The sequence below is a fragment of the Octodon degus genome, unplaced genomic scaffold, assembly GCF_000260255.1.
Source record: "Octodon degus isolate 3935 unplaced genomic scaffold, OctDeg1.0 scaffold00039, whole genome shotgun sequence".
NCBI lineage: Eukaryota > Metazoa > Chordata > Mammalia > Rodentia > Octodontidae > Octodon > Octodon degus.
The window spans coordinates 1466004-1537294 of NW_004524615.1; positions in this window are offsets into that span (position 1 = coordinate 1466004).

Sequence of the window (71291 nt, forward strand, 5' to 3'; positions counted from 1 at the left end):
GGAACGGCCATGTGTCCTCAGCTGCGCAGCAGACCCCCGCCTCTGCCCTCAGAGCTGCACCCAGCCAGCTGAGGGGCAGGCCGTGCACTCAGCCGGGGCTCTGCCAGCCCTGAGCCCCGGGGACCGTGGAGCTACCAAGCCAGGACGCTGCCGCCTCCCAGCGCCAGGCCTCGCGCGTTAATATTCAGGCCTGGACTGCTTAGGCTCACAGAGCACAGGCGCTCTCCCAATAGCTCAGCAGGAGGCTGAGCAGAAAGAGCTGCCAGTCACCCAGAATGGGCCTTTGTGAGCCTAGACAGCCCGAACAACGTCCTGACGGGGCCCCTTTCACCCGCCACTCCACTGGGGCCTCAGCGGGGAGGGACGAAGGACAGACCGAAGCAGGCCGAGGAGGGCCTCTGTGCAGACACGCGTCCGGCCCATCCTCCGCCAGTCCTCCCAGTGCCAGGGCTCCTGGCCTGTGGGCAGGCCTCACATGGAACCCTAATTAGAGCTCGGCAAGCCTAAAATCCACTCCTCCTCTGGACAAGCGCCACTCTAAGTGCCCAGTGGCCATGTGGGTCAGTGTGTGTGAAACTGCGCAGCGCAGAAGCCCCTGGGGGGCACAGGAAGTCCCCTGGTACTGCTCTGAGGGCATGTCCATGCATGTGTTCACGTGGACATGTGCGCGTACACAAGGGCCGCGTGCTGACAGTATTGTTGTGTGCACACAGGTCGACGTATGCTGACGCAGGTGTGTGCAGCAGTGCGGCTGTGGCCTGACGTGGGACTCCCTAGTGACGTCCCTGACACATGTGCAGCTACGTTGCTCCACTATGACATTGTGCAGGAGCTGGGGCGACTCTGGACAGAGGCCCACGTGAGGCTGGGCACGTTCCCTCAGCCTTCCAGTGACGTGGAAGGAACCCCAGTGTCCTACAGCACAGCGCGCTTCCTGTGTGCAGTGTGCTGGTACACAGTCGCGTGGTGACGCCAGCCGCACAGCCCGCCTCCACTTCCCGTGTCCATGCAGAAGGCCAGCATGCAGTTACCTTCGCCTCCTGCATCCTTCTGCTTGCTGGACACATGCGGTGGGACTGTGTGTGGCCCCAGTTCACCGTCCAGCCTGCAGGCATGTGCAGCGCTTGCCCCCACGCAAGGCCGTAGCACAGCAGTGGCTCTACCTCCTTCCCATGCGTGCGTGGGCTCCAGAGCTGCTAAGAGCAGTCACCCACCCACCCCAGCCTGAGTCGCTGGGAGGGACACTGTTCCCTGCCCGGCTGTCAACACGCACCTGGATCTGCACGTGGCATCTGTGTGTGGCTCTCAGCGTGCTTCTGGACATGTCCACACCAATGCCCACGTGTGTAAACCACAGGCAGCATTATTAACCACTTGTTGGAAATTGTGAGTTTTAGAAAAAAATCACTGGTCAGTCTACAGATCTTGAAGCACCACACGGAGCAGGCACTCCAGAAATTGTTGAAAGAGAAAATGTTTTAATTACTTCATGAAATTTGTAGTTACTTTGCCTCAAATAAATTGACAAATACAACATCTCCACGTCTTTAAACGTGCGGGGCCTGGCCAGCGTCGGCACACTCACAGCCCCGCGTGACTGCCATTAGCCCCCCACCCCCAGCTACCGTGAGGATGCGGAACATCCTGAGGTCAGAGAGCAGTCCACACGCGTCGGTTAGTGCTGTCAACCTCAATTCTGCATTTGAAAACCCCGCGTCCCAGCCCGTGCTCTACACAGTGCTCCGTCGGGCTTTCCCTGGGCAGCGCTGTGGATGAGTGCCTGGCGGGTCCCCACAAGGCCCCACGTGGGCCCACCCGTGCCCACATGTGCCCAACACAGCCCCACACGTGTCCACAGGTGCCCACACAGCCCCATATGGCCCCAAATGGCCCCACACTGCCCCAAATGGCCCCACACTGCCCCACATGTGCCCACACATCCCCACACATGCCCACATGGCCCCACATGGCCCTACACTTCCCCACACGGCCCCATACATCCCCATACATGCCCACACAACCCCACGTGCCCACACAGCCTCACGTATCCCCACATGGCCCAACACAGCCCCACACATGTCCACAGGTGTCCACAGGGCCCCACATGTGCCCATGCTGCAGGCTGAGCATGGTGTCACCCATTCGCTCTCCCACCATGAGCCGTGTATTTAGTTGACGCAGAAGTGCCAGATATTTCGTTGCTGTAGCACGGGGAAAACAGTCCTGAGACACGAGTTTTCCTTCAATTGGAAGCAGCAAGTAGCTTTTAAAAATGGAGCCATTATTGCTGGTGGAAATATAGGTTAGTGCAACCGCCACAGAGTCACCCTCAGAAACCTGCGACTAGAAACCCCGCTGCGCCCAGCCACTCTGCCGCAAGCTGTCCTCTGGGAAGAGCCAGAGACACCGCGTTTCAGTGCACAGTGTACACCATGCCTACAGCAGCTCAGCTCGCCGCGGCCGCGTCTGCCTCTCAACAGATGAATGGCTAAAGAAAGTGTGGTGTTCGTACGCGCTGGAGCACTGCTCCATCATACGGAAGGGTAAACCCAAGGCGTTTGCAGGAGAGTAGAGGCACCATGAGAGCACGGTGCTACGTGAAATAAGCGGGACACAGGAGCTCAAACATTGCATGGTTTCTCTTGTCAGGAAGCAGAGCTGGCTCTACTCACGCGCACACAGAAGTGATGCTGTGGGACCACACAGGCGGAGGCGTGGTGATGCCTCTACAGGCCAGGGCCTCTGCTAAAACCTGGAGAGGCAGGAGGAGCCTCCCCCACTCTCGGAAGGGACAGCCCTGAGGATCCTCAGCCTCGGCCAGCCGACACGCACTCCAGGCTGAGCTGCAGCCCCAGCCTATGTGTTATGTTGAGACAGGCTCTTGCTGAACTGCTGAGCTGCCCAGGCTGGGCATGAACCTGCTGTCCCGTTGCTGCAGCCACGCACAGTTCTGGGGTCACACACGGCACCACCACGCCCAGCTCTGTGGTGAGGGGAAGTGCCGGCCACAGCTCCCTGCCCGAGACCCTCTCCACACACACCTGCTGCCCCCGCCCACCCTGCAGAAAGCGCCAGTCTGTGGCCGGCTGTCCTGCCTTCGAGGCTCAGCTGCTCTTGAATCGGCAAATTTGAAAGTGGCCCGTGAGAAGCTCAGAGGAGAGCAGCACGCTCAGCAGGGGCGGCGGTGTGGGCGGCACACAGGGCGTGAGAAACCAAGGCTCAGCTGCCCAGGCCACGCTGCCTGGAGGTGGAGGAGTCCTGGCCCTGGCTGCCAGCTGAGCCCGGCACCGTCTCGCCAGGCAGCCGCAGGTGCACACAGGTTTGTCCTCAGTAGCGGGCCTCTCAGCCGCCGTGGTACTCACTGACCATCTCTGAGCAGCACAGAGTCCGCAGATGCCTCTGAGGCCCCGCACTCTTGGCAAAGCCCCTCCTGTGGCCAGTCCTGCCTGCTGTGTGCTGCACACAGCCTGCGGCTGGCTGCTGCTGCCCCTCCCTCCCTCCCTCCCTCCCTCCCTCCCTCCAGCACCCATCACTCCACCATCAGTGGCTAGCCAGCGAGGGTCTGGGCCTGGTGCTAGACATCTCGCCTGCCACACATGCACATGCACACCAGTACAGGGGCTCATGTCTGCCAAATGCACAAGCACACACGTACACACACATGCACATCCGGAGACACGAATGTTGGCGTCTACACACTCCCATTCACATGCATCTCTCCTGAAGACACACACAGCTGCCAAGCACATGCACAGCAGTGCAAATGGGTGGAGGCCTGTGCGCACACTCACACCTGATGGATGACACACGCGCAACATGCCACGCACCCACCCACCCACACCGCCATCCACACGTGGCTCTGGCTGCAGGTATGCTGGCCAGCCGTTCTGACCCGCACCCCTTTTGACAACACTTTGCAGGGCTGGTCCCTTCCAGGGAGGACAGAGCTCGTGGGAAGCACACAGAGACAGCAGAGTCCCTTTCTCTCCCTTAGGGTATTGCAGCTTACAATTAAACCACACGTCAGCTTTCTGGTCCCTTCCTACACACCAGCCACAGTACATCTGTGTGCACATGCATGCACTCCAGGAATGGCCCTGCCCTGCAGAACCGGGCCCTGTGCCTTCGAGCCTGCACCCGGTACTAACTGAATAGGCTGGAATGTGAGAACAGCAGTGACAAGCCTACAGCGCTGGAGCTGGATCCGGGGAGGAGGCAGGTCCACTGAAAGGGCCTCTGTGTGTCATTACTCACACACCCAGGCGGAGGTCAGGCCTATCGAGATCTTGCACGGAAGCTGCAGCGAGAGCCGCAAAAGAGAGCGGGCTGCTGGCTGTCCTCACCGTCTCTGCTGGGAGGAATGATTTAATCCCATCTGGAGGACCTCAAGGTCAAGACAATGAGGCTCTTCTGGGGAATCGATTAACTCTGCCAGGCACGCACAGCTTCTGTGGGCGAGTCAGTCACCAGCTACATGGACGTGTGCGTTGTGCCCTGCGATGATGGGACAACAGGAACTGCCCGACCGCCCTGGGCTCGCCCTGAGCCCAGGTTCTGCCCCTGCTCCACAGCTTCCTGGGGCGGCCACACACCTCACAGTGTCAGCACTCAAGTTGATGCCACGATGGGTGGCGTGGAGACTAAGCTCACTGCTCACATGCGGCTAGTGCAGCCTCAGTAATGGTGGCCTCAGAATCGAGCTGGACCCACAAGCTTAAATACGGCATGGCTCCCCTTAGGGGAGAAACCCAAAGTGTGAGTACAGAGCACAGCAAAAGCTAGAAGGTGAGCAATGGGGAGGAGGATCATTTGCAGAGGGGAAGGGCTGAGGCGTGGAGGGAGGAGAGAAGATGAGGAAGGAATGGAGACGCCCTACGTGTGCGCACTGCCCTGCAGCGGAACACACAGTGAGCGCAGTCACCGCACCACGCACACACACGCTGGTGAACTCTGTGCACCAGAGGCTCTTCAGAACTTGCCCTGACCGCCACTGCCGCCGCGGTTGGTGCTTCTGCGGTTTGGCCTGAGGGTTATTTGGCAACCATTTCCTAAAGCTAGAGGGCGATGGGCATCTGCAAGGTGGCCCAGCACGGTGGCCCCCCGCGTGGCTGCACACTTAGCTCCCTTTCAGGGATTCAGAAGGAAGTCAGAAGTGGGGCCGAGGTTGGGCAGGAAGAACGTGCTGCTCAGGGTGAGGCAGGCCCAAGGAGGACACGCGAGTGCTTGGATAAAGCCCCCGTCAGCACACAGAAGCTCCCGGCCGGCAGCCTGTTCTCAGCCTCTGCTTCTGACTGCAGCGTTGCTCACTTGCACTTTGGTGAGGAAAGACAGCAGACACTTGCTGGCACCTCGGTCCACTGCAGCAGCCCTGGCCACAGCCACGGAGCACCATGGCTTATTCTTCCCGTGGTCCCCGCTCGCTGCACACGATGGCCTTGTTGCTGGCCACACGTGTGCTCGGCCCATCACTGCACTGAGCACTGTGGGAGCCCCGCCCACTGGCTGATTGTTCCTGGATGCCAGCCCCACATTGATATGCAGCCTCCATTCCCATCTTCCCTGCATTAACTGTGGACGTTCCCAGTAGTGGCCCCAGCACGCAGGTTTTGGAGATCGATTTCCATCGTAATGGGGTGACACGGGAAGACGGGCTCTTCAGCCGGCACGTGGGCAGGCTTTCCTCACCCCAAGTGGGAGACCCTGCACATCCCATCAGCAGGGCGGTCAGCTGAGGCTGCTGGGGCCCAGGCCGCCTCCTGAAGCTCTGAGGCGGCATCTGGGCCTCCAGGAGCTGCGCCAGCGGTGCCCGAAAGGGCAAGACAATTAAACTCCCTAAGTTTGTGGAGCACTTTGAAGATGAAAAGCACTATATAAATGCTAAGTGTTATCATTACGTGGAAGAGGACGGGGACAGCACTGAATCCTAAGACAGACACCAAGATCCAAATCCCGGGGTGCCGTGGAGCAGGAAAATGACCTCACATTGAAATTCAAAGCTAAAAAAAAAAAACCAACAAGGTGAGAAAGCCATGCTTGGAAATGCAAGGAAGACTCCAGGAAGTGTGGGGATACATTAAGCAACCTAGAGCAACTGTCCGGAGCCAGAAGTGGGTTCTGAAATGCGGCGAGGACAACTAATTCCTGAAAACCAATCAGCATTTGCTTCAGCACCCACCACACACATGCTTCCTGCTGGACATCCCAGGCCACAGGGAGGGGACAGGAGTTGAGGCCAGCGCGTCCATCAGGTGAGGGCCGCCGGGCTGAGCGCCACCAGCTCCAGCCCTGGCGGGAGGAGAGACCCGGCGAGCTACTCACAGCTCCCGATGCAGTCAGCAGACAGGTGTCTCATAGAGGGGCCCTTGAGGCTCATTTCCGAGGGGCACAAGATGGTGGGATTTTGTCTCATGAAGATAGGAGACACAAGACTCATAACCACAAGTTGCTAGGGTCACAGATGCACACAGACACAGGTGCACACAGCACATACAAGCATACACAGGTGCACATGGTGCACACAGCACACACACACACACACACACACACACAGGTAAACACGGCACGCACAAGCACACACACAGGTGCACGTGGCACAAGCATACACAGTCACAGGTACACACAGCAAATGCAAGCACACACACAGACACAGGTGCACATGGCACACACAACACACAGAGACACAGGAACACACACACACACACCCACGCAGCACAGAGAGGCATACACCGGACACGGGCACAGTGCATAGGTGCACACGCGTGCACGCAGGCACAAGTCACCCGGCTGGCACGCACCCTTGTAGCCAGCTCTGTGAGGTACCCTAGAAAGCTAAAATCCACCCAGAGGCGCAAGGCAGCCCCAAGAGCGCTTCCTGGGCACAGAACACTTCTTAACCACTGGGTTTTTTTCTCTTTCTTTTCAAGACAAAGGGAAGGTCAGAAGGATGGTGCCTAGGGTGTGTACACAGCTCCGCAGCGCCTGGCTGGAGGGCATGGGCAGTGCAGCGGGCAGACCGACAGGCAGGCAAGCAGGCAGGCAGGCAGGGAGCAGGTGAGGACCTCACAAGGCACCAGCCCAAGGGCAAGGAGGGACCTGAGTCCTGAGAGCAGAGCGGATGTCCGGATGTCCGTGAGGAAGGCTTGTGACATTCACCAGTCGGGCCACTGACAAGAGGGGACCATGACAGAGGCAGTGGGGCTTGGCTGAGGGGGATAAGAGGAAGTAATTAAGGAGAGAATAGTGGAAGATAAGGAGATTAGAGAAGAGCGCCAAAGGGCATGTGGCCCAAGTAATGACAGGGCGCTGGTCACCTTGAAGGGGTCTGAGAGGGGGAAGCGATAAGATCTGAGCCTTATCAGTGTCACAGCAATGACACAGGAGTGACAGGAGCATTGTGGGTGGGACCTGCTGGTCCCTCTGCCAGAGCCTGGAGCCCCAGAGAATGTGAGGAGGCCAGGCAGGGAACTGGGTTCCCCAGGAGAGGAGGTGACGCCCTCTGACTCATCCCCATCAAGCCTGGTCCAGGAGGTTGACCCTGATTGTGGTAGCGAGCTCAGGTGTCCCCGGGCTGAGGCAGCCAGCTCTGCACTCTGTTTCTGGGGATATGGCTCAGGGCCTGTCTGCAGGGCCAAAGCAGGCTGCAGGCCCAAGGAGGGCCAGCGTGAGACTGGTGCCAACACACAGTGGCATGTATGCATGGAAGACAAGGTCCTAGGGAATGGGCTCTGAGACAGGTGTGGTGTTCACGCTTGCAGTCCACTGGTTTGGGAGGCTAAGGAAGGAGGCTCACAAGTTGGAGCCCAGCCCAGGTGTTATAGTTTGTGTACAGGTGTCCCCCCAAAGCCTCATGCATAATGGGGCCGCTTCTGGAGTTTGTGATCGATTACTGTGGGTGTGGATACTGCACCTGCCCCAAGCAGGTAATTTGCATTACAATGTAAGGTGGGCAGAGAAGCCAGCTGCTTGAGCTGCTGCTGCTCCTTTTTTTGTGCTCTTGCTCTTTGCTGCCAGTCACTCTCTGCCTCGTGCCGCTCTGCCTTGGAGCCAGCTGAGTATGGACTGAAACCTCCAGTAATTGTGAGCTAAATAAGCCTTTCCTTCCTTCAGTTTGGGTGTCAGATATTTGTCCCAGCAATGAGAGAAGAATAATGGAGACACCAGGCATTTTAGCAAGAGTTTCAAATGTTAAAAAGTACAAAAGGGCTGGAGATGTAGCTTAGTGAAAGGGCCCTGGGTTCAATGCCCAACACTTTAAAAAAATTAAGAGTGGGCTCTGGGGGTGGGCAGGGAATTCAGTTTCTCACCAGGTCCTACACCCAGAGCTCAGTGCAGGTGTTTCCTCCTCCCAGCCTCAGCCAGTGGTCCTGCTTTGTAGGGAAGAGTGCAAGGCTACCTGCCCCAGGCCCCTGAGAGCAGAACCCTTCCTCCTGGACATTCACAGCCCACACAGAGCCTGAGGGTGCTCTGTGGGACTCGGGCAGGCGGCAGGGTGTGAGGGCACTGCTCCTGGCTGTGCTGGCCTGCACGCACCTCACCCCCACTGCAGGCCACACCTGTGTGTGGCACTCACTGCTTGAGCTCCGTGCGCGTTACCGAAGCCAAGCTGTGGTGAGTTCCCAGCTCCGGAGGCTCCCTTCCAGCCCCCCCGCGCCCCGCACTGTTTCTGCCTTCTTTTTCAGACTGTCATGGATAGAGCCCGGCAGACACGGTCCATGCTGCCTGGAGCAGCCCGAAACCCAAGAGCGCCACACGCGTGTGTACGTGCAGGTGCATGCTTGCTTGGGCCTGTTGTGTGCCTGCACATGTATGTTGCATTGTGCACATGTACACTCAATACACACACATATGTGTGCGCCATGCGTCTGTGTGTGTGCACGAGCATGCGCGTGTACGTGCGGGTGGCTGTGTGCACTGATTGTAAGGCCATGTTGGTGGCAGACGGTGAGTGGGGTCACCAGGGATGCCCGCCGGGTTGCAGGCTCACTCCCCCCTGACTTCCTATGTGGCGTCTTCCTCTGGAGTGAGCAAGAGCACAGCGCTGCGTGTTTGCTGTCCCTCTCCTCACCTGGCTGTCTTGCCACCAAATTTTTGGTCATTTCTCTTCCAAATCACGTTGGGCAGCAGTGGCGCCACAGACGCCACACACAACACGGAGACAGAGTGGCGTTTCAAAACAATCACAGCAGCACTTGAAAAAGAACCCTTCCGGTGCAATGGCGAGCGCTCTGCAGAAGGGAGGTGGCCCCAGCTCACTGCCGCCAGTGACAGCTCGGCCCACCCCCAGGGCGCTGCAGGACAGCCGTGCGCCGCCCAGGCTGGTGCTGAGTCCAGGGGGCAGCTCCCCACATCATGCTCCCTGATGCCCCTGTGTTGGCCCTGACAGGCCCTGTCCCCACCCTCATGAGCTCTTGCCCCTGCAATGCCATCGTCAGCGATGCCAAGTGCGCCTGGCATCCTCGCAAGCCTGCACCCACCTCCTTCTCACAAAGCTTCTATCTCCTCTAAGCTTGCCAAGTAGGAGCAGTGGGCATGGCTGGGATGTCTTCCTAGTCCTGCAGTTCATCTTCCAGCCAGAAGATCTCCCCAGAGGGCCTTCGGGGACACCTGTCTCCCCAGTGGCCACAGCATGGCACCTCCCCACAGGCACGTGGCTGGTGTGGCCACTTCACCCCTGGCCATACTTTGGGCATGCGCGCTCTCCCATCCTGCATGCCACACTCAGGCCGCCATGTCCCTGTCAGGTTGCACCCACATATCAGCTGCCAACTCTTCCCCTCTGGCAGCCCCCTGAGTGCAAGGTCATGCTGAATTCCTGAACCCCGTGTACCAGTGCTGAGCCACTACGAAGGCTGCAGCCCTGCAGAGCTACGTGGGCACGGCACAGGGCACGCAGCGAGCTTACTGAGCGCTTTGCAGAACAGAGAGACAATTATTTGTCAAGTATAATAGCGAGCCTGGCCCTTTGATTCTTGAGCACGGCCCGGGTAGATCCTTCGCTCCTCCTGTTTAACCTTGCTGGATCTCAGAGCAGCATACAAGCTATTAACTACACAGCACTTTATTGTTTCTGCCAAGAGGAGAATACATTAAGTTGCCTTTGAAATCTTTATACTGCTACTACCCGCATGCATTAGCATATTTTATGATTTAAATCTAATTACCACGGTTTTCCTCGAGATGTAACTGAAAGTGATCATTGTTGAGCACTTGAACGTAGACAGAAGAAAGGCAGGAAAATAGCCAGATCTGATGGAAAATGTCACAAGGGATGGACGGAAACTGATTAAAGATCAAGAATTGGAAGAAGAACCAAAGGCCTCTGGCTTGGGTAGCCCTCACAGCAAGCCCCAGGTCTGCCCCGTGCTTCTGTGGGCAGCCCTCGGGGCTCCTCTGGGAAGCGGCCAGACAGTGCAGCCCGCTCTCCACTGCAGGGCACTTCCTCCCCAGAGCCCTCACAGGGAGTAGCGCTGGGGTCTGCTCTCAGAGCCCTGCAAATGCTCCCCCAAAGGGCCACCTGTCTGAGGCAGCAGCACAGCCTTCTGTGCTCACTGTGTGACCAGCAACTGCTCTCCCGGGGGTGCCACACAAAGCAGCACACACTGCATGCCTCGTGATGGGGAGGTCTCCTGTGCAGTTGTGGAGTCCAGGGGGGCGCTGAGTGGGCCAATCCGTCCATGCCCGTGCATCCTGGTTGCTGCAGGCCAAGGGGTCCCCGCCTGACAGGTGGCTGTCTCCTCTGAGTCTTCATGGTGTCCCTTCCTGTGCCCACATTTCTCCCTTGCAGGAGGACACTGGCCTGGTCGAAAGGGGACCTGGTGACCACATCTCAACCTGAGTGACTGCGAAGACCCTTATAATGTTGATGGCTTGTGTCAACTCGAGACAATTAGTTAACTTTAAAAAGCAATTGTAATTATTGAAACTGTCCTACCAATTTGATTTGAAACTGTCTTATTGCTATTTGTTTATCAATAAAATTATGGGAAAAAAATAAAAATAAAAATAAAAAGCAATTCTACACACTAGGGTGTGAAGCCCCCCACTCCAGGGTGGCTGACAGCCTGGATGTTATGAAGGAGAAAAGGAAAGCAGACTCGCTTCTGTTCTTCGGAGGAGCTCCAGCCTTTGCCTTCAGCTCGGACGCCATCGCCCAGCTTCCAGCATAGCCTCCGCAGCTTCCCGAGCAGGTCCCTCAGCCTCCGGACATGGACGGCACAGGCGCCGCCCTGAGCTCCAGGGCTCGCGCCAAATCATTCCAGTACACAGACGCCTTCGGCACGCTTGCTCATGCAGCAGGGCGGTGACCTTTGCAAGCTGATCTTGTCATTGTTTTGCATTTATATGCTGTGTGTTGCCTCAGCTCCTCTGCTAGGCCCTGGCTGGTGCTGTCCTGCGACAAAGCCTCGTTCCCTGGGGCTAGGGGTGGGACCTGGGCAGGGTCGCATGGAGCAGCTACAACCTGTAACTGCCTACTAACTTCACGCCCTGGGCTCAAAATGTCAAGCTGTCCCCTTGGCCTAGAAGTCTAATAAGAGTTTGCTCTCAGGACATAAAAGAACCTGTACTGTAACATCCTGTAACTCAGTTGTGTCCCAAATTTTCTGATCAAGGAGATTATGGGGCCACAGAGGAAAGTGATGGATGGTGTAGAGTGTGCCTGAAGAGAGTCACATGGAGAGAAAACATTCTCTCAGGCTTTCACAGAGAGCACGTTGGCCAAGCAATGGCCGTGACTCATCCACATGAATGACACTCATAAAGGATCTACATACTGCGGGTTTCAGGCTAAGTCCTGAGGGGATTTGACTGATCTTGACAGGTATAAAAGATAGATTTCTTGTTATATAGGTCTTGCTTTATCTTGGTCTTAACCATCCAGTAGAAAAGTATAATAACAAGGTATGAAAAGTAAAGCCATATTAATATGCTGAGCTGTAAAGGGCTCAAGCCAACAACTTCTGACATTGCCAGTCCTGCAGATAACCCACTATTATGGACTACTGGACTATTTTGCTGAATTCACACAATTACAATATTTAAATGGCAATGGAATACCCATCTCTGACAAAACTAAACAAAAAAGGAGATACAAACGAAGGACCATCTTGTATTTGTAAATACAAAACAGGATAGATACACAGCTACTTTCTCTTAATTCAATAAGAAGAAAGATTTGTACTAACTGTTGGACAGGATATCATGTCTGCATCTTGTACTATGAATAATCACTACAAAGACAACAATATGCCATGTATTAATTATTGAAACTGTCCTATTAATCGGTTTTGAAACTGTCTCATTGCTATTTGTTTCTCAATAAAATTAATAAAATAAAGACTCCACAGAATCCCTTTTTGGGGAATTTTGGCTGCAATCAAAGGTCGCACCCGGGGAGGGAGGAAAGGGCTGGGTCACCCACCCTGGAATGTGGCCAACACTCCTGCTCCAAAGCACAAAGCACACAGTGGAGACAAAGAAGTGTCGAGCCTATGACGGAGCTGTCCGGCCTACTCCCCCTGGAAGTGGCAGTGTAGACTGCGGGGCTCACAGCATAAGGCAGCCTGAATGGAGGTGAGCAGCAGAGCAGGGTGGGACTGGGCTCAGCCCTGCCAGCCTGGGCTGCTGTGAGACCCCCACGGCCCCAAGATGCGAGTTCTTAGGCCCCCACTGAGCAGGAGGCCTCGGGTAGCCAAGTGACAGCACCACCTGGGGGCACAGGGGCGCTGACCTTCACACCCCAGGAAAATGTTAGAAGGTTGAATTCCACCCCAACACACACACACACACACACACACACACACACGCAGGAGTCAGGACCTGACTTCCCTGATGGAATCTTCCTTGGCCTCTGTCACCCAGACCCAAGCCTCAGGACGTGGCTGGCACGGGTTCTTCCTGGACCCTGGCCTTGTGGGCACAGAGCCTGCTGCCCGCCCCAGATGCAGGTGGGTGGAGCAGTGGGCTCCAGCTTCCGCCATGCAGCCTGTGGCGTCCAGCCTGGGCCAAGCCCTAGCCTCCCCCTGCGCCTGGAGGGCCAGACGCCAGCACCTCCTCGAGTGCCAGGGACGCAGCGGCAGCCATCACGCTGTGCTCTGTTCCCTAGGGAACATGACTGCAGCTGATCCGAAGTCAGGAAGGGCACACTCCCCCCACCCCCGAGTTCTGTTTTTAGCCCCAAGCCTGCTGGGATCTGAGATACCATGGTGATGGGAGTCACAGAAGTGGAGATGGATGAGCCGTGCCAACGGCCCTGCGCCCTGTGCTCCGCTGCGGGGTGCACTCCTCCTGCCTGCCGGCCACATGCGTGTCTCTCAGAACGAGTGCAACCACACTACTCAGGGCCAGCACTTGGGCCACCCCAGTGGACAGAAGAAGGCCATGAGGGGATCGATGTCCCCTCAATCTCTAGAAATCTCAGGACCCTGCCCCCAGGGGAGCCATCAGGAGCCGGAGGCAGTGTGGCCCCTTGGCTTCTGGGACAGGCTCCCTAACTATTGCACTGTAGGAGGCCTTGGGCCATGGGCGACATCTCCACACAGGTTAGTGTCCTGTTCCCAAGGCCTTCAGTGATTTCTGACCTTACAGGTGCACATACAAGGGAGATACCAGCCGATCAGCATCTTCTGGGCTCTGTTCACTCCAGCAGATCCCCGTGCTGGCCCAGCAGGGTCTGTGGCAAAGACAGGGACCCAGGTCTTTGCATAGAACCTGCTAGAGCTGTGATTCTTTTTTTTTTTTTTTTTTTTTTTTTTTTTTTTTTTTGGTGGCCAGCTCAGCCACCCTGGGGCAGGACTGGTGTGGCATGTGGTCCTGGGGATCAAACCACGGTTCCTGAGCCCTTGCCTAAGCTTGCCTAAGCAGGCGCTTTTGACCACTGAGCTATCTCGCTGGCCATAGCTGAACACTTTTGCAGCACCATGCCTTGCAAATGGATTTGCAGAATCCAAAAGGTCAGGCAGAAAGTAGCCATCAAGATTTTACACAGGAATGGTTACCATGGGCGTTGGTGTGATTGTCTTGTGAGCCTGAGCTCCCTAGCAAACACATTTGTCCCTTGGTGCCTGGCAGAATGGGTTCCAGGACCCCACAGGTGCTGAAATCCGTGGCTATCCAGAGACAGGGTGCATGCACGCAATCCACACCTATCTTTGCTGTGCCGGAAGCAATCTCCGAATTGTGCACCTAACAAGACATGAACGCTGTGCAAAGCCTGCTGCACTGTGGTTAGGGACAGGGACCGCTGACAAGGAAAGAAACCCTTGCATGCTCAGCAGAGACACAGCCTCCTTCCTGATAGCTTCAGTCCAAGGCTGCTGGACTCAGGGGCACCCGCCTCAGTGCCTCAGGCCACCCACGTGGCTGAAGCGCTGCTGTCTCTGCCAAGGAAGCCATGAGGAGGGGGAGAGCCCAGGGTCATGGCATAGGGCGGCTTCAGCAGTGCAGGCAGGAGGTCTGTGTGCAGCAGGGTCCATTCTGAGCTGGGGAGGCACAGCCAGGTCCTCTGCCGGACACAGTCTGAGTCACAGTGGAAAGGCCCCAGCACGTGCGCAAAGCCAGGGTCTGGGGCGAGTGGGCAGCAGGAGGCAAGGAGGGTGGGCATTGGCGCTGCAGCCCCACAGCCTGGCCCTGGGCACCTCCTGCAGCTCAAGGGAGGTCTGTGTCCATGCCCTGTCAGGAGGCCAGGAAGGGGAGAAGGGGCAGAGTGTGCCTCCCTGCCTGCCTGCCTGCCTGCCTCCCTCTCTCTCTCTTTCTTTCCTCCTACCAGGAATTGAACCCAGGACCTTGTGCTTGCCAGGCAGGCACGGTGCGAATGTGCTTTTCTTAGTGATGTAAGGTAGAACATTCCTCCAGGACAAAGCGTTCCAGTGGGTTCAGATGAAGTAATCCTGGCTCAATAAATGCTGTGATTTAGGGACAGCGGCCCATTTCTCAGCGTTGCAGGCATCTTGGGGGGGGGGGGAAGCTGTTTGTGGGAGGCGCTGAGCTACACATCCAAACCTGCTTATTGCATTTGTTAGCGCAACCGAGTGCTGCGCTTGGACACAGTTCACTCTGCCTCCTGTATAAAAACCTATGAATAGAAACACAAACCTGGTCAATTATCACCCACGGAGCAACTCCCGCTTCCCAGGTTGGTAATGCAATTGCTTTCAATCATGGGGCAATGTGACAGATAACAGCGACAGATTAAACAGTTCAACTCTAGGCTGCACATTACAATGCATTTACTTAATCTTTACATCAATATGCCCTGCTCTTGCCTCCCTTCTGCCTCCTGGAGCGTCAGAGCAGCCAGGACGCAGAGAGGAGAGCGAAGACCCTTTCTCAGGGTTTCTGGGAGGGACACCGCCACATCCCCTCTCCCCGAGTCCAGCCTCTCTGCCCATGGGATGCCGAGTACATCCTGGCCCTCACTACAGTTGGAGACATGGGCACCAGAAGTGGACTTATTTGGGAAAACGATTCTTACATTTTGGTTTCTTTTCCCCAGAATGGTGTCTGATCTGCCCTGTGTGTGCACATGGGAGCCTGAGGCCAAGCGAGCAATAGTCTAGCAGGAACGGTCACCAGGGGAGGGGGCACAAGTCAGGCCGAGTCGCAAAGCGGTGCACCCGGGGAGCCAGTGCTGGTCCAGCTAAGCAGCCGTGGTTGGCAATTAGATAAGAAACAGCATGAAAAAGAGCTTGCGAACCCAGCCGAGCGTCCTTACACCAGAAGCACCTTGATGCCCAGCATACCCGCCCCACTGAGTGCACCTGCCCACAGCACCTCGGACGGTGAGGAGACCCTGGGAGGTGACGGCAAGAGCAGCCAATGTGACAGGTTCTAGCAGTGCCAGTGGGGGCGGGCAGAGGCCTGCACAACCACACCGCGGCACACGTGCAGCCAAAGTCTTCACACCACGGTGTGTTTCTCCTAAACCTGAGTCCTCCCCAGAATATAATGTCACTTACAGGACATTTTCTAGGACTCAGTGGAGTCCTGGGCGGCTGGACACTGTGCCTGGAAGGGACAGGGTGACAAAGTGAGAGGGCACAACGAGGCGCCCGCATGAGTCTATGTGTTGCACATGCCCTCCCCAGGAGGTGGCCATCCGGGCTTGTGTGGTCCAGCAGCCAGTGCACGGGGAGGCCGCCACTGGCCTCCTTCCCTTGCTGAGCCACAAGCACAGGGTGCAGCTTTAGTCCCTTCGGCTCCACCCCAGCAGGGTGAGGGTGCTGCCACTGAGGGAGGATGCCGGTGCTTGACACACAGTGACTGTGAGGAGCTGCAGAGTGTTCTGTGGATAAAATGCTCACATTAAAATGGGTTGAGAAGAGCTGTTTTCCTAAGAATAGCCCCTCCTTTACCTGGGGTAATTTAAAAGATATGGTATCTGCAGACAGGAAAACAATGCGAGCCCAGGTCTCCCCCTGCCCAAGATCCTACCGTGTTTTATATTTTCATACCCAAAGCAATAATCTATGTCCATGACAACTCTTAGGATATCTTAGAACAAAATCTGAGCAAAATAACCTGAGAATCTTCTTCATCCTATGTTTTTTCTCTTTTTAAATAAGAGATAAATTACAATCACCCCGTGGTGGAGAGATAGGGACATCTCATTTCAAGCCTGCACTTCCCGTAGCCTGCAGCAGCCGTTCTGAGATTTGAAAATTGTGGCGAAATGGACCTAAACTGAGCCTTGTCATCTGAACCATTTGCTGTGTCTTGGACCGCAAATGCCCCCACCCCAGCCTCCTGTGTTCAGAGACGAGACCTCCGAGAGGCGACTGGGCCAGGGGTGCCCGCGCAGCAGGACCAAGAGCAGCTCCGAGGTGCTCTCAGCTGAGTGCTGCCAGGAGGTGGCGTCTGGTCAGAAGAGGTCACGGGGCGGCCAGGAGGGTACGTCCCCTCCCTAGCTCTCCCCTGCTTCCTGGGCGGCCCTTTCCGTGCTCTGCCTATCCTGGAGCCCGCTGACCTCGAGCTGAAGCCCTGAGCCCACATGAAGCTCTCCTCCTCTTCCTCCTGGGTGTGAGATGTCTGCCCCAGCGACTGGAACGCGGCTAGGACACAGCTCTCACATGGCTCAGCCCAACTAAACATGCTGCTCACACTGCTGGGCGGGCACCACCGCTGTCCAGCCCAGAACTCCGTGCATCCTCCCAGTCTGGAGCTCCGGCCCCTGAATGCTCACTCTGTGTTTCCCCTCTCAGCCTTTCCTAACTCCCATTCTTCCCTCTGTAAATTTGGCTGGGGCCCCCACACCAGTGGGACCCTGCAGTGTTTATCCTTGTGTGAGCAGCCTATCCCATGGAGCGAGAGGTGCTTGACCTTCTGGGCCACAAGTCTTTCTTCTTAGGGCTGAGCAGTATTTTCTTGCATGGAAATTCAACCCTGGCTTCATCTATCCATCTGCAGGTGGCCACCAGGTTGTGTCTATCCTTTGGCTACCATGAATAACATTTCTAAAAACTCTGCTTGAATCCCATTTTCGGTTCCTTTGGGTTTGCCCCTAGCAGCACTTCCTGGATCCTATGGGAATTCTGTGGGATTGCTGGAGGGGCTGCATCACAACTGCTCCCAGTTAGAGCCCCTCCAGCAGCGCACAGGGCCCTGCTTCTCCGCAGATGCCTTTTGCTGGTTTGATTTGAGGGTAGGGCTGGCATGGCCTATGCTGCCAGGGCTCGAACCGTGGTCCCCTGCACCTACCTAAGCTTGTGTAAGCAGGCACTTTAGACTGCTGAGCTATCTTGCCAGCCCCTGCCATTTCAGATTCTTTATTGCAATGTAATGCAAACCAGTCAGGGAAGGCCTCCTTCCTTGGTTGTGTGTGCTAACAGGCAGTGGTACAAACGATGGTGCAAAAACAGTGGGTTTCCTGTTGCTGCCACAACCCTCCCAGAGCCAAGAGAGCCCACAAGGGACACAGATGGGACCAAGCTAAAGGCACAAGGAATAAGCAACATATGTGCCCTGCAACCGCAGGGGGTGGGGTAAAGGAGCTGTGCATTTGGTGGTGACAAAGAGGACTTCTGGGTCCCGAGTTTGTACACTTCCAGCAAGCTGTCCAACGACACCAGTGATGGGGCTCAGAGAGTACACACTTAGCATCTCTTGGGAAGACCTGGGGCCCACTGTGAGCTTGCACCCCTAGAAGATGCACTAAACTGTATTTTGCCATTTTCTAGAATTTTTCTCCTTTTTTCCAAAAAATGGAGTTCCAGCCAGACTATGTCCTGCATGGGCTTGCAACCCAGCGGCCTCTTTGTGCCTCAGCCCCAGCTCCTCTGTCCTGGGGAACCCACCCCGAGGGGGGCTGCTGGCTTCATGGGGTGCTGCCCTTGCAAGTGCATCGCAATAGAAGTCACAGAATTCCTGGGAGGACCTCCTTCCCGCAGCTGTGAAATCCAGGGAAAGCTCCCTGAAAAATACTTTAAGAAGCTTTGAGGGCCAGTGAGTGGAGGCCACTCCTGTCTGGACGAGTCCTTCCGTATGGACTCCTCGGGACCCCGTGCTCTGTCCAGCGGCTGCGACCTCTGGAGTCTCCAGTCTGGCATTTTCCTGTACACACAAGGCCCGGAGATGCCGCACAAGCGCACACCCGGTTCAGGAAGAGGTGGGCATCAACCTGAGGAAAATAACAGTTACAATGACGTCCTGTCACAGGGATTATTTAAAACTCAGGAACAGTTCATTTGTGGGTTTCCCATGTAATATTTTCGTCTGCAAGTTGCTGAAACTTCAGATAGGGGGATCTACTGCAATCTGTTTATTTTCTCATTTTAGAGAATATCCAAAAATATTGCAGTAGGAGGGAGAACAGGCCAAAAAGAGTACAACATGTGACTTTCTGATTGCTGAGAACCGTGTTCTGTGGGTGTCTCTGTTAGCTGTACACGGTCACCAAACTTGGCTCCCATCCAAAAGGTCAGGGGCCAGGAACAGGTCCATCCCAGCTTCTCAAAACCATGAGGCATGAGGGACCCAGGGCTCGGCCTGGCGTAGGAGCTGGAGCAGGGACATCCGAGGCAGGGAGACCCAGCAGGATGGCGCAGAGCCCACAGCATTGCTGACGGCCTCTAACAGCTGGCCAGCCTCCGAGTGCGGGTCCGGAGGCCCGCCTGGCTCTGGGGTGAAGCTCCATATTGCAGTTTGTGGGGGAAAAGCTGGCGGGCTCCTGGCACTGCGCAGCCGCAGAGACCCCAGCCACGTCCCTGCTCGCCCGAGGGGGACTCCTCCACCTCCCCGCTCAGTCTCTCCCTCCTGGCCCAGCCCTTCACTGCTCTAAAGCCTGCCAGGGCCTTGTGGGCCTGGGCCTGACCCTGGCCTCCTGGCACTGCTGAGAACCTGCAAGATGGGGAACACAATGTTGTCGCACTGCCTGTGCCACTTGGAACCCCATAATCCAGCTGGGGCTTTTTTTTTTTTTTTAATTAAAAAAAAACAAAAAAAAACAGGAATAAAATTCTAGAAAATGGCAAAATAGAGTTTAGGGCTTCCCCTGGTGCCTTGATCTCCTCTGGGCCTCCCCAAGGGGCAGTGAGAACGCAGGGTCAGGATCTCCCAAGGCCATCGGCAGCTTCGAACCCCAGGGGACCTGGCCTCACGTGGAGTGCTGCGAGGCGCTGGCCCCCCGCGCGTGTGGGGCTCCGCGTGTCCTCCGCGTGTCACAGCAGCCGAGACCACGGAGACCGTGGGTGGGCAGAGGGACACGGGAGAGCAAAAACAGAACGCTTCAGCCAACTCCTCGCAGCCTCCGCGGCCTCCAACACCGGAATGGAGAGCAGAAAAGGAAGCCTTGGAGGGGCCCTGCCGGGGCGCCGCGGCAAATGGACGCGGTTCTCTCGCGGTGAGAGCCGACTCAAACACCTCGCCGCACCTATTTCAGGCAATAATGACATTAAAGCGGCTGGCTCTTCAGCGGGAGATGAGCCGCAGCACAATGGCCTTCGAGGGCGTGAGTTCAATGCCAGCGAGGCAGTGGGTGGAGAGAGGAGCTGCCTGCGGAGGCTGGGAGAGGCGGCGCGGGCTCCGCCCCACACCAAGGCCTTGCAGGCAGGCGGCACGTTTGTTCCCAGACTCGCAGCGACACCTGCCCAGCCCCATGGCGAGGGCGAATAGGAGTCACAAGCCAGAGGGACCGACAAGGCCTCGTCGCCTCCCCGGGGGAGGCAGCAGGAGACCTCTGCTGCTGCGGCTTTTGTGGGTACACAGAAAGGCGATTCCGGCGGCAGCAGCCGGGAGAGACGCTTGGAGGGAGGCTGCTGGGCTGCAGGGCACAAGCTTGCAGGCTCCCAGCGCAGTGCACACGGCCCCCTGAGCTCTGCACCCCGAGTCCGCGGTGCCTCCTCCACATGCCAGCCAAGCCGAGCTAGGTAGTCTCACCAGAGATGGGCACTGTGACCAAGGATCTGTAGGTGGGGCCTCTGCTGCCACACCCTGGACTCAGCAGACTTCTGGCCAGTTCAAGGTCACAGTGCTGGTAGCCAGAGGCCCGCATGCTCAGCCCACCTCAGGTAGCACAGACAGTCACGGGGTGAGTTCCAGGGCACTGCGGCTCTGCAGAAGCCCCAGGGCCTGCAAGGAGCCAGCGACTCTGTCTCCAGGCCCATCTCTGCTGACCCCAGAACCCTAGCAGACATGCATGGAAAGGAGGGAGAAGGCCGGATGGCCTTTGTGGTGATGACCCAGGAGGAAAGCACCAGCGATGGGCAGCTGCGCGAGGCGCCCTCTGGTCCCCACCATGTCCACTATGGGACGGAGCCAGGGAGGGTGAGGCGGTCTGAACGTGTACTGCCCACGTGGAGAGGACACTTGAGAACAAGGCGAGAAGTCTCACGCCTCAGTACAATGGTCTGCACCCTGCCCACCGTGGAAACAGAGCTTTCAGCTGATAAGTGAGAACGAATCCCTGACTGGGCAGAAAAGCGCCAGGACAGGCAGAGCACTCTTGGGGGCTGAGCCACACTGCGCACAGCCCTCTCCCTGTTGCTTCAACCTTGGGGTGCTCTTGGGGCCCCACAGTAGTCAACCTCAGACCCACTCAACTTTGCACTGGGGCCATGCATCCACCGGCCCCCAGCCCACTGTGCCTTATGCTGGAGCGGGTCATGGAGCAAGCAACCCAGGCCCACCTGTGTAGTTAAGCTTAACTGTGTTGACCTGACTGGCCTAGCAGCCATCTAGGAAAACAGTAAAGCACATTGCAGGGTGCCTGGGTGGCTGGTCATGGAGGAATGATCTTTGGTGTTATCTACAGTGCCTGGCCCCTTCCTCTCTCTCTCTCTGGTATTACCCACCTGTTCTGCTTCCCAACTGCTATGATTAAGCGGCTTTCTTCCCCCATGCCATTCTGCCACAATGTCCTGCCAGCCAAACACAGACTGAGCCTCCTTAGATTAGTCCAAATCAAAGCTCTCTCTTCTTTTAAATTGTGAGTGTCAGGCATTGTGTCCCAGTGATAAGATGGACTAATACAGAAAATCGGTACCAGAGGCGGGGTTGTTGCCTTGACTGTACCTGACCATGTGGTTCAAACATCTTTGGAACTGGTTTGGATGAGAGGTTTGAAAAGATGTGGAGATGCCAGCTACAGCAGCTCTACAGTGGAATAAACAGAGCTCGGTGGGAGATTCTGGCCGGAGCCCAGAAGATGAGAGCTTAATAAGCACATAGACAGTAAAGGATGGGTGGGGTTTCAGCCGAGAATGAGGACTCTTTGGGGGATTGGCTAGAGACCAGCATGTTCTAGTCTAGCAAAATATTCATTTGGCTATGTACTGAACCTCTGGGAGGCTGGGTTCAAGGGCTGTGGACTTAATGATCTGCAGAGGAGTTTTCAAGGTGACCACTATGACTTGCGGCTCAGCGTCCCCCCAGAAGCCTCATGTGGTCATAAGTGGAGCTTTTTGAGAGATGGTTGAATATACAGGGTGTGATGCTGGGATGGAGAGTGTGTGATTCAGGCAGTGCACTGGTTCATTTGGCATTGACCAATCGCAGCTGCCTGGGTACAGCATAAGAGGCAGAAAGAGGCTGGCCTCGTTTCTTGCTCGCCTCACATCCTTCTGCCTGCTGTGAGCTCTTTCTCCTCCACACCTGTCTGCCATGCCACCTTGCCTTCTAGCCAACCAATTATGAACTGAAATGTGAATTGTGAGCTAAATGAACCTTTCTCCCTTTAACTTTGGTGCCATAATATTTTGTCTCAGCAATAAGACAAAAGTAATTAAGGCAGAACTTGGTACAAGAAGTGGGGTGGTTGCTTATGTACCAAGTGGCTCAGGAAGCTTTGGAACTGGCTTGTGGGAAGGGAAGAGTTAGTAGAGGTTTGCTGATGCCAGCTGAAAAAGTAGAGCTGAGCCACCCTCTGCCGGCCTTGGTGGGAAATTCTGGTCAGAGCTCAGAAGACCCAAAGGCTAATGGAAATGTGGCCGGTATAGTAATTCGTTATTTTTATTTTTTAATTTTGATACCGGTAATTGAACTCATAACCTTGTGCTTACCAGGCAGGCCCTGTGCCACTGAGCTGTATCCTTGGTGTAAAGCTGCCGGTGAAGAGGTTTTGGGCTAGGGAGGTTTCTGTTGGGAAGGAGGGCTGCACTGGCTGTTGGACCGCAGACATTGTATGAATGTGTGTTGTACCTTGAGAGAAAGTTTGTCTGCATTTTGCTCATGTCCAGAGACTTTTCCTGACACTAAGATTAAGGGTGACAAACAAATCAATCTTACAGAGGAAATTTCAAAACAGTCTAATGTTGAGATGGTGGTATGGATACTGTTGGGGGCCTTTATACAAATTTCTGTTGAGAATCAAGAACAAAGAGCTCAGTAGAATGACTTAAAATACTGTGAGTTTGGCCAGAAAAGAAGTTCCAATAAAGCTGTTGAAGGCAAAGATAGAGCAGAACAGATGTTGTCACTTGAGAAGGAGAATTGAAAAGATGGCCTGAGGGCATCACAAGAACCAGCAGGACCTCTTTGCAGCCTCAGAATTGCAAACGTGCAGGGCTCTGGGAAGAAGGCCCCAGAGCACTAGCGTCCAGAGTGGTGGAGGCCTAGAGAAGCTCTTCCTCAGAATGGGGTTCAGTGTGTCCAGCGATCCAGGCATTCCACCCCTACAGCCGAGAGAGAGGGAAGCCTGGCCACTGCTCCGGCTGGCAGCAGACCCTGGCATCCTCCACATGGCCGTAGGTGCGTGAAGAGTTCAAGAGTTGTGGCATCGGGGAGGCTTCTGCCCAGACTTCAGAAGAGGGTCTTGGGTGCCAGGCAGTATGCCTCTTGAGAGCGTAGAGTATGAAGCTGGGGGTGGAAAGCTGAGGCAGAGGAGATCCCAGAAACTCGGAGAAGCCAGGAGTATGTGCCACCCGAGGAGAACCACAAGTGGGCAGCAGAGCCAGCCCAAGAGAGAAGCCACCACTGGCGACCACTGGCAGTGCCACGGGGCAGAGGCACCCACACCCTCTGCAGCACATCCTGCCACAGAGCGCCTCAGCTGCCCTGTACTGTAGGTCTTTATGTTTTCCCTGCTGGATTTTGGACTTGTTTTAGTTCCTGTAATGGCTGATACATTGTGTCAACTTGAGAAATTTAGAAGTTTGACTAAGTGACTCAGCAGGGGGACAAGGGTCCTCACCTTAGAGCAGGGCAGCAGATCTCATTAGTGCGACACACACCCTAGAAGGTGGTAGCCTGCTTACAACGTGCTGTAGTCAGGGCTCGCAAGGGGAACGATCCAGTAGGGGACACGTGATTTGTAGGGTGATTTTGTAATTGTACCCTAACAGTCACATACAAAGAGAGTGCAGGGACCTGTCCACACACTAAAGACCGAGAGAATCCAGCTGAGGCTCTGAAGGGGTCCAGCTGGAGGCCTAGAGCCCTCCACGATGCCCCCCACAGGTCCAGCTGGAGACCAGGAGCCCACGACAATGTCTCATGCAGGCCTGTTTCACGGAGCTGTGCTGGGAAGGCCCAAAGGTCAGGGGAGGAAGCCAGGAAGTCTGTGCCAGAGGGATGAAGGATCCGTGCAGCAGGCCGAGGGATCTGCGCAGGAGCCAGGAAGCGATACTCGAGGTTAGGGCCAGAGCTCCTCCAGAGGGGACAGCAGCCATTCTCAGCGACAATAAGGTCCTGAGCCAAGCCACCCTGCCTTGGAGCCAGCTAAGTTTTAGACTGAAACCTCCACAAACCATGAGCTGCATATACCGTTCTTTCTTTAATTTTAGGTGTTGGGTATTTTGTCTCAGCCACAAGAGAAAAGTAACTGACAGTCCCATTCCTTTGTGTCACCCCACTTCCACGTTTTGAAAGGTAATCTCTATCTTATGCCATTGAATTTTGGAATTATTTCACTGTGTTTTATTTGTACAGGGGATGACAGCTAAGAGTTTGCCTTAGATCTCAGACACTTTGAATGTGGACTGAAGTGCTGAGACCGTTAGGACTTTGGCAACTCTTCAAGATGGACTAAATGTTGTTTGTATAGAGAGATGCACACAAGCCTTTGGGGGCCTGGGGTGGGATGTTATGGCTTGTGCCTTGGTGGTTGTCAGGTATTTGGTCTCAGTGATGAGGGAAAAGTAACCAGGACAGCAGCCCAATGTTCAGGCTGTGGCATGGGTACCACTGGCTGCTTTCAGCCAGATTTATAGAGAATCAGGAATAAGGGCAGAACAGAAAAAATGATAAGCATAAATTTCAGCCTAGAAAGAACTACACGTGAAGCTGGGGACAAGGGAAGTGTGGCTGCTAAAGAAATTAAATCCATTAAAAAGAAACCAAGTGCTTTCTACAGAGAGAAGGAGGAGGCTTGGGGGACCAGGGGCCTACCTACCATGGCTCAGAAGTATGAAAGTACAAACACTTCACTTGAAAAGGGACTTTCTGAGAGCCCTGCCAGAGAAGGGCCAGCTGGGGAGCGACACCCAGGACCCTCCCTGTGCTTAGCCATCTGGGTACTCTGCTGCTGCTGCCAGCATGGCCACGGGACGCACAGACAGGCAGGGACGTGGACACCACCCCGAGACAGAGCCATTGCCAGGACTTGGCTCAGATGAGAAGCAATGGCTTGAACTGCCAGGGAGTTTTTAAATACTGTAGTTAGCATCTGAGAGGCTTTAGCTGGGAAAGTGGGTCTTGTGCGATACTGAATGGGAAGTTCAGCAGAGAGCTGGGGCTCTAGGAAAAAACCAAGAGCAATGCGGGAGGCAAACTGGGCAAGCAAGCCAGCCCAGAGCTGACCAGCGCCCTCCTCTCCTCAGGTCAGCCCAGGCCAGGGAACAAACAATCCCAGGACAGAGTGGTAGCAGAGGCCTGACCAGAAATGCAGCTTCACCCTCATTCACGTCTGCAACCGACTATGGCAGCCTGCAGCCACAGCAGCCACGCAGCCAGCGCGCAGCCTGGGAGGCCTGAGATGCTGACACCTGGGCCGCCGCGGAGGTCCCCGGGGACCTCTGGCCTAACAGCAGTGCTGTGTTCACAGATGCAGAATCGGAGCAAGGGGCAGGGGGAGTACAGAGGCATGTCCACGGCAGTGTGACGGAGGCCTCAGCCTGGGCAACAGTGCAAGGAAGGAGTCTTTACAGGTGTAAGTAGTCAGCCAGTGGAGGAGGTCTGGGGACTTGCTGAAACGCGGGCGAGAACACGGAGGGGAGGACGTGAACGCAGAAGGCCTGGAGCCGCGTCCAGCGAGCTATGAGGTGACACAGCGCTGCTAGGGCGATTGAGGGACTTGCAGCCAGCCCGGCATCTGAAAAGCAGCCAGTGTCGCATACCATATCACAAAGCTAAAGATGTAAGGTGACGTGACTGACTCCACGGAGGCGGAGAAGCAACCGCCAAGACGCAGAGCTATTCAGGCTTGAGACTCTCCGGGTTGGAAGGAAGAAGGGGGTTTCCTTGCCTGGGACCACCCACAGGGCAAGGCTGGGGGTGGGTCAAGCTGGTGCTCCTACCACCCCACTCTACATTCTGCTGCTGAGGCTGCCACTGCAGTGTGGCAAGAAAAGGAAAGGGCTGCGGAGGAGATGGGAAGAAATGTGTCTAGGAGACAGACAGCTTAAGAGTCGGCAGAAACTCCTCGCATGAAGAGGCTCTCCAAGCAAGCTCATGCGAAACAACACAGCGGCACAAGTCAGCCGTGTCCTGAACACCGCGGAGGAGGCTCTGGCCCAGGTCCTGCCTGTGACCTCCAGGCCCAACCAGAAGGCACAAAAGTGTCCCACAGCACCCGGGCCACTGTTTCCCAGGCTGGATGCAAGCAGTGCAAGAGCCTGGCCAGCCAAGCCTGCGCATTTCCCAGCCCGACCCAGGCAGCTCTGCTGGGGAAGGTGTGGCCACAGAGCGTAGCCCTGGATGCCCAGACGCCCCTTTCTCACTGTGGCAGGGGCCGAGACCTTTGCACTGCAGCTCACCTCCAGGGCTGCCAAGGACGGCAATCTTCTGCTCCGGCTCCCTTGCTAGCCGGGTGACTGCCATATATCAGTGGTCCCTTGGCCCTCACTTGGTCCTTCTATGGGGAAAGTAGACACGGCGAGCCTGAGATCGCATTCAGCCTCCTGCTCTGGGGCAGCCACATGAGGTCCTGGAGGTGTCCCCCCCTCCCAGGTCTGAGCCTCTGGGCTCAGGTGCTCCTAGCAGCTGTGCTCCCCACACCAGCAGTGAGCGGTTAGAGCCTGAAGTGCAAAACGCAGTGTTGAACATAACACCCAGCAGCGAGCAGCTGAGCAGGACTTGGAGCGTGTGCTCACCAGAAGTAGACAGCACCACTGCGTCTGCAGAGTGGGCACCTCACTGGGACATGGTTCTCTCCAGTGTGGTCTAGAAGTTTTGCACAACTTCAGTCAAAGTCCTGGTGAAATTTATTTATTTGGTCCTGGGAATCAAGCTCAGGACCTTGTGTTTGCCAGGCAGGTGCTATGCCGCTGAGCTATATCCCTGGCCCTGAAATTTATTTTTGTAGATGACAAGCTGGTTCTAAAGTTTATATTGAAAGGTAAAGAAACTAGAAAAGCAGAGACAGTGTTCACCAAGAACCCCACCCCAAAGCTTTTCACCGTAACATGTGACCAGGACAGCACAGAGCTGATCCCAGGACCAGGCGAGACTCCAGGTAGACTGCAGGGACAGTCGGCTGCTTCAGTGCAAAGTGACAACATCAATGGAAACAAGATTTTTTTTTTTTAGCAGTTGCCTTAAGCATTAGATATTCTTATACAAGATAAAGACTGACATTCATCCAAACTTGAACTCAAAACCAATTGCATGCCTACAGACATACAACATACATCATGCTATCAGATTTCTAGGTGAAAACCTGTAGGGCTGACGGGTTGGAGTTGTGTTTCAGGGTTTCACCGAGAGTACAACCCATTAAAGGAAGTTGATAAGCTACGCTTCAAGGAAATGCTGAACTTCCCTAGTACAAAAAGCACTGCTACCAGAATGCAAAAACAGGCCTGGCAGAAAGTCTGAGGCCTACCTACCTGAGACGCGGGAAGGCAAGAAAATGGTACATGGAGAACAGCCCAGATTTCTGAGCCCGCCAAGTGGCCGATGGCAGATGAGCCTCAGCAAGAGACCTGAGGTCACCAGGCCCTAAGGAAGCATCCAAGCCTGGCTCGCGGCTCAGGGGCAAAGCATAGAGCGCATGAATCTCACCCCAGCTGCCAGCAGGGGTGCAGGGAAGTGGGAATTCCCAGTCGCTGCCGAAGGGCTCAGTGAAGGAAATACCAGAGCCAACCTGATTCATGCTCAATGTCTGAATCTCACCTTGGTTTGCTGAGTGGAAGAAGCTGGTCTCAGAAGGTGCCATGCGCCAGATTTCGTTCGTGCAGCGTTCTGCAAAGGCAGGACCGCAGGCAGCGACACAGGGCCTGCGCCAGCTGCTGTCACATGGGTGACAGCAAGGGAAGGCCTCTTCATACGTCATGCCATCTTGCTGGGGGAGCAGTGGGGTGGCCCACGCCTGTGATTACAGCAGTCTTAGAGGCCAAGCAACTTACACTCTGAGTACAACCTGGTCTCAAAATTAAAATAAAACCTTAACGGGTGAGGACGTAGCTCCACATGCTGTGAGGCCATCTCTGGTCCCGTCCACAGGATAGTGTGGTGCCCCTGACATAGAGCAAGAAGTGCAGGGCTCTCCGTCTCTTCCCCAGCCCACTCAGAGTCCCAAGCAGGGTGAGGGGCCACAGGCAGGCCCTGGGCACACGGGCTGCTCAGGAGTGTGGGCAGTGTCCTCCACAGAAGTGGCAGGGGTCACTGGTCTGACTGAGTCCGAGAGGGGTGGCAGGTGGCCCAGGGAGGGAGGAAGCAGCACGAGGGCTGGGCGTGGGCTCAGGGCCCTCCTGGAGGGCCAGCTGCCCTGGAATTGCTCCCGGGGAGAGGAGGTCAGGCGCGAATGGAGCAAAGGAATTCTGTGGCCACACAAACGGGACACCATCGTCACCGTCACGTAACAAGGGGTTTGGGAAGGACCTACTGTGGTTATCCATCACACTCACAGTGTCATCTCTGTTCTCGCCGTTCTCCTGGCCATGTGGCCCTTCTACCATCGTGAGGTTCTGGACCACGAGCCGGCTGGGGTCCTCCTTCAGAGAAATGCTCAGGGCTGCTTTTCTGGGACCACGCAGCTGGGACAGGGCTGCTATCTCCTGGCCCAGTCCAAGGTGGCACCAGCTTCTTCGCATTTCTCCCCCTCCGTCGGAGACTCCTGACCCAAAAGAACTGTATCTGCACACGTGCAGGAGCTGGCAGCAGCAGGAGGGACCATCCTGCACCCCACCACCACCTGCACTCTCTGGCTTGGCCTGGGCCGGCCTTCTGCCCTTGGCCACCTTTGTCCTGTTGACAGTGGCTGTCACCAGTTTCTGTCCCCATGCCTCACCTTGCTTCCCTGTGCACTGCACAGGCAGATGCACAGCCCAGCTCAGGCTGGGGTACGGAAGCCAGGGTGAGGCGCGTGGGGTTCTCCCTCCTGACTCTGCAGCTGGGCAGATGTGTGCATGGTGAGCTCCTCCTAGCTCCTGCAGAGCTAGTGCTCAGTCCACACCATGCACAGAGCCAGTGAGACCCACACCATCTATGCCTCATTTCTCCTTGAATATCTCAGTCTGTGTCCCATTCAGGAGAGGATTCCAAGGTTTCCTTCCTCAGCCCCCTGGGTTTCTCCAGCTGGTGTTCTCTGGGCTTGAGCCCTGCTCCTCTTCTCCCTTGTGCTTAGGGCTTCCTCTTGCCTCAGATTCCCGAGTCTGCCCGGGTCCCCACAGCATGCATGCCTGGGTTTCACTCTGCTGCTCCTGTTCCTGAGAGTGTCTGCCTGCCACTTCTCACACAGAACTCACCATGTTCCAACCCAGGCTCTCCTTGCGCCACAGCACACTCCCCCGGCTAAGACACCAAAGCCAGCGCCTCCTCCCCTGGGCCTCTGCACACTCCCTGGTTCCATCTGTATAGCCAGCCCTGGCTCGTCTACTGCAGGGACCTTGGTGAAAAATGTGCCCGTGACTCCACCTCAGTGGGAGGAAAGCCGCAGATCCGGGGGCCTCGGTGCCTGCCCCCTTCCTCGGCCTCACCAAATTCCTAGTGCCAAAGGCGATGCCCACATGTTCCCTGGACATGCAGGTGGCCCAGCTTATGCTGTCTTGATGTTGCTGTCTCTGTCCAGGCTCCAGGGACCATTTTCTGTCCAGACAGCAAGACCCTGTGCAGAGGTCTCTCCCGCGAAGGCTTCCGTGGCCCTGACCAGTTCCAGTGGCTCAGCGCTCTTCCGGGAGTGATGGATGCGCCACCTTCCTTCTCAGGCTTCTCACAGGGCAGATGGACGTCTTGTTCCTGTGACTGCCCATGGGATGCAGAAGAGTGTCTGCTCCCTGCAGGGTTGGCCTACAGCCTCTGCCCAGAGCCCCCACCAGCCCTCTCCAGGGCTCCTTGCCCAGCTAGGGCAGCCAGGTAACCCTGTGGTTGTTATCCTGCCCTGCAGGATGCACTGCCCAGCCCTCTGCATTAGTGACCAGCAGAGCCATTTCACTGGTCATGGCTGAAGCATCCGGTGGGTGATGGAAGGGAATAATTAATCCCTAGCCCCACCCTAACCTGGAACAGGACATCCACACCTCTGGTTCTACGAGATGTAGCCAGGCCGGAAGACAGCAGAGCTCTTTCAACAACATACTCCTCAAACATTTTTTACACAGAACAGAGAGGAGAGGGCATGCTGGGTCCCACTGTCACACCTGTACTGCTTTCTCTGATCTCTGGCCTGGTGAGCCACTGTCCTCATGGGGCGCTGAGACCTCTGCCCAGGCTCTAAGGGTGGGACCAGAACAGCCTTTCAGATTGTGGTCTGATATCTGTGTGATCTTCAACAAGTCATCAACAAACTCAACACATCCCACCACATTTGGTGACTGTGTCCCCTGTGTGGGGTTCACAGGAACCCGGCTTTGTTAGAACCGTACCGTGGTGCTGGTGCCAGAAGGCCCGGAAGCCCATTGCCATGAGCTTTCCTGCAAAAGCACCAGCAGGCAACTGTGATCAAAGATGACACACAGCCCAGTGCGGGGTGAAGGCCATGGATGTTGAGTTATTGTTGCCCTTCCGGAAATCTTCTGTGGCTCCATTCAAGAGGGAAAAGCCCAGGAGAAGCTCGACATCGGCAGATGTGAGGCTGGGGCTGTCAGTCTTGTCTAAGCAGGTGCTAATGTGTTATAATTATCCCTTCTGGCAGCTGATGTTTAGGATTCCGGTTCCCACCTAGTCAATCATGGCTGTAATTGTTAAGCTACTTACATGGCTCAGATGCTGGGTAACAACCAGATAGGATCTAATATTTGACATTTACCGTCAATTACCTTTCCCCTGACATGCTTCCCCCACGCCAGCATCTGTAGATTGGGTGATCTCCCACTTCTGGATAAAACAGAGCTGCGTGGGCCGAGGGCTGGGGAGTGAAGGCGAGGGCAGCTCCAAGGGTCCCCTCTCGTGCCACTCCACCGGTGAGGAGCGAGCACCGCAGGGCACCAGACCCATGCTCTGGGTGCCAAGTTTCCATGTCCTGGAGGAATCATTGTCAAAGATTTTGCTCTTATCTACCTTTTATTTTCCTCATGAGAGTGCTGGGGAGCAGAAGGCTCCAACACACACCCTGGACTGGGCGGATGGCCGGTGGCATCATGCACACACCTGCCAGGGGCAGTGGCGGCATCCCCGGATGGATGGTTTAGCGCTCCCAAGGGCCTGCATTTTCCATGTCTGCTGTCACTTCCAACCACACAGAGAGGAGGGAGGAAGTGGCAGCAGGGAGGGCAGGGGCATCCATCGCATGCCAGAGCTGGTTCTTGCCCATTTCTAGCAAAACTCGAGCTTTGCTTCCTCTTGTGTGAAACTGGGTTCTGGGGGGTGTAATGGGACCCATGCCCATGCTGGCCCTTGCCTGGTGCCAAGGAAGGGCACAGCGGATGGCAGCCGTCGCTAGGTGCACTGACTCACCTGGCTGGGTGCCATCTCTGCCCGGAACTCCCATAGCCCAGTGACAGCCCTGGCCCCATTCCTGGCAGGGCCACCCCATGTTGTACCCTACTGGTCAATACACAAGGCAAGCAACACCTGCTGGGCGAGTGAGCAGATCCTGGGGGCTGGAGTCCCATGCAGCCTGGGGACAGAATGTGGAGACCCCAAGGACGTCGAGGCTGCAGAGAGGGCCCAGGCTCTGTGAAATGCCAGACCCCAGAGAAGAGTCCTCAGCACTGAGACGGGAGTTCACTTCCTGTCCTTGGGGTGTTCCTGACGGGGCCACCAAGTGCCTGGCTCCAAGTGGGAGGCTCGGGTAGGAGTTTAGCAAGGGTCTAGTTGAGGACATCAGGGATACCTGTCTCCAAGGGACTGTGAACATGAATTTAACCCTGAGGGTAAGCACATAGGCCCACATACACATACATGCTAAGGCATGGATATGCACACACACAGAAATGCATGCACACATGATACATATGCACATACATGTATCCACACGACACACACATGCATATATGTATACATATAGACACACATTCACAAACATACAAGGCCACAGATGCATAGATGCACACACACAAGCACACTTTTCTCAGCTTTTTGGATTCTGTATCCAGTTAGAGCCGGTTTCTCCAGGTCCCAGCCCCGGTGGGCCCTGTTCACCAACCTCACAGGGCAGTGACCTCACACCCCACAGCTAGACCCCCTGAGGCTGACCATGGTGTGGACTGAGGCAGGGCCGCCCCTGGGGGAGGGATGTCCCCCCACCCCCTTGCATACTCTCCTGGGGCTCTGCCTGGGGCTGTATCCACACCTGTGTGTTTCCTCTTTAAGAATAATTTATTGGTGATTCCAGGATTTGGACTTCCCGACATTTCCAGCAGGGGTTTGTGTGTCCTCGTAAGGAGGGGTCGGTCAAGGCAACCGCTTTCCTTTGGAGTCATGTGGCAGAAATACCCGCACGCATCCAGCCAGGCACACGCCGTCACGGGAACCACGAAACCCGCCCATTCTCTTCCCACTCTCCTTGGTGGTGGAGCTCCGGGAGGCGCGGCCTTGGAGGGAGCCCGGCAGGCTCGCTCGCACTCCGCCTGCAGCTCCAAACCCCGCAGAAGACACCTTGTGTCAAGGGGCTCCTGCTTCAGGCCAAAGTAGGAGGAGAGGCAGCCCTGACAGCCCTGCAGCATTCAGACTTCAAAGCCGGGGCATGGATCGGGACCTAGTCATTTTGCAATAAAATACGAAGCCATGTAATGGTGCCCTTTGAAGCCACTTTGGACTTTTAAGACTTCAAGTAAAACGCTATTAGCACAGACAGATAAACCATCTAAACCAGCGTGTGTGCCTGCGCGGCGGACAGCCTTGTGCCTGACAGGGAGCAAAGCGCCGCGCAGCAGCCCGTGCCTGAGGGCACCCGAAGCCCCGCCAGCCTCGCTGCCCCTTGCATGCAGGGACCCTGCCTGCTTGGGGGTGGGGCTTCCCCGTGACAACATGGTGGCATAAGCGGACTTAGGGAGGAAGCCCTGCCTATAACAGCGCAGTGTTTCCAGGCCGACATGAGGAGGGCGCTATGTGATCCGGGTTCTGCGGTAGTTTGTAAGCATCTTACCAAGGGCAGCAGAGCCGGCTTCAGCCAGAGAAATTCTGCACCGTGAAAGGCACCCACCACCCCATCCGACCCAGAGAGCCTCCTGTCCTGAGGGGTGCCCTGCTCCATGGCACTTGGCTGAACGTGCTGGAGCAGGCCAGAGCCACCGAAGCGGACGCTGGTTTCCCCGGGGGCAGCTGCCTGTCTGCTCAGAGGAGTCCTGCTTCCCGGGTGCCGTAGTGGCTGCGGCGGGGGTGGAGGCTCCCAGGCCTTGGCCTTGCCTCAGCCCCTGCCCCTGGCCTGCGGCCCTACAGAGGAAACACCAGCCCATGCTAACCTCAGGCCCGCAGTGGCCAGGGTGCTGTCTAAACAAAACCCTGGCTGGCGGCTCCACCTCAGCAAGAGCCCAGGCTCTGGGGACAACGGACGCAGCGTGCTCCTTCCAGCTGGCACCGGCTCTGCACTCACACACCGGCACGCTTTTCTGAGCACGTTGCTCATCTGTCTCCTGTTTCTCCCTCAGCCACCATTGTGCTCCGGCAGCCAGAATAAAACATGCCAAGTGCTCCTGGCAGCAGGGCTGACGGCTGATGAATGTAGCTTCCCGCACATAATGCCCGGGGCAGCACGGGGAGGCCTATTTAGAACGGCAGGTAGTGCCAGCCAGCAGATTCCTCCTCGCCTTAGCTGAGAGATAGCGGGCACCGACCGCACAGGCGAACCAAGCCAGCGCCGGTGGGCACGGGACTTCCTGCTCCCTGTCGTCCGCTGCCCGCTTCTCTTGGGGGAAGGAGCAGAAGCTCGGTCTGGTGTTGCCGTCTCCGTGTGCAGCAGTCAGGAGCGCGCAGAGCCCGAGCCACAGCTTAGGGTCCAGCCCCCGAGGCTGTTGCCCCTTTAAATTGGAAGGGGAGGATTCTGAAAATTCTACAGGAAGAAAATGTCACATTTGTATAGACCCCAAGTCCCCTCTGTTTAAACAGGGTGATTAATATCAGTTCCTGTAGGAAATTAAATTCGGAGAAGAGCAGTAATATGCAGATATGCAGATTTCTGGGCAGCATGGCCATCTCCGGGCGAGGGAGCGGCTGATTAATCTGTGTCCTCAGCATACAAAATGAAACCCTGGGCTCTCCCGGGCGAGCACAAGAAATGACTTTCCCTGATGCCGAGGGAGGAGAAAGGGCCCAGCAGAGCGAGGAGGGGAGGGGGAGGGGGAGGAGGACGAGGAAGGGGAGGAGGGGGAGGGAGGGGGAAAGGGAGGAGGGAGAAGAGGGGGAGAAAGGAGGAAGGAAGAGGAGGAGGGGGAGGAGGGGGAGGAGAGGGAGGAGGGAGAGGAGGGGGGAGGAAGGGGTGGAGGGAGTTGGGACACGGTTTCCCAGTCTTGAGCTGTGGCTGGCTCGGAAATTCAGAATATGGAGTCACCTCCTCAGGACGCCTCCGCTGCACTTTAGGCCTCACTTGGCGAATGCGGTAAGTCCTAACTGCCTCCTCAAAATCAGCCCAGCTCCCTGCCAGGCAGCCCTCAGCTCAGACTCACCCACAGCCTGCACACCTCGGAGTGCAAAGCCGCCTCCCTGCCCCTGGCCAGACGGCCCCAGTGCTCCTGGAGCTCCAATACCCTCGCTTCAGTTTCTTTTTGGTTTTAAGGGCTTTTCTCCCCCAGAAAGACTAAATAGAGTAGACCATTTGTTTCAGGGTGATGCCAACAACTTGATTTGCAGATGTGCAATGACCCCCTCCTGACCCGGTCATCATGCCAGTGTCGGCGTGGTCATGCGGGTGGGCTGCAAGGAGTGTGAGATGTTTTGCCATTGGCTAATCATGTTATTTATTTTTTTCAAAAAAATATTTACAGCGAGACAGGAAAAGTCATTTCCAGTGGGCTTTTCTTTCTGCCGTTCGTAGAAACCTAAGCCTGTTATTCTAAACCATTCAGGGTCTCCCCAATAATTGTATAGAAGTAGGCATTATGCTATATTATTAAGGCTGTAATTTCCTGCTGAATCTGTCTGGATGTTTCTTTTTATCACTTGGCAATTTCTATCTAGTTATAGCATAATTAAGTTTCCTGACCCTTGCTCACTCCTTCAGCAGGACGCTTAGAAATCTACCAGGCCTGCAGATCTTCAGGCTGATGTGCCCTCTCCCCACACAGTAATGGAATAAAATTATTAATCCAGTAATTGTACAGCACACATCACTCTGCGGTGAATGTCCCTCGCTCACACTTTCCGTTAGTGATCGTCAGTCAGAGGAGCAGATCGTTTCTGTGGGGAGCAGACCCGCCCCCTGCACCCTCAGAGGCCACCTGGGTGGCGCGGGTCACTCCGGGGCGACGTGGAGCTGAGGTCCGACAAACAAAACAAGGTAATACAGTGGACCGAGGTGGACCAAGGAGCAAGATCTCTCCCTGCCTGGTGTGTGTGTGCTGAGTGAGACCTGCCCAAGAGAGCCACACAGCCATGTGCAGAGTCAGAGCGGGTGAGGAGGGCGTGCCAGCCTCGAGGGCCTGAGGCAGCAGCCTCCAGCATGGCCTCTCTGAGCACGGAAGAGGGCTGCTTCCAGCAAGCACCTCCACCCCAGGATTCTACTTTCTGCAAGTGCAGGTCAGCAACAAGGGGCTTGTAGTGTTATGGGGCAGGCTGCTCCCCAGGCTGAGGACCAGGAACCACAGCCACCAAAATGCCCACAGAGGAGAGCAGTTCACGTTCCACATTCTCTCTCCCCTGCACCCCAGCTATACCCCACGTCCTCAGAATAGTTCAGGCCATAGGCAGAGGCCAATGCTCCAGGGAGGTTGCTGGTGGGAAAGCCCTGCTGGGCTAGGTTCACAAAACCCCCAAGGCCCACTGGCTGGGATTCCCAAGACCGACCTTCCAGAGCCGGCCCAGGCCCTCCAGGCCCACGGCCTCTGTCCTGAAAACCATGAGGCTGTAGGAGGAAGTGTGAGGCACGCCCACGCATAGGTGTGTCCCGAATCTCTACGCTGCCCTCGGCCTCCAGGCGGGAGTGCGGGCTTGGTCCCCCTCTGGTCCTGTCCAAGGTTAAACCTCAGCACCAGAGTGTGGCGTGCACCTAGGCGCCGCCAATGGACCAGCACAGGCTGTGACCTCAGACACGTCCAGAAGAGCACACCCCATCCCTTTCATCTAGCCACTGACAGATGTGCAGCTTTAAAGTGCCGTGGCCCCAGGTCAGCTCACAGCGTAGCTGACACAGCTGTTCCCACACAGACCAGCCTGCCAAGCGTCACTTTTCCCTGGACCCGGCACTCTAGCGACCACTTCAGGCGGCACCGGGGCAGGCTTTCTGGGGGACAAATGGTAATGTCCACTTCGCTATGTGCTGACTGCATCCATTTAAGTCAATGGCTCTCAGCTAGAGGCAATTTTGCTCCTCAGAAGACAGGCAGCAATGTTTGGGGGCCTCTGGGCTGCCACATGGCCAGGGTGAAGGCCGTAGGCAGTACCAGCGGTGTCCCGAGCACAGCCCAGAGACTGAGCAAGGCTGGTCAGTGCCGCCTGGCTGGGGAACCGAGGCTTAGACGGACAAAGTGAGGTGGAAGGAGGAACGTGCGTCTTCAGAGCCTGCGCAGTAGGCAGTCAGATGCACCCACACACTCAGCTCCGGCTCTCCTGGCTCTCACCTCTGAGAGGCAAACATTTTCAGCTGCAGTGGAGTTTCATTTCCTAGCTAAAAGATAACCTGTCAAAGGAGGTGCATAAGAGCTAAGCAGGTTCTTTCTTTTTCACCTCTGATATTATGAGGATACTGAGAACAAAATGCAAAGCCCCAGCTGGGCCTCCTGTGGGTGTAGACCTGGCCCCGGGTTTATCCAAGTGGCCCACCTGCTCAGACGGTGAGGGTCCCCGTGCGTGAGTGCACGGACTGTGCTGCCAGGCCTGGCCAAGCACGTGTGGGGAAAGTTTACGGGCTGCAGACTGAGGTTCACCTTGGGAGGGACGTGGACTCCATGTGCCATCTTCTCCGTGGAGCTGTCAAGCTCCCTTCTGGATTTCAGCAGCTGCCGCCTCTGTCTGTAAGGAGGCGGATCTGCGAAGGCGGTTGGTGCCCGGGCCAGCTCTGTGTGTCCTTTCACTGTTTAGCTCTGGGGAGACAAGGGAACTGGGGAGACTCGCTTCTGTTCCAAGGTGGGCTTGGGCAGAATCCCGTGAGAAGTGGCACGGCAGGGCCGGTTTCAGCTACCTCTCCTTCCACGCCCGCGCCCGCGGAGCAGGAACTGCTCAGGGCTTCCTTCCGGGCCGCAGTCACCGCTAATAAACATGCGCTCTCGGGCAAAGCACGATGGGAAGGATGATCACTTAACTTCCTATTGTTTCATTGATAAAAATGATCTTGGAAGCAGAAGAATACATTAACTGTTTCCTCTGGCTTTCCATCTAGAAGGCTGAAAGACATTTCTAAAATAGATCTATTTTCTTTTCATTCTACAGAATAATGCATGAATGATTATAACATATGCTCTATCTCCCGTTTTTTCTCCACCCGTGGAAAAGTGCCTGACATTGTAATCACAACTTGTTGGGTTCTCATCTGATGCTGTCCCATCTTATCACGGTCGTTAAACGTCCATTCTTGTTCAGTGTGATAAATGTTATGGCCGTTTCGCAGTCGCAAAAAAGAGAGACATGTTAAACCAAATATTGCTTCAGATTGTGTCTTTTATTCTCCTTTATCATCATATCTTAATTTATAGTATAATCATCATTATCACGACTGTCAGCCTCATTTAACCTCCCCTGATCTGCCGTGATTCTCTGCCGGCAGGTCTGATTGCTCGCCTTCTGCCGACTGGCTGATAATGCCTGACTGATTAGCCCTCCCCGCGAGGAAGACAATGATATAGAGAGCGACGCCGCTCTCTCTATATATTAATGAGGAGCTGGCAAAGCTTTGATAAGGCTGCGGAATAATCCATCAGTGCGGGAAGGAGCCTGTAAAACCCGGGACATTGCTTGGGAAAAACACCTGGGAAGGAGGTAATGACCCGGCGGCTAAATGCCTGTCAGCTGTCTTCCCTCTGTTGTAATTAACATCAGATAGCGGCTCTGGATAACCTAAGAAGTTTATCAAGCCCCAAATCCGCCCCATTCTCTCCGTGCATGCCCACCGCTCAGCGGCTTTTACAACATATTTAGCAAGCCGGCAATTAATAGCTCATTTCTGGGGCATGAGGAACTGTTTATCTTTGAAACTAGCTCTTATCGGGAGCGGTTACCTCTAAAAGCAAAAGGCCCGGCGCTTTGTGTCCCGGTTGGTACACTTGCTCAGCGGAGGCCGCTTCGCCATTAGATACAGCGCTTCGGAGGGCTACTTGAGTTTGAATGCACCGTCATTACAGGTATTATACGAAATTGCTTGTGTTATGTGAAGGGGATTATAGAGGTTCTGGATCAATAACTTCGGTGGGTGTTGGGAGTGATTGCAGTGCTCTGTCAATTTCCCCATTTGGCTGTCAGGGCTGATTTACAACACACCGCCTCTTCATTCACATCGAGTCACTCATTTCGTGGGTAAATTCCATATATCTCAATTTACTTTAAGGAGCTGATTTGTGTAAAATAAAATGACTTCCTCCTCTGTGTGTGCAACAGACCTAATCCTATAGAGTCATAAAAAGTGTAAACACGGAGGAAACGCTTTGTCCTTTTCAAAGCATTGCGTGCGGCGCCGCGGCTGCCAGCTAAATAAAATAGCTATAATAGAAATAGCTCCACTACCTAGGCTTTGTTTACAGTACACCACCTCTTCGTCCGCCTTTATTCTTTAATTGTAGGCAGGGACCCGGCCCCGCTGAGCCTCTCCAAGCGCGCGGGCTCGGGAGCGGGTGGTCCCGCCCTGCAGCCGCCGTTCATCACTGGGTGCCGGCAAGCCGGGCCCCTTGGACACCGCCTGCCTTGGACTCGCAGACTGGGCGGCAGGCAGGGAGCTCACCTAGAGGGACTGCGGGCTTCTGCTCCCTGTGGGTCACCTGAACAGCCCCGGCCCCTCTCGTGTCTCGTGTGTCAGTGCACACACACGTGTCATGATAAATGCGGCAGTGCTGGGACCCAGAGCCCGAAAGTACACGGGGAGTGAAAAGCCAGACAAAAAAGGACAGGTCGGCCAGGAGATCTAGACCGTCCGTGCGGATGGCAAGTTCTTGCAAGTAGATGGGTAGGCCCGCTGGGGCCACGCCCAAGGCGGGCGGGCCTGCAATAAGCCTGCCTTCGCGAACTGACTTCTGAAGCTTAGCTGATCTTCTCTTCTAGTGACTCTGACCTCAAAGAGCCTCTTGGAAGCTGTGAACTTTTCTACAAATACATAAAACTCAATAAACAAAGTATTTACAAAATCAGCAGCAGCAGCCCCCCAAGGCCTCCCCCAACAACTGTCTATGGCTCAAGCAGACAAATAAACACACCACTGGCTTCACCAACCTATTACTGCACACAATTCCTGCGTGCTGAAGCTTTTCAAATAATAGACCGGCGAGGAGGGAAAGGATGTGCTTATTGTCTGCCCTGGCATAAAATGTCCTTTGCATAAAAATATACAGATTAATCTGGCACATCTGTGGCTTTCACGGCTGTTCATTCACTTCTGTATATTTTTGCTATATTTTGCCCAAGTTATAAAGGCAGGAAAAAAATACAGGATTCTATTAAAAATATAATGAAAAAAGTCTCCATAAACTGTGTGTCTATTTTCTGAAAGGCCCCCATTGTCCCAGTGAGCATAATATTACTTAATATGCAACTGAAATAAAAGATCTTCCCAATCTGCCGTTTTTCCACCCACTGCAAATCAAGGCCTCCCAAGCAAGGTTTTAGTTTCCATGTTTCGGGTCCACACGGCAGAGATGCAGGTAGACAGGTGCCGGGAGCCGCTCTGGCCCACACCAGTGTCACCACAGCAGGGGCGTGGAAGCGGTACAGAGGGGGATGCCCATCCTGGACTCCACTCTCGGAGCAGACACTGGGCAGCCCTTGCCCCACCCCTACGGCCCTGCAGGGCCATTTCGGGTCTCTTTCTGGCCACGCCCCACCCCAAGCCTGCTGCCAGTTGGCCACTCATCAAGCTCAGACGAGATGGACCAGGGTCCATTTCTGTTGCATGGATTACAAAATCCAAGGCATGTGATTTGTGTCAAAGTGTCTGCAGGGAGAGGTTGGACTCAAATTTCAACCTGCCGTCCTCTAAAACAGCACACAGTCTCACTCTGGGCATGCAGCGCACAGCCAGCTGTGGTGGCTCAGGCTACACAGGCGGATGTCCACGGCAGGGCGGCAGACACACACCGGAGGGGCAGCCAGGGACAGCCGGGAGGGTGCAGGAACAGGTCGGGTCGGGGCCACTCGGGAGGACAGTGCGCAGCCCAGTGAGGAGAGAAGCGATACAAATTACAGCATGTCCTAGGACATTGAAGGTATCAACAATTCCTAACTGTCAAATTAGCCTTTCAAGAAACTGCTGTCCCCCTCCACTAGAAAAAGCCCGCTTCTAGCCGGGGTAGCCAAGACAGCACCCCAGAGAGAGCAGGACCTAAGCACAGGGTCCCCAGGACAGCGGCCTGGCTTCGACCTCCTGGGTGCCTGGGGCCCGAGGCCCCCGCAGGAAAGTTGCCTTTGATGAACTCGAGAGTGTGCTTCTGGTGTCAGGCTGACACACGACAAGCTACTGTTTAGAAAACTCCGATTTCAGTGGAGCAGTAATTCACTTTTAAATAGCAATTTATAAAAGATGGCAGCTTCTAATATATAAACCCCTGGAGTTATGTCTGACATTACACAAAGGACATCCACACTGCAGAACCATTTTCAAACAATAATAAAAAATTCAAATTAAGAATTTATATGCATCTTAGAAGCAGCTACCAGATTCGCTTAGGGAAACAATGTACTTTGACAAAGTTACAGAAAATACTAATTTACTCATAGTCGACCAAAATTCAATTACAACTTTAATAACAAGACTGAAACAAAGGGGCTATCCAGAAGGCTACCGCTCGATAAAACACCAAGGTGAAAACATGTAGAAGGAGCCACGGGCCCAAAGCCACGGCTCGCTGGCGGTCCACGCTGAACCCTGCACGGACAGCATGGGGGAGAGACAGCCACACAGCGCAGACCCTCAGTGCAGGGCTGGAGGAAGGCAGCGGTGGCCACTGCCTGGGGGTGCCCTATGCTCACGACTGGGGATGCGGAGCTGGGGGAGCCCTAATGCAGAGGCTGCCTGGGCCCCCTTCGCTTCAGGGCGTCTGCATGAGTGGTTGTGACCCAGGAGGGGCCGTGCACCTGCCTCCTCTCCTACGGGGCCCGAGAGGCTGCTCAGCCACCAGTCTGCTCCTCGGCTCGTGTGTTAGCATGGGGACCCTTGCAGTGGCAGACAGGCTGGCAGACAGCAGGCGCTCCCCAGCGTCATGGAGCAACCCTGTGCACAGAGGCTGGTGGGGGGCCAGGCGCCACCGCCTGGGCGGCAGCAGGGGGCTGTATCAGTTTCCCTGGACTTGTGCTTCTCCACCACCAAAGCTAATCTCAGGGTTGCTGGAGAATCGGCGATGACATCTCTGCCATCAGGACGCTCTAACGAGGACTTCTTGGAGGGCCAGCAGGCTTCCACGCCGGGCGTATTTCCATTCAGAGAGCAGCCAAAGTGATTTAGATTGAAAATGTGGCAGGACAGCCCGGGGTGCCTGGGCTGCCTGCGCAGTGTTGTGCCACCTGAACTGCTGTTTCCAACCCTTGGGTCTCACGGACCAGGCGACGGTCGCTCACAGGCCGTGGAGCTGGCGGCTCTGCTCAGCAAGCACAGCTGGCTGCTGAAGCAGTGAGACAGGCTCCTGGGCCGGAGCAGGGGCAGAGCGGGTGGGAGGGAGGGCAGGCAGGACTGAGCGACCCCTTGCCATTTCTATCTGCATTTCAATGGGAAATGAGCAAGCCACGGAAGAGCACTGAGCTGATTAAAAAATCCCCTGCAAGTGGCTTCTCACTAATAAATACCAGCTAGTGACTCGGTTGCTACTTTTAAAACCAAGTGTGTGGCTTTGAACTGTGTGGCCAGAGCTGTTCATTCCTAGTGGGCAGACGGGTCGGAAAGGGGACTGGCACCATGTGGAAAAGCTCAGGTGAGAGCGGCTGAGTGCCCGCGGCTGGCGGCGGTCAGTGTGACCCGTCACGGGCCGCGGACCGAGCAGGCTGCCCCTGGGGAGGCGCGCTTCCTCCCAGCGGCTTAGGAAAGGAGGCTTAGGGCAGGGAGCGCCGCGGAAACGCGAAGGAACGCCAAGGCTGTGCGTGCTGGCTGCCAGGGGACTCGGCCCCTCCGAAGAAGCGTTCCTGCGCGCCGCCCGCCGCCCCGGGGAGCAGGGCCCGGCGGAAGGGAGCCGCCCCCGCAGCGGCTCCAGGCGCGCGCGACTTCCCCTCGCTCTTTGACGCGTTTGGCCAAAGTTCTTCATCTCTTAGGTTCTTTGTTCTGTTCCTAGGAAGGATATGCATGATCTGGGGCCTCGATTTCTTAAAAAATCCACGCCGCACTCAGCCCCTCTCAGAGCAAATTTGCATCATAAACAGCCACATTATTTTCACAGAAGCCGAGCTGACCGCCGCACCGCAGCCGCGCCAGCCGGCCCACGGTGATCGCGGCTGCGGTGCCCGGCGGTGCGGGCGGCTCGGCCTCCGTGCGTGGTCCGCGGGCTGCGCTGCACCGCGGCTTGCTCCCCCGGCCGGCCGGCCGGCCGCGAGGTGCCTCTCCGCGGAAGCGCCTGCATCCCTCCTCCTTTTGTTTCAACCCGAGGGCTTAATAGCTAAAGTAACTGAAAAGGACTAGCGACAGAAAGGCTGCGGTTTCCAGAGTAACCGTAAAAACAGACCCCAGTCTCCATGGCAAAGGGAGAAGCTATTTGCCGGAGCCTTTCAGAGCGTGAGCAGCGCTGACAGCTTTCCTATAATCACCCCGACGATTTGTAGCGACTAACTATATTATAATGTTAACTATAGGAGGTCTTTGAAAATACGCGGGTGAAAAAGGAGGCGCAGAGATGCAGCGGGCTTTCCTCCGCTCTGCTGTGAATGCATTATCAATTTAAGATTCATAAAATAGTCTCTTCTAATAATTCCCCCCGGAGGGCGGGTAGTGCCCATCTCCCGGTTTCTTTCTTTAATTCTCGCAGGATGCCTGCATCTGTTTAGGAGTCTGCGTGCAGCATGCGCTTCCTGGAGGCCCGGGAGAGCGAGAGCGGCGGCTAGCGGGACCCAGGGCGCTGTTCCCTGCCGTCCCGGATCCGCCCAGCCTGCACCAGATGGGCACGCGGCTGCCAAGCGCGCCCCCCTCACCCGGACGCCGGCCAGGGCGCCCCCGACCTCCGGGAGGCCCCGGCCCGGGGTGCTCTTGCTGCTCACGGAGCAGAGGCCCCGGCGCGCGCAGGCTTCTCCCCGCGCTTCCCTGGAGCGCCGAGCGAGTGTGAATCTCAGTCTGCCTTTGGTTTAAAATCTGACCTCTGTTCCTAAGGCAAAGCTAGGGCTTAGGTCTGTAACTGCTCAACCAGAAGCCCCACGGCATGAGTGTAATTCCACTATGAAGTCTGCAGGAGTTAACTTCCAGAACTAGGTACAACGTGGCTTCTTTTCTATGGACATGTGCACACGCACGCGCACACACACACACACAGAAATACACAGCTGTAGGGTTTATATGACCTGACATATTTTAATTTCTTATGTATCCTAAAAAGATTATCATCAAAATGTGAAGTAACACATTAATAGAGAAATGACAGCTATTCTGTTCTCGACTTCTGGAGGAATGTAAACATCTCAGTGAGGGGTACTGAGCACAAAAGGGGGAACTGGGGAAAAAAACCTAGATGAAATGCAAATAAAAATAACTGAATTTCTACATCCCACGTGTCAGTGCTTTCAAGAGAATGTGAAGTTTTCAGCTTCTCTTTGTTAGCTCAAAGTTTAGAGCAAAATTTGAGAAATAAATATCCTGTGTGTCATGCAGAAATTGCCTCATTTTAAGACAGCACACCAAATATGTATTATCTAAAGTGACATCAGCCTGTCCCAGTCACGTAGGGGTATTTATAGACCTGGCCCCAGGCCAGGCCGGATGTCACCTTTCCCTATCATTTTTGAGACTGAACATTCCTACATGTGCTTCCAGGCCTGGGCCCAGGCCACACAAAGCGCCACCCGCCTGCTGTTGTCCTGGGTCCCGGGCACCCTGGGCAACCACAGCAGCACAGGTCCTTCCAAACACGCCTGTGTCAGGCTCCTAAGCACAGCCTCTCAGCCAAACAAGAAAGCCACTTGTGGAGGAAGACGCTTTCTCTCCCTTTCCCATCTTGTTCTTACTCTCAAATGTATTTGGGAAAAGTGCCGGGCTTAAAGGAAAAGGCCACTGGCAGCTGGCTGGTTCTGCAGGACCAGGGAGAGGTCTGCGGGGGTCCCCTGCTCACTTCTGGGGAAGCCCAGGCCTGGGCAGCATCCGAGGCGGTGCCCAGGGGGTGGGACAAACCTCTCTCTGGGACTTGGGGAGATCAGTAACTATCCTGTGACCTCCTCCAGGGTCACAAGGGAAAGGCCCTGTGGTGAGAAGTGATTACCTTCCATCCCAAGGATATCGCGTAGCCCCTGGGGCCACAAAGTGCCTGTTTATCTATCAGCCTGATCCACCTCAGCCTCCTCACTCCTGTCACATGCTGGGTTTTATAAATCGCTTAAAGATAAAAGGCTTACCCTGCTGCAAAAAGAAGTAAGACATAATATTGGATTTGCACGAAAATGAAAATTTTCCCAGTGCCCCTTATATACTTAAAATTGCTGTTTTCTTGCAATGAATATAATTCACTGTCTTTTCTGTCGCATAATCCCGCAAGGGTTTGACCAAACAGAAATGCTCTAATGATTGCAAATGGCTCAAGTATTCTGTCCAGTGAGTTAAGTGATAAAAGTTTCTATGTTAAAAGAAATAATAAGTGGAATTTCACACATATTATAGTAATTGTGAGGCATCCAATTTACATAGAAATCACAGGAAGGAATTCTGGCCACGGTGTTTAAGTGAATCATTACATGCGTGGCTGGCACATTGAGGAGCTGCCGTGTGCCAGGTGTGTTTCTCTTAGCATAATAAGTCCTGTAATGGAGCCTTTAAAAGCTTAAAATGTATACTTAGATTAACCTTTCTGCTTTAGGGTTTTTTCCCTCAGGAAAAAAGGGGGCCAGAAGAGAGAGAGATGGGAACTCTTAAAAGGCTAACGGAGGGACAGCCCTGCTTTCACCCAGGCGAGGCTCCTTCCCAACTCTGCATCACTTGAGAGTTTTGGGTAAAAAGGAGTCCTTTTCCCTCCCTGTTTGCGATCCAAGAATTCTCCGGGCAGGACGGAGCTCGCCGCAGCCCTAAGGCTGTCACTCAGCAGTCACGGCAGAGTGCTGCTGGCAAGCCAGGTGGAAGCAGCCTTTACTTCCAGGCGCAGCCCTGTGCGAGATCACTTCCGCCGCCCCACGAGCCCTAGGACTCGACGGTGGACGGGCTTCGGGAGCAAGCAGGGGTGGCTCAGCAGGCGCGCCTCTTCGGCTCCTGCTGGTGAGGGCAGTCTGTGCCAGGCCTCGCCGCTCCCAGACCTGGCACCCACTGCCCCTGCCCACCCGCCGCGTTCCCCCTCAGGGCCTCCCTCCCCTTGGGAGTCTCGGGGGCTGTCTTCGCTCCCGCCCCAGGGCCAGGTGGAGATGATCCAAGGTGATGCTCCAAGTTCACTGTCCTCAGACCTGTCCAGAGCCACTGGTCGTGTTAAGGCTAGAACACCAGCGGACCTCTTCCCCCCACCTCTCCCCTTACTGTGGCTCACTCAAGCCTCTAGTTTAAACATCTTAAATTTCTGAGGGTTCCTTGCTTTCTTTCTTTCTTTCTTTCTTTCTTTCTTTCTTTCTCTCTGTTTTCTTTCTTCCTGGTAATGCAGATTGAATCCAGGGCCTTCACACTAAGCAACAACTCCAGCCTTTTGTCTTTTCTTTCTTCCTTTTTATTTCTTTTTAATATAAGATCCTTCCAAGTTGCCCAAAGTTGGCTGGATCTTGCGATCCTCTGCCTCAGCCTCCCAGACTGCTGGATTACAAGCATGTATCACCACACTAGGGTCATGATTTCCTTTCTTTTCTTTTTCCTTCCTTCTTTCTTTCTTTTTTTGTTTTGTTTTGTTTAACAAAAAAGAAGAATTTTAAAGCTAAACTAAACTGAAATGCCAGTCAAAATAAAGGATAGAATAGAAATGGTCAACAAATAAAATTCTGATTTTTTCTGAAGTCCTCGCTTCCTAATAGCACTTTAGGAGGAAGAGGAACCTGCTGTGTTGGCCAGTTTTTCCGCCCTGTGGTGCCTACTGAGGAAAGCAGCAGACAGCTGTGGCTCATGGGCCAGCTTGTGGTTATGCCAAGTCAACATCCTTGTGCACAACAACGCTGCAGAAATGTCACGGTGCTTCTGAGGGGTGTGGCGCAAGGCGCGCAAGTCCCGCGATAACCCTGGATTTGCACACCAGTTAGGGGTTCCCAAGAGTTTCCTAACATGTCCTATCCCACAGTTTTCACAAAGCTGCTCATCTCCAGAGCGCGGTAGCCACTCGGGGCCCATCTGCCTCCTCACCCCACTCACCTCTCATCCACCCAGCACCCACCTCTCTCCTGTCTCCCATGTGCCCACCTCCCCAGCCCTGTGCGGGCTTGTTCTGTAGTGTGTGTTACACATGGTGCCATGCTGTGGGGAGCGGGAGCCACAGACCCCTGCTATGTGTTGCACACAGCTTGAAGAAGAGGGGTCCCTTCCCCCAGCTGCCCACAAGCTTTAGCCAGGACACGGAGGAGAAACACTCAGAGCGCACGCAAGATGCTGCAGGGACTCAGAAGCTCCCTTCAGGTGAACAGGATGGTGACTATGACACGGAGAGAAGGCTGCATGGCTTGGCTTTTAGAAATGGGGCCAGTATTTTGGAAGGAATGCCTCACTACCACAGTTCACTGAGTGCCACACACGTGAAAGGTGCATACAGATGCACATGCGTGCCCACGTACGTAAGAGGCGGAGGCATGCGTCTCAGCACCATGAGCCCCAGCTCACGTACTTATGCCTGAATTCTCAGTGTTCACAGCAGGCATGCGCATTACACAGGTGTTCAATACATGAGCAAGCAGCCGACAGCGAGGCACTGGAGAGGCTCAGAGCGAGTACACAGAGACTCGTCCCCGCCTCGCAGGGCATGGCGAGGAGCACGAGCAGTGCCAGCGAGGACCTGGCGCGGAGCAGCCTGGAGGCCAGACAGTGGATGGGCAGCAGGCGTGGAAGGGCTGGCCTGGAGGACCTGGGCCGGAGCACGGCCCAGGAGAGCCAGCACCACTGGACAGAGACTGCACGCAGCACAGCGCTGGGCACATGGGTCTGCATGACTGGCAGCCAAATGGGAGTAAGCCCAGGCGAGCAAAGCAAGAGGCTCTCTTGGGCCAAAACTCAGGCCCTGTCCCAGCATGATCAGAGGCAGAAGCTCCTCTCTGGGCCCAGCGGAAGGGTGGCCCCTGAGCCACGGGGGGCAGTGCAGGTGGTTGCAGCCTACGCAGTGGACAGTAAGTAGCATGCACGCTTCTAGCCGCCCACCTTGCTCACCCGAGGGCTGCAGCTATGAGGGTATAGTCTGCTTGGCCCATTGGACCAGACAAAGGCAAAGGACCTGCAGATGTTGCCACAGCATTTCCGCAGCATGCAGGAGCAGTCCGCCCGCTGCAGAAGTCCCACAGTCGCCAAAGCGCACGCGCCAGGTTTCCCACGGCTGAGCACAGCACCCAACAGCCACAGCGCGCAAGGCAGAGCAACTTACCTCAGCTCAGGCACACAGTGTGCTCAGTCCATACTCATCTGCTTCAGGGAGAGAGCGTCACAGCCCAAGGGGGTAGTAGAGCAAAACCGCTTCCGCCAGGGGCTGGCAGGCAGAGTGAGGGAACAGTGCCAGAGCGGAAGGGGTCAGCGACCCAGTGTAGGTGCCAAGGTCCCTTCTCCAGGACCACCCAGATGCCCAGCGCCGTGCTGTGCCAAGGTGCTGGGCATTTCTCAATCTAGCCAAGTTAAAGAAGCATGATGAAGAGTCACATCCACCCACGCCTGGCACGTCCAAGTAGCTCCTGGCGCTGCCCTCTTACACATGAGGGAAGGCCCAGGTAACGGCAGACTCAGGAGCAGGTTCAGTATGATTTGCATAGAGAAAATACAAGGAGAATACTGAGATAAGCCAGTGACCACACAAAAAAGAAACTTTATGCAAACTATCTAATACTTTAAAGAGACAAGAGATGATTTTGCATCAAAAAAACAAGAACAGAAAACCACGAGAAGAGATCCTTCAGTGAGCAAACACATTAAATCTAGGACAGTAGACAAAACTCAGTGGTAAAACTGGAAAATAAAGTGGGACAAAGGTTTTAGAAAATAGAACAAGGGCTGGGAAGACAGCCAGGTAGTCTAAGCACCTGCTTGGCAAGCGCAAGGACCCGGGTTCAATTCCCGGTTCTGCATGCCGTGCTGGCCCCAGAACCTTGGGTATTGTCTTAGTTACTCTTCTCTCGTTGCTCGGACAAATACACGACACCCAAAATGAAGGAAGGAAAGGTTTATGTAGCTCACAGGTACTGGAGGTTTCAGTCCATACTCAGCTGGCTCCGAGGCAGAGCGGCAGAGAGCAGAGGGCAGCACTTCATGGTGGCCGAACAGCAGCAACAACAAGGAGCAATGGCCACAGGAAGTCTGTCTCTCTGTCTCTTATATTACATTCAGGCTTTCTGCCCCAGGCTAGGGGCAGTACTCACGCCCATAATCACAGCAGTACTAAAACCCATAATCCCAGCCTTGGATCCCACATAATCCCGGTGGATCATGTGTTATCACAAACTCTAGAAGTCCCCACCCATGGACTACATGAGTCTTTGCGGGGACAACTAGACACAAACCATAACAGGTATGGCGGCGGCATGCCTGTAATCCCAGCGCTGAGGAGGCTGAAGCAGGAGGACCACTGCAAGTCTGAACTTCCTAGTGAGACCCTATGTAGAGACATAGTTTTAAGACAAAAGCCTGATGTCCCAAGAGAGTAGGGAACACTGGACTGAGTCCGAGGAGGGTTGCTGTCTGTTTGCAAATTCCCAGAAAGCTGGGACCTAAAGCAGCAGATAACAGCTTCTCCTGCAGGCGCTCTGTCCTTTGATCCCTTGCTTGGGATGTTATCGGCTAGCATTTGTGTGAACCTAGTGTTAGGCAAAGGGTGGAAGTTAATAGATATAGTAGTTTGTATTCACTTAGGTAATTATGCACATTTCTTAGTTGCCTTTACCCCTCAATAAAAGTGAGATGCTTCTGAGGCTCTGGGCTCACTTGGAGAGAGACTAATCTCAGTGAGACCTCTAAAGCTACATTCATCAGGTCTTCTCGTTGTTTCTTTTGGCACCGACCCGTAACATACAAAAACCCTATACCAAATAAATAAATAAATGATTAAAACATAAAGCAAAACCACAGATAAAAAGTTTAAGCAGGAATTTAGGTCTATGAAAAGGAAGGAAAGAAAACACTCTCACAGCAGTAGTCCAGGAGGTCCAAGATCGATACATATTAGCAGCTCTACAACGGGCAACAGAGAAAATACACAGGGCAGTCATCAATAATTACCGAAAAGTCCCAGCACAAGAGTTTCCAAACCGAAGACCACAGAGGCCCAACCAGAGACACCAATGGACCGCGTCCTAGCCATGTGCTGCAGGCCTTCAGAAGACCAGCAAACCAGCAGCATCTCACGGAGCATGCAGCGCTCTGACCACACAACAGCACCGCGGCGCCCGAGGGCAGGAAGCCGATGTCTTCACTTTCGAGGCGGGGCTGTGTTCTCCTGGGGGGCTGGTACCACCATAGTTTGGATCTAGGCTGCCCCACAAAGGTCCCCAGCAAGTGGCACTATTGAAGAATAGTGGAACTATTAGGAGGTAGGGCCTGTTGGAGCTTGTGTCTAGGTGTCCCCCAAAGCCTCATGCAGTCATGGGGTGGACTTCTAGACTTTGTGTTTAGTTCATGATCCAGGGCTGGGATTATGGGTGTGAATGCTCCACCAGGCCTGGGGCAGACAGCCTGAACGCAACACGAGACAGACTTGCTCTCTGAAGCCACTGTTGCGGCTCCTCCTCGCATTTGCTCTTGCTGTTTTCCACCGCCGTGAACTGCTGCCCTCTGTTCTGTGCTGCTCTGCCTGGGAGCCAGCCGAATATGGACTGAAACCTCCACAAACTGTGAGCTGAGCAAACCTTTCCTTCCTTCATTTTGGGTGTTGGGTATTTGTCCCAGCGATGGGACAAGAGTAACTGAGACAGGCCTGGTGGAAGGAGTACCTTGTGCTGTGCCTCTGAGGGCATAGTTTGTCCCAGATTCTTCCTTCTCTTTCTTTCTCTGCTTCCAGCCACACCCCAGAAGTCCTGGGGCCGATTCACAGTGCACCAAACCTCTGGAGCCACCAGCTGAGAATCTCTTTCCTTCTTCACGCTCAGTTTCTCAACTATTTATCAGGGTTGCAAAGGCAGCTAACACAGAGAGTTGGCACCAGGAGCTGAGGCCAGGTCCATGATTGCGCCTGATGTCGCAGCTCAGAAGTCTTTGGAAATGATTTGAGGAAGGAATTTGGAAAGATGCAGAAGCAGATTAGGATGCTGTGAGCAGAGTTTAGCAGGCGATCCTGATGTGTGCTGTTGGGCAGCTGGCCAGTGAGGGCCGGGCTCGGGGCTTCGGACGAGAACAGGGGCTTCGCTGGGGATCACGTCAGAGCCTGTACGCATTCTGTGCTGATAAAGAACTCGCCGGAGCTCAGTGTGTGCGCTGAGACTGGGGGTTTAGGGCGATGAGCTGATTTACCTGGCAGAGGAAACTTCAAGGCAGCGCAACATTCAGCCTGCGGCACGAGTTTTACCTGCTGCTTTCAGCCAAATTTAAAGAGAGAAATAGGAGCAAAATGCAAAGCATAAAAATTTGAAAACTTGTAATTTGATGAAAAAAAAAAAAAAACTAAATCTGGGGCCAAAAGGCTGTGGCTAGCCAGAAAGACCACAAGTTTGAATCCTTTCTGACAACCTAACTAGACCTTGCCTCAAAATAAAAAATGAAAAGGGGCTGGAGACTGGAGATGCAGCTCTACGGCAGAGCACACTTGAGTTCAATCCCTAGTACTAAAGAAAATGTAAAAAGGACAAGGAGGAAAAAAGGAAGAGGAGGAGCCAGTGCTGAGCACTTGGCAGTAGGACATGGGAAGATGCCCTGGGCCTCTCAGGAATGGCCGGAGCCCACCCTGCAGGCTCGAGCATGGGAAAGCACAGACTCCTGAGAGTTCTGGGACATCCTGCTCTCAAGGTCCCCTGGGAAGCTGCTTCCCAGAAGTCATTTCTCCATGCCCTGCTTCCCAGGAACTCTGGGGTCACTGCAGCCATGCTCCAAGGGGGAGGCCCATCCACTTGGTGGTAGCCGTTGGTGTGATCGTTTAAGTTAGTTCTGTAGGCACGCAGAATGCTAGAGCTGTGGGGTTGCCGAGACTCTGTCTAGAGAGAGGAAGGCCAGGCAATGTACGGCAGGGCCCAAGTCTCTGTGGGAAGCCCCTCAGAGGGTGTGTGAAGCTGTGAGCAAGGCCCCAAGCTGCATTTCCAGGAAACTAGAGCTACCAGGAATGTGGACCATATGCTGAGGAAAGCTGCAGGCAGTGAGCAGAGGGAGGCCACGTGGCTGCAGCCAGCAAGGCTGTACTGCGGGATACCACCCGACGGCACATGCCCAGGACGCTAGACGCAGAGCCACAGGGTTAATGCTCCTTAATGCTGACTCACACTTCTTTGTCCCTCTTTCCTCTTTCCCTAGTCTTCATTTGCAGGAAGAAAACATTTGCACTGTGCCATTGAACTCTGGGATCATGTAACCTGCTTTTGACCTTTACAGAGGCTCCTAGCAAGGAGTGTGGTTGAGGCTCAGAGGAGACTTTGGACTTGGACTTTGAGCAGCACCGGAACTGTTCAGACTGCAGGGACTCTTGAGGTGGGCCAAATGCATTTTGCATTGTGGGATACACGTGAGCTTTTGAGGGCCAAGTGTGGAATGCTACAGCTTAGATCTGCAATGACGTTTTTAACTGTGTCTGCTCCATATTTGGTTAAGAACTGATATTAAGTTTAGAATGAATTGGAACCAAGAGGGTCAGAGGGAGAGACCAGTCTCAAGACGCAGAGATAAGAAGCAATGTGGTGTGTTCAGGAGGCTTTCTTTCTGTGGAAATGGGTGGCAAAGTATGGGTTAGGAGAGGCAGCAACACAGGACAAGGATGTAGAAACAGACAGTGGCCCTCTGAAGGACCTTGTATTCCCTTCTCGAGAATCAACTTTATCTAGTGTGACAGTTTACCTTGACTGTCAACCTGACTGTATTAAGAAGTGACTACAGATTTGGGAATGGGAAATTGTCATGGTGCCCTTGGGAACAACCTACCAAGGATGAGATGGGAAGACTGGAACCCAGCACCCCACCAGAGCAGAGCCCCCCCAACCAGAACCTCCACATCAGCCTGCTGCATGGGTACAAATAAGCTGCTCTATGTTCAGCCACTAGTATCTGGAGTTTACTTGCTTTAGGAGTAAATTGCCTGGGGGACTTCCAAAGCCTACATCCTACTGAAGTGACGGCTGCCCCAATCTTACTGGGATACTTTGCAGTTATTTCACTCCAGCTCTGTACTCCCTGTCCTAGCTGTTGACTAACTCATCTCAGCGAAAGACACTGGCCAGCCAGAAAATGCCACTTCCACCCCGTCCCTGCCTTGAAATGGCCAATATAGTAGGGTGGCAGCAACTACAGCAGACCAAGCCCAGGGGCTGGAGGCTGTAGAACAGCAAAGCCAAGCAGCGCCAGGGCCCTGGGAAGCCACAGGCCGCACAGGGAGGCCAGGGGCACACACTGAGCCCTCGGCTCCACATCCATCCCCAGCCAGCCCAGTCTGCATCAAGCTGGTGGCCAGCCCACTCGTGGGGCGGAGGCCAAAGGTACAGCTGACTGAGGCCACAGCCTTGAAAGGCCCTTGAGCACCTGTGCTGGGCAGAAGAGCAGCCCAAATTCATACCTGGCCTGGAGCCCGGGAAGGTGACGGCTATAACCGCATCTTCTCCACCACCTGGGCACTGCTGATGGCATGCTGTGAGGACATAAAGCTCTCAAGAGGGGACTGAGCCAGGAGCCCACCCTCCTGAAGGGACTGGGAGACAGCACTTCACAGGCATTCATCTCGCTTGTCCTTCTGCACTGTGAGGATGCACCATGGGGCCCTCCCAGGTAGAACAACTGCTGAGGAAACACAGAAGCTGCGCATGTCCCAAGGACAGTGAGAGACTGAGAGGTGCCTCGAGGGCGGCTGACCTCGGGGCTCCTGCTAAGAGCACTTCTGTCTCTCCATTACTACAGTGATGTGGTGGTCCCCAAGCTTCAGGGAGACAAAGAAGACCTAAAACTTTGTAGATTTTCCAGAAGCCCGAGCAACCTCCTTGGCTATCGAGAAGCCAGGCTGTTGCCCTCCCTGCCATCGTGACAGAAGGGAGCTGAGGTTTGCAGCCAACTCTGGGCCTCTTCCCAGCTTCTGCACCACAGTAAATGGACCAGACATGAGGTGACAGCAGGGAAAGGGGACACGAAGGCCCCGTGCCCTGGTAAAGAGTCTCCCACGCACAGCCAGGAGGGAAGCAGGATGGGCAGTGTTCAAAGGCATCTGGCAGTGCTCCTGTCTTTGCAAAGGGATGGGTCCCCTCTTCTGGTCCCACAGAGCCACACGCAGAGGTATCAGCCAGAAGGCAGGGTCTCCACGCCCCACACACGTGGCAGAGGGACTGAGGACCTGCCCTGTGCTCCCTGTCTGACCAGCGCGAGGGGTGGGCGGCGTGGGCCCCACACCGTGGACACACTGCCCGAGGCATGTGCTTTGTGTCCTCAGCAGCAGTCCAGGCTGCTGCATGAATGCAGGAGGTGTGGGGGGCTGGGTGTGGGGGCTCCACGCAGCCCAAGGCCCTGGCAAGGCACCTAGATGGGGCTGAGCAGGAATGTACAGCTGGCGCCAAAAGAAGGGAAGGAAGGGTGAGAGTAAAAGCTAGCCATGAAATTGCAGCCTCAAGGAGACCGTGCGGAAACTCGCCTCTAACTGGACACCCTTCCCCAGGGTCAGTCAGCAGCAGGCGGAAGGGAGGGAAAGGGCAGTGTCTTCCGCGTGAGGACACAAGGTGGGGTACCAGGCGCCCCTGCTGAGCCTGTGCGAGGCACCCATTCCAGCACAGACGGTCACGCCAGAACCGTTCAGTCACTGAGGGTGGATCCCACGGAAATCAACCTGGGGCAGCAGTTACCCGCAGGGCCCCTGTGCCCGGGGCCAGAGAACACGGGGACGACCTCCCCGTCCTGGCCACACTAAACTCGCGCGGCAAAGCCATCCCGAATCCACCAGAGACACAAACCAGAGCACAGCCGGGCTGCCGGGGCGAGCACCAGACCGCACAGCAGCTCTCCACACTTAGGCATAAAGTACTCCAAGAAACCAAAGTACGTAACTGAACGACCTTCGCGTTGCTATCATCTGGCTCTAAGATCTCAGATTATCATTAACAATTTTTGGAGAGCACTTCAGGGACAGAAGGGCAGCTCAGCTACTTGTGCCCAGTGAGAGTGAGTCCCCGCGTCGGCAGGCTCTGCACTGAGCCGGACCTGGAGGTAGAAACTGGTCAGGAAGACAGCTTGGGGTGCTCGGTGCTCTGCACCAGGACGTCCCGTGTATGCCGGCACTGACCTGGGGCTTGGCAGCGCAGGGGACACCGCCGAGCTCCACAGAAGGCGCAGAGCCGCACAGAAGCGCCCTGCTCTTCACTGCGGAGTAAGGGCGCAAGAGCAGGCCAGTTCACGGCTTCTGCTGGGCCCACTGTCAGAGCGCCTGGTCCTCACGCCACACGTCTACATCGACGCCCGGTGACCTACCGCACCAGCAAAGTCACAAAGCAGTGGGGGCGAAGGAATTTTATGTACACAGAACTCTGGTGTGAAAGCAGATCTTGTAAGCATAGCATCAAAGGAGAAGCCCTGAGGACACTTCCCGCGGGCCTGGCAAGCTAGAACTTCAAACCTCTTGATGTTAAACAGTTAGGCGGGGGGAGTGACCAACGGGGAGGCGTTTCAAGCCACACAGCATCTAGAGGCTGTAATGGGAGCCAAGGGTCTCCGTGGAGGACAGGACCACGGGGGCCAAGGACACTGCCGGAGCCTGGCCACGCGGGCCAGGCAACTGACCTGTGGCAACCAGCAGCCTCACAGGAAACCAGAGCAGAACAGCTTTAGAGCTAGATGCCATTTTTTAAATAGTCAAAATGACAAACTTAAAAAATATTCATGCTAAAGCTGCTCGCTGCAGGCAGGAATTAGGACACGTCCTCCTACCTTGTGGGGTGAGTGCTGTATGAAATGCCTGCGAACACACTTGCCTGTGTCCCAGCTACCTATCAAAGTTTACACCTTCGGAGTAGCAATTGCCATTCAGGACTTCTCTCCTGAAGGAAATAATCAGCTACACACGCTGCGATTTGAGCCCAGATGGACGCTGTAACTTTTATACCAAACCTGGGGTTGGTGCGAGGCTCAATGTTAGTTGGGGGAACAACTTAAAATGGGCCCCTTAAAGTGAAGAGCTGTGCATTTCTATAAAGGGCCACTGGGCAGTGCTTAGGGTCATCTTAGAGCAGGGCTTGGTGGTGTGGGAAACCTTCTGGTGCAACTCCCAGTGACAGCCTACGTGGCAACTGCCATCCCATTCTGTGCAAAGAACTTCGTTTATAACTGGCACTGCTTGCTTTTCTGTAGGCAGCCAAGCCTGCTAGGAATGCCCACAAATGTATCCCCAATCAGGGGGCGAAGAAGGATAAAAGGTGGGACACAGAATTACCTAGAATGTGGGGCCAAGGGGTCTTGCCTCTAGGGGACAGGGAGACCTGAGCACCTGGCTCACCTTGTCTTGTTTCCATAGCCAGGGGAGCAAGTTGGGGTGCAGAAGAGCTCTGCCTCCGGTCTTCTGTGGCGCATGTCCAGGTGGGACCTCAGCAGTGCGGACTTTCCACTTGCAGCGCGCTAGCGCCTGTCACCTTGCCCCTCTGTGCTCACAGAGGCCTCGCACCTCATTGTCTGGTCTCACAAGACCATCATATGCCATATATTCATATATTGAGCTCCTAGGGCCTCGCGCCGCCTGTACACATGGGCCCTGCACCAGCACGCAGAGGGTCAGATGGAAGCCTGTGTCCTTCAGAGCTTGGAGAGGGGCTTCAGAGGGCTCTGGGCTTCTCTGGGCTATGAAACACCCATGGAGACCCACAAGGGGCTTCCCTGGGGTCTGTAGTCAGTGTTGATTTGAGTTTTGTGTCATCCAATGCCAGGGAGGCCCCACATTAGCATTGCGCCGTACAGGTCACACTGCCCCGCAGTAGCTCCGGGAGGCTGGTTTCTCCTACCAGTAAGGCTGCGTCTCCAATACCTACATCCACGTTTGCTAGTTTGGCAATCTGAAAACAGCTCCTTGTTCCTGCTTCCATCCCCTCTCCCATGTCCTGTGCCCGTGCAATCCTGCGGGAGCAGGACCCGGCTCTCCTCCATCTGCCCGAGGACCTGGGTCCAAGATCACCCCTTCTCAGCCATGGAGATGTTTCTAATACTACTGTTTTTGTTTCTCTATAACAGATTGGAGATATTTCTATAATTCCACATGATTATTTCACAATATAACTTCTCCTCCTGCTCTAAGCACTGCATCTTTTAAAACATCAATTCGCATCACAGTGGAAGGAGCTTCAGCAGCGGTGGAGGTCCTACCCCCGGCAGCTGACCCAGGACTGTTGTCCACGTGGTCATGGCCTACCTGCTTCCGGCCCTGCATTTCCTTCCCAACTTTTTGAAAGATAGCTCAGTGTACTCTCCAGGGCAGGGAGGACCTCCTACTCTGTCCTGCTCTGCCTTGGGGCTCCACCACTCTACAGGTCTGTCACTCACATACATAGTGTTGGAGTACAACAGAGAGCAGGGCAGCCCGTGGGCAGCCTGGGCTTTCCAAGGCATGCTAGGTTCAGTACCCGTGCGTGAGCCTAGGTAGCTCCAGCCCCTTCCCCATGCCAGCCTGCAGGCACCAGACTCAGCACGGGCCCTCGGCTGCCCCTGCGTGCTAGGGGGCTCCTCCAGTGGGTTTCACCTCCACAGCCAGGCCCTCTGCTCCCACATCCATCAGGAGCATGAGGCCACGAGGACACACATCTTGTTTTCATGGTTGATAGACAGATCTTTCCTTGTTGTCCTTTCCAAAAACAGTCTGTGTTGAGCTGGTACACTCACGCCTGTGTACATGTGTGTCCATCCTGTGACCTAACACCCACCGACCAGGCGGCACCTGTTGTCCTGTTCTTTTTTACTTTAAAAATATACATAGCAACAAATGGACACTCAGGAAAGAGGACTCCCCGAGCTGCTTCTGAGAGTGGCAAGAAGGGTGGAATAAGTATGGTCCCAAGGAGGTGGGAAGGGCTGGGAGGGAGATCTGTGACAATTTGTCTCTTACTAGTCAATTTGTTTTTAAAGTTGCTCCCTCCCTTTACGATCACATAACACATCTCATAGCTGATCCTAAGTCAGCGAAGTGTAAGGCCCCGCGGAAGCTCGGAGACGCCTAGAGCTACTCTGTCATCCCGTCACCAAAGCCCTGGGGAGGGCAGACGAGGGAAACGTCGTGGGCTGCTGGTCATCGAGGGCCCGACCGGGCCATGTAGTGTGCTCAGAGCTGCACTTTACCTCACAGCAGCATGAGTGTGACAGCGCAGTCCCCTCTGAACTCGCCAGGAAGGGTTGCTTTTCTTTTCTTTTTTTCTTTCTTTTTGGCAGAACCGGGCATTGAACTCAGGCCCTTGTGCTTGCCAGAGAAGTGATTATTCCACCGAGCCAGCTCCCCGGCCCCTAAGGGTTGTTTTTCAGAGTCCACAATATCCAGGCCTCAGGAAGGTGATGCCACCAAATGCCACGCCTACTCGTCCTTTCTGCGGGCACCAGGGGAGAGTGGACCGGAGGAGAAAGAGCCTGGGGGTCCGTGCACCTTGGTGAGGCCAGCCCCACACAGCTCCTGCCCCAGGCCAGGACCCAGCAGGGCGAGGGACGTAGGAACAGCACCCCGAGTCTCAGCAGCTGCGTCCGCAGGTGAGCACAGCCCAACCCGCGCAGCTGCCGACTAGCTCAGAACTTCCTTGGCCAAATGTCAGACGGGTATAAACGCAGACAGTGCTGCTGAAGGAACTGAGAGACACCTTAGAAGAGTGAAAGCAGAAACTTCGCTGGAAGGCAGGGTGGCCCAGTGGACACTGAGGAGAGACTTTCGCGGCTGGAGGACTGAGGGCTGGTGGCCTCACTGACTCTCACAGCCCGAGGGGCAGAGCTCAGAGCGAAGGGGACAGAGCTTCGGTGCTTACGAGATGCGAAGTGGTGGGGAGAGAGCAGAGGCCAGGGTGCAGAAAGCATGGAGCTGTGCTGGTTGATACACTGTAGCACCTTAAGCCCGGAGGTTCACTTGAGTGGCTCAGCGGAGGGCCAGGGTTCTTCGCTTGGACACATCCTCATCCTGGGCAGGAGGAGGCGCGACACTGTGAGCTCTACACCCGCACCCAGGGTAGGCTGTTTATAAGGAGGGAGAGGGGCTGGCTGGAAGCCGCAGCTGCTGCCCCTCCTGTGGCTCTTTGCTGTTTGCCGCCGCGTGGCTGCTGCCCTCTGCCGTGGGCCGCTCTGCCCGGGAGCCAGCGAGCATGGAGTGAAACCTCCACACACTGTGAGCTCAGTAAACCTTTCCTTCCTTCATTTTGAGTGTCAGGTATTTGTCCCAACAACAAGTAAAAAGTATCAGAGACAAGATCAAATCTATAATTTAATATAATCACAGATGCAATGGATTTCTGAGTAGAAATCCAGGAGGAAAGCAGAGGCAGTGTTTAGGGAGATAATGGCCGAGCGCTTTCTACCACTCCTCAAGCCTAGGTGTCTTCAGCTGGAGAGCCCTGTACATCCAGACAGACAACTCAGCAACTCCCTGCTTCAGCCGTCCCCTGGGGGCAGACTGGGGGAGCCTGTTCCCTGGCTGAGCAGAGGGACAGACCGTAGCCAGCGGGGTTGCAGAGGAGCAAGTCTGAGCCTCGCTGAGCTGAGACTAAACGGAGATGCGCACGTTCGCGAAAGGACAGCAAAATAAAAACCTTTCAAAAAGCCAGGCTGACCATTATTAAAGGCATGCTTGTGAGGTGAACACTGGGGAGAAGGGAAAGCCCCAAGAAGAGCCGTGTGAGATTCAAGAAGGGATGTTTATCACACGAAGCTGTAAATGTGCAGATCAGCTTAAACAAACATTAGCTATGGAAAGCCAACATGTAATTTGTGTGGTTAAAAATAACAACATAGAACTAAAAAACAGAATAACGGCAAACATGTAATTTATAATAAAAGCACGCTACGTGTCTTGTATTATGTGTAGAGAGGGTCAATATTAGCTGTAGACTTCATTAAATGGTTGCAGCTTATTACTATCTTTAGGGCAACAATGATGTTACAGAACAGGGAAGTGTCGCTCCCAGACTGAGCAAGGGAGGAGCCGGGAGGGAGGGAGGGAGGGAGGGAGGCAGGAGGAGGAGGGAGGAAGAGGAGGGAGGGAGGGAGGGAGGGAGGGAGGCAGGAGGAGGAGGCGACAGCAGCGCCTGGAAAGTTAAGAAGGGAATGGAAGGGGGCCTGGAAGGACAGGACTGGCTGACTCCCGGCATAACATAGCGGACAGGAACCTGAATGTATCCGAACACACACTAAATACGAATGAATAAAATTCTGGGCGAAAACATTAAGATTATTGGGCTGGATTTTTAAAATTCCAGCCATCTGCTGTTTATAAAGATACAACTAGAGCACATTACTGACACAGGTAGGAAAAAGCAAAAAGGGTGGAAAATATATTTGAAATAATCGAAGAAAGCTGATGTGGCCACTATATTGGAAGAGGGCTGTGAACAAAGAGCACCCACAGAGATTTTGTGAAGGTTAGGACACATTGGTGAACGGCTCTGCTGGCCAGAAATTATAAAAATTCAGAACATTTTCATACTAATGTAGCATCAAAATATTTATAAATATTTAAAAATTTAAAATATTTTAGCACTAAAAGTTTTAAACTGATGAAATGATAAGGAAAAATTGGTAGGTCTTGCCTCAGAGCAATAAATTTAAAAGTGTCTCCGTGGACCCAGGATATAGCTCAGCATCATAACCGCCTACCTGGCAAGTGCAAGGTCCCAAGTTCGATTCCTGGTACAAACAAAAGAAAGAAAGAAAAGAAAAGAAAAACTGAAGTAAAGTGTCCCTGAAATAAAGCTTGACACGAGGCCTCTTTCTATGGTTCCAACTAGCAGGAGGCTGAGGAAGGAGGGTCCCGGCACCCAAAGGACGGGAGCAGTCTGGGCAACCTCGCTAGAACCACTCTCTTCAAAGCACAGAACAACTACCACCAGTTCTGTAACTAATTGGGAGGCTAAGTGGGCAAAAACTAGTACATATATTAAATATTTTACTAACATTTTTTAAAGTTTGATGTAATAGAAATATGGAGAATTTTTCAACATTCAAGGAAACTTAAAACAATGACCGTATATTAGACAACAGAGTAAACAGTAACACAGCTGAATAAGTTAGTATAATACAGACAGTTCTGACAGAAAAAAGATTGGATTTTAAGTCACAATTTTCTTTTTCTGCCTTTTATTTCTCTCACATGGTCTACCTCTCAAAATTGTGACATTTTGCAGTTGCTGTAACAAATACTCTTACGGCCTCATAAATCAAAATAGCATGCAAGATGGAGACTTAACAATACTTAGGACTGAGCAATGAAAGCACAAGGTATCAGTAATGGCAGGATACAGGCAAAGTCATCATAAAGGCAACTCATAGTTCAGCATTATTATATTAGGAAAGAAAAAACAAAATTAACAAGCTATAAGAGTAACAGAATAAAACTAACATAATAAAATAAAGAAAATGCTAAGAATAAGATATAAGTTGAAAATAAAGGTATGAAAGAAAGGCTCAAAAAAGCCAAAGCTGAGCTGGAGAGATAGCTTGGCGGTCTAAGCACCTGCCTGGCAAGCGTAGGGACCAGGGCTTGATCCCTGGTACCACCTGCAGTGCTGAGCCCACACTGAGCTAGCCGCCACGTTCAGGCATAGTGGCGCAGGCCTGTAATCCCAGCGCTGGGGAGGCTGAGACAGGAGGACCACTGTGAGTCCGAGCTGCATAGCGAGACCCTGTACCAAATAAATAAATAAAAGATTTTTTTTAACATTTAACAACTTTATTGAGAAACAAATAGTAATGAGACAGTTTCAAGACCGATCAGTAGGATACTTTCAATAATAAATACATTGCACATTGTTTTCTCAGTGGTTATTCATTGTACAAGATGCAGACATGACATCCCATCCACAAACACTATGAGAACAAATCTTATTCACTGAATTAAGAGAATGCAGCTGTATATCTATCCTATTTTGAATATACAGATACAAAATGGTCATTCATTTGTATCCCCTTTCTTGTTTAGTTTTGTCAGAGAAGGGTATCCCATTTCCATTGTCATTTAAATATTGTAAGTGCATGAATTCAACAAAACACTCCAACACAGTCCAGCAGTCTATAATAGTAGTGGGTCATCCACAGGACTGACAATGTCAGAAGTTGTTGACCTGAGCCCTTTACAGCCAACATACCAACATGGCTTCACCTCTATAAAAGATTTTTTAAATTAAAAATAAATACAATAAAATAAAGCCAAAATTTAGTTCTTTGAAAAACACTAATAGAATTCACTATTCTTTGATCAAAGTACAAATCAGACAGAAACTGCATAAATGAAAGAGCAGACGATTTGTGTGCACAAGACCCTGCCTGGTGCCCTGACTCTTGTTCCTGCCCCAACAGCGGCCTGCACGGGCTGTGCCTACCAGAATCCGCCTGCCACAGGCACCGCACCAGGGCGTCCCTAACTGCTGAGACTGAAAGCTCTACAGGTGAAAGAGTGGGAGGTCAGGATAAGACTCCCAAACCCAGGAGATGAAGAGGGGAAAAATACATGGACAGCGGACAACATTACTATTTAGGAATGATCAATTCAAAACTGCCAAGCAGTTATAGAGATAGGTAAGGCTGAGGAACTGTTTTTAAAGAAATGGGTGAGTTAGAGCAGGGTGTGATGACTCTGGTACTCCCAGCATGCTCGGAGGTGGAGGCTGAGTCAGGAGGATCGCAAGCTAAGTGCAGCCTGGGCAACTCAGTGACTTAGACAAATCTTGTCTCAAAATTAAAAATAAAAAAGGGCTGTGGACGTAGGCTGGTGGGACAGCCCTGGGTTCAATTCCCAGTACTGCAGGAAGCAGGAGGAAGAGACGGAGAAGAGAGTAGGAAGAGGGGGGTGGTGAGAGCAGGGCCCTCCTCTACACTGCCCACCCGGCTCAGAGTTCTCTCCGAGGCCACAGTCCTCCACAATGCCAGTAACGAACAGATCCTCTCAGTCTGCGGGAGTTCAGAAGGGAGCAAGACAGTTGGGCAAACAAACTCCGGTCCTCAGAGGCTTCTCCAGGTGCAAAGTTGCTGCTGTTCAGGATGTTCCTGTCTTAAAATATTCTTGCAGTCGGTACTAATTCCTTTGATTTACAAGTCTCTTGTGGATGTCTCCACTTCTACCCCTGGAAACTTGCTCTTCCTAAGGAAAATGTGTGTGTGTGTGTGTGTGTGTGTGTGTGTGTGTGTACACATGCAGTTTGTTTTAAATGAAGGCCAGAAAAAAGAAGGAAAAAGCTCCTTGTGTTTTTCAGAAGACCCAGTTCCTGGCCCCCTGGTCCTCTCCTGTCCCCGTGACGTTCATCCGCTGTCTTTTCTTTTTTTCTTTTCGGTACTGGGATGCACACCGACCCTTGGCTTGCCAGGCAGGTGCTTATGCCACTGAACTACCTCTGCACCCCCATCCTGCTGTCTTGAACACACACCAAGTGGGGCAGTTGGGAGAAGGGGAGCAACACTTGGTCTCGGGTCCTCTCCCCGGGAGGCTCACTGAAGACAGCGCCTTCCGGCCACAGCCAGGCAGCTGTCCCTCGGCCTTCAGGCCCAGCAGGGACACGAGCTGCTGAGGGCCACCCGAGATTCCTGAGCGCCAAGGCAAACCAGACACCGGCAGGTCAAGAACGCAGCCAGGGGCCAGGCGACTAGCGCCAACGCAGCGCCCCCTGCAGCCGCACCTCGTGGGCAGCTCTCGGCCGGCCGTGTCTCAGCGCCCACGTCGCAGCCCAGGGGTGAGCATCGCACGGGTCTGCACGCAGGCGGGCGTGCGCGTGCGTGATTGTGCCCGAGCGCTGCCCCACGCCACCGGCCGTGCCCGCGGCGGTACTCGCTGCCGCCTCCACCTGCTGCCGGCTTTGTTCGCGGTTCCTTCCCTAGACGCCAATCCCGGCGGGGTAATTACGCGCGCCACCTCCCACGCGCACAGCCCGAACAGCAGGGCAGCGGCAAGGCAGCCAGACGCTGCGGGGCCCGCCCGCCCGCACGCACGCACGCACGCACGCACGCCCTCGCGGCGGGAGAGCCGTCCGGAAGGGAAGGGGCGGCCTGTCCGAGCGCCAAGTCCTCCGCGCTGCGCCCGGCAGCCTGCGGGCCGGTCCGCCTCCCACGCGGAACGCGTACGGGCCGCGAAGCCGGGACTCGGGCGGCGCCAGCAGGACGAGCCTAGTGTGCTCGCCCTGGTCCGACGCCCCACGGACTCAGGTCCGCAGTTGGGTCGTGAACTTGCAGCCCAAGGCTCTCACAGGGGCGCTGCCCAGGACTCTTGGTTGCTTACCAACAACTCGCCTGCAATGGAACGAACTCGTTAAGTCAGGGACTTGCTGTACTGCAAACATGTACTAATTTTTTAAAATAAAGAAACTCGGAACAGATTTGACTGGCCTAATACCTTTGCAGAGAAGCTCGCTCACTGCGATCAGATCACCCTTAACACAAAACTGCTGGCATTTACTCCTCTCGGTACCTTGACACAGTTTAATTGCAGCTTGGAATGGAAACCGTGGCCCCAGTTTTCTTATTTCCCAGGCTCCCAGCCTTCCGTGGGGAAATTGCCCAAGGAGATTTGCAGGTTTAAAAGAGGACAGTTATAGAAAGTCAGGATGCTTTCAGATGCCAGGATTAAAGCAGGGCAAACCCTGGCAGGCGGTCACAGGTGCTGGGACAGTGAGATGGTGGGGGAGCCAGGCTGCGACCCCAGGCTTGGCGAGCTCCACGGGTCACAGACCAGGGCGTGCGCTTGTTCTGTGGTGGGAAGGTTTGAGCAGGAGGCCACTTCATTCCCCACCACATCCTCTGTGCCCCGACCTGTATGGCGCGCTGTGGCCTCCTGAGGCTCAGCCATGATGCCTTCTGCCCAGGCAAAGAGGGACAGAGGCACAGATCCCTCCCCAGAGCCATCCGGTGCACCCAGCTCCAGGACAGTTGGCACCAGATTGGGCAATGTTAGCTTGAAGCACTGCACCTGACAAGGAGGTACACCTCGCCAGCCCCACAGCCCACCTGGCCCTGTAGCTCTCGTCCACAGGAGAGCTCCAGTCCTGTGTGTGCTGTGCCTGTCCAACACCCCTCACCCCAGAGCAGCCAATGGTGGCATGTGGGGAGAACTCAGTCCAGCACTTAGAGTGGGCTTCTAGGTTAACATGGACACCCGGACTCCGCACCCTCAGGCCCTCCTCAAAGCAGGCCAACTGAGAGCTGTTCTTCTGCAGAGAACAGAACCCTCTGTTCTCAGAGAGGGCAAAAATCCAGAGCCAAACAGCTGGCCAGATGGTGTGACCTTGGGCCCTGTGGCTGGAGGTCCACTGTGGCACAGCCACCCCAGGCAAGCCCAGATGATTTACAGACCAGCAATGGGATACTCATACAGGCCACAAGGACCCGGGATGAGACCCCTCGGCTTCCTGTGAGGGGCTACAAGGGGAAACTTGATCGGCCTCTGGTGTTTAGGGGGACCTCTGGGGTGATCAGATGGTGGTTAGATGGGGTCATGGCGAGCCCAGTCATCGAGCCTGGAGCTTCACAAGAAAAGAGCAGAGGGCATGCAGGCACACACACACACACACACACACACGCACGCATGCACGTGTGCATTCCCCAGCTTTCCACACATGCTCTGTCGCACATCAGGACCTTCCCCGCCAGGCTGTAGTGGGATGTGGCCATAGCCTTGGAACTTGGGACCGGAAGCCACAATGCCCCTTTCTTATAGCTCACGCGCCCTTCATTTCCATCTACTTAGACAGGCGCCATGGGCAGAAAGGGACAGGGTGCTGCAGCCAGCCCCGCCCTGCCCCCTGCAGAGCCCCCGGGCGTGGCGTCCACCACCGCAGAGGGCCATAGAGCACCCTGTGAACAGGCCTGGGACAGAGGGACTGGAAAGGTGTGGGGAGCCGGGCCAGGGCTGCCCCGCCATGCCTTCAGGAGCAGCCTGCCCCCAAGTGGGCCAGGTGCCAGAGGACGATGAATATTTGAAGGATTTCCGTGGCACATAGCTGCGAGCACCAGCTGGGGGACATCTAAGCCAGCTTAGTCTTAATTTTATTAGTATTTAGCCACCAAAAGGGATCACAGTCGGTAGCAGAGCGCTTCCGTGCGCTATCTCCAAAGCCCCTACTCGCTCTGGAACATGAGACGCCTGGCTCTTCAGCGACTGCCTTCAAACAGGGCATTTCCCAGAGAGAGTCTGCGGAAGGGGAGGGTTTAGGATGCTTCCCACTGACCCCACGCCGTGGCCCTGGCTGCCAGGCCCCCGCAGAGCTCCAGCCTGCAGCGGAGGTCGCCTCCTGCTGAACAGGGTGGAGGACAGAAGACTCCCGCCTGTTTTCCTTCCACCGCAGCCCCTGACAGTCTCCAGCAGCCAGCAACGGGAGCAATTTCAGGGCCTGTGAATGGCTTAGAATCAATTATGCCGTCATCTCCGATCAGGGAGCAGATACAAAGAACCAGGAGAGCAGAAGACAGAGACAGCCCTCACCCGCGCAGGGAAAGTTAAATGGAATTAGATTTCAGTCAACAGCTAGATTATAGTATCATGTTTCTGACAAGATTACAAAAAGCAGATTAATCCTCTCAGCGCACCTTAATTGTGGGAACAGCTTCCATACCCGAAATCCACCACAGGAGATGACGGAGCTGTCACAGGAAGATGGCTGGGACCCACGACCAGCGGGAAACAGCTGCCTCGGGGTGCTGCACCCCTGAAATAACTCTCAGGAGAAGCCCTGTAGCTCTCCAGTGATCAGGTGCTGCATGCGAAAATATTCACTCATTTTAGCTTCCTCCACAATTTTCAACATAAGGCCTGGCAACCTTAGGAGGGCAAAGAATGAAAAACACTTTGTATAAGAAATACACAGAAAATTTAAAAAGAAGACAGTCACATGGAAGCTACTCTTAGGCCCCAGGAGACACATGTGGGGCTCTGGAGACTCTTGGGGAGCAGGCCAGGAGGACAAGCTCAAGCATCCATAGCAAGGGACCATGGGTGGGACCCCTCCCCATGTCACATGTGTGCCTAGCACAAGGTGGTTGCTATTGGGGCCAAAACAGTGACCCTAGTACTGGGGTCCTGCTCCTCAGTACCTGAGTGTGTGACTGTAAGGTGGTCTTCAGAGAGGCAACCCCAGAACAAGTGCCATGAGTGGGGTCCCACCTATCTGGCAGGGGTCCCCACAGGAAAAGGAGGTCAGGACACGTACTCCAAAAAGACAGTGCGAGGAACCTGGAGGAAGAGGCACCCGCAGGCCAGGAACTGCAGCCCTGGAGGAGCTGGTCTGCTCCTAAACCTCAGTCTAGGCTCCGGCCTCCAGAACGGGGGCAGTGAGCTCTGCTGCTCTGGGGCTGGGCGGTGGGGGCAGGGCAGACCTGTAAGCCAGCCACAGGGGCAGAAGGCGCACCAGATCCACAAGCTAGTACTGCCGTTAAGGTGCTCCAGCAGGTGACCTGTGTGATTAACAACAAAACCCCATCTTGATGTCACTGGAGGGAAACAGAGGCCCAGCACCATCATGGGCATGAGAAGACCCAAGACAGGAGCCAGACGTGGACTTAGAGCCCCACACCTGCAGCCAGAAGAGGAGGTGGGATGACTGGGGACGTGAGGGCCCCGACCATCCCCAGACAGCAGATGTTTCCACAGCTGTATCCAGGAAGGTAATATAGCAGGAATGTGGTGGGGACTGCAGACTTCAGAAGGACACACAGGAAACACACCAAGCTGCCTGAGAGTCAGGACAGAGGACAACTGTGCCCAGCAGGCTCTATGCCATAGCAGTGTGGCCATGGCATGGACAAGGCCCTGTGCACAAGTGCCAGGCCACGGATCTCTTCTGGGTTCTGAGCCCCTGCTCCTCAGGTGTGGGGCTGCAGAGCCTGTGCTTCCCATGTCCCTGGCACAGCCAAGCAGTTCCTAGCGACCTGTGGAGGCTGTGGCCAGAGTGGGGCTGGTGGTGGACTCTTGGCCCTCTTGAGGTCCAACTGCCACAGTCCCTGCAGGCTTGCATGAGTTGCTTGGGGCTTTCATCCAAACCAAAGGTCCAGGTGTGCAGCCCGAGCCCCTTGGACCTGGCAGGTGACCGGCGGTTGGCACGGAGCTCCTGACCTTAGGGGGTGCTTCCTGCACCCACGCCTGCCATCTTATCTGCGGCAGGTGGCAGACAAGCCTGCTCTCCTACACAAATTCAATCCGTAACATAATGTGACTCTGTCTCCTACTACTGAGGAAAACACGCCCCTGAGTTCAAGACGCTTCACCTCCAATGTGCATCTGTTCCTCACTCCGAGACTTGAGGAGCTGCACCAGGTCACAACAGCTCTGATGTGTCACTGTGTGAAAGCTACACTGGGGACCCTACTGGGCCCCCACAGCAGGGTGTGCAGCTGGGTCCTACCCTGGGCACCTCTCCCAGGGCCACCAATGGCACCTTTCCTCCCTCAAGAAGCACGCAGACCCACATGCTATGTCAGTCTGAAGAAGTCACTAGATGCCCTCAAGTTGGGGCTCTCCAAGAGAGAAAGATTTAAATGTTTGTCTCGATACTTAACACCTGACTGGCAGCTGCAAATGCAAAGCATAAAGCAAGTGGACAACATCCTACATGGAGGAAAAGCATATTTTTAAAAGGGGTATCAGAGAAGCAGGGCCCAAGCTCAGAACAAAGAAGTAACACTAGTGTGTAGTTCTGTTCAAGGCAGCCTGCGGATGCAGGGTCTCCAGAGCAGGGAACCTCTGCCCCTTTCTGCTCATCTTCTGCTATTCTGCTGTCTGGATGCACTGTCTCCTGTACGCCTCCCTTCCTGTCCTGTCCTTGAGGAACTGGAGCACGCCATCAGCCCTGGAGTTAAGGATTTCACCCTTACGACGGGTTTCTCCACCTAGAGCCAGCCCGCCCTGCAACCCCTGTGCCGATGTTTGCGGTGGCTCTGCACCTTCAGGATGTGGGATGTGCTCTAGAGGTCATGCTATGTTTGGCCTGTCACTCTCACCTTCCAGGTGTGGCCTGCCAAGAGGGAACTGGGACAGGAGTCAGTCATCTGGCAGGAAAGCAGAGAAGGGAGGCGGGAGGAGTCAGGATGCCAGACCTTCACGGTCTGGCCTGACATGCAGGAAGTGAGCCACACCACCCCCGCCCCATCCTTTCTCCCCGGGAGGGTGTGCGTGGGCCCACATGGTCCAGAGCGCCCTGGAGGCCGCGTGGTAGGCTTTGCTACGCACCTAGAGGCCCCTCGAATGTCAGGCCCTGCAGCAGTGACATGGACATCTGCATGTTCCAGGGGCGTTAAGCCCCTCCAGCATCACCTGGTAGGGGCCGAGGAATGGTCACCGCACACAGCACTTGACGGGGGGCTGCAGGGGGCTGCTGGATTGGGGTGTGAGCGCTGGCGCTGCACTTCCTCTCCAATGAAGAGCTCGAAACTCTCCTTGTCACAGAACAAAAGGAGCTGTGACTTGCTCCACTGTTCCAACAGGGGATGTTGTGCACGGCTGACAGCCCTGTCACACCCCTGGCCGCACAGCATCCCACAGGAAGTGAGACGCTCATCCCGAGGTCGCTTCACAGACCTCCCCATTTCTAATAAGATTGTTGCCTTGAGGTTAAGCACAAATAGCCTACAAGGCGGGGGCTTCAAGGCACAAAGCATTCAGCTTGGGGTCTCCCAAAGAATGCTCCAGCACCATCATGGAAGGGACAGCAAGGTCAGGGGAGAAAGGCTCCCCATGGCACTGACTTTCAGGGACCTGGATTGTGCCCCGGTGTCATCCTCTTCTGTCGCCAGGTGCCAGTAGGAATGAACAACTCCCACACCCACGCCCACGTTTTGGGCAGTGTCACTGGCGAGTATGTCAGCTTTCAAAGCGAGCTGTTCCCAATCCCAGCTAGCTCAGAAACAAAGAGGAAGTCAGAGCTCCGCCTCCCTATGAGCGAGTGAAGCTCACACATTTTCCCTGCCCTCGATGCACACAGAGGGCATCATCACGGGTTGGGACACCCAGAGCCACAAGGCGTCGGCGAGAGTCTGGTCAGGGTCTTCGAGTGACCTCCTCGCCCGCTGTGACACCAGCCTCGGCGGCAGACTGTAGTCCTACGCTGCTCGCTACATTTCTGCACAGGATTTTCCCAAAGGGACAAGTCATATCAACGAGGCCACGTGCACAGCAGATATCAACATCCTGTCGCCCAGGGAAACCCTTCAAAGTGGGCAGCATACATGTGCATATGTGACCACAAAGGTGGCGGGGCAGCAGAGAGAAGGGAACCTCGTTGGCCCTGTTCACGACACCAGCCCGCCCTAAATCGGCTGCAGGAGGTTGGCTGTCTAGTGCAGCCCGTGAGATGGGTCCTTCGTGTCCCTTCCTGGCCCCGTGCAGCCTCAGGAGTAAACACAGCAGCACCTCCCAGATGAGAATGAAGGCCACTGCCCTCGGCTTCCTGTGGGAACCAACTGGATGCCGGGCGAGGGGCCATGTCCCTAATGACTCCATCCTTCAGCGGCCACGGCACCGCTCTGATCTCAGCGGCACCATCAGGACGCTGTCAGTGCAGACAATGCCCTTATCGTCCCTCCTTTCAAGTCACCTGATTCACTGGGGGATAGAAGCAGAAGGGATGGCGTCCTTGCAGAGGCCAGAATGTCACCGGGAGGCCAGGCCACCAGCCGCCTTGGCTCCATCCCTTGTCTCACCTACAAGGCCTGCAGGAGGCCAGCTTCACCCCCAGGGCCTGGCACCCTGCCTCAGGGAGTGCCTGCCTCCAGTAGGCGTGGACACAGCTTCCTGTGTTGGGCCTACATGCTGGTTTGCCTCCCCGAGAGGGAGGCTGCCTGGAGCTCGTCGGCAGAGGAGGTGGAACAGGAGGCTCCTGCAGTGCCTTCAGTTCCGTGCCTGGGAGTGCAATGGGGTGACACTGAGCAAGTGAGCTGGGGCGCGGTGGCTGCAGCACAGGAGGGTGCTGTCCTGGGTGAGGGAACTGGGCCCCCACCTACGTGGAGGGCAGTGCACAGGAGGGGCAGCCAGAATGCCTGGGGCCTCTGTGCCCCCAGCCTGGCCCAGCCCCTCGCCCTCCTGTGGGTCTCAGGTGACATAGCCTCTACCCGGTCCTTGCTGGTGTGCACAGAGCAAGGGGTGTGCAAGATAGAACCAGAGAAGGTCCAATTTCAAATACTTCTAAAACAGTATTCATCATAAAACAGTGGAAAGGGCCAGTGAGGTAGCTCAGCAGACTAAGCACCTGCTTAGGCAAACGCAGGGACTGCGGTTCAATCCCCAGCCCCACACGCCATGCTGGCCCCACCCCCAGGCGCACTGCGTTGGCTATGGAGTCCAGGCGTGGTGGTACACGCCTTATAACCCCAGCGCTAGGGAGGCTGAAAACAGAAGGATCACTACAAGTCTGAGCTGCATGGTGAGACCCTGTACCAAATATATCCATTTAAAAATAAGTAAATAAAATAAATAAAACTGTGA